Below are 72,089 nucleotides of genomic sequence, written 5' to 3'. Positions count from 1 at the left end.
TTCCAGTAACAATGTTGGACGGTTGCTGAATGTGACTCAGGCTTTTCAGAAATACACAGTGGATGGGCTGGTGATCTCCTTCGATGCAGAGAAAGCTTTCGCTCAAGTCGAATTATCTGGTGCATACCGTTCGAGGCTTCGGAATCGGTGAGGATTATGTCGAGTGGATTAAATTGTTAGATTATAGGTAAAGTCGCCAAGGTCCCAGATGACCATAGGCTGCTTTCCCCATTGAGAGGTAGAGCTGACTGGTGGTGATTCAACCTGAGGATCAACATACCTCAGGCAAGACACAAGGTTGAGACAAGGTTGAATAACCTCAGCCAGGAATTGAACCCTCGCTCTGCATCACAAACCAGCTGTCCGAACAACTGAGGTTAACCGGCCCCTGTTATATTACAGGCTGGTCAGGGGCAGGGCTCATGGATGGTTTATAATTGTCGTATTTGAGCTTCAGAGAGAGTCTCGACAAATAAATGTGTCAAGCTGAGGGAGCAAAGGATGTCAATGTCTTTAAGAGAGAGAGAGAGACCTGGGCCAAGCTTTGCAGAGTCTGCACCCTCCCTGGATTCACTTCCTTTCCCTTCAGTTGCTGCAAGTGACCAATTGAAGGTGGGAATGAGAAAAGAAAGTGTTTTACTCACAGATGTTGGAGACATGAAGAAGTTTTCAGTCTGTGTGATGTTCAAGCTCCATTCACACAAAGCCCGCGCTGATTGCCTGGAGGACCAGAGTCCTTCCGGTCATCCAACCCTTCCCATTGGTCAACGCCTCAGCAGAAAGGTCAGTGGTGAGCTTTCCCTCGCACATGCGCAATCTCTCATCTCCCTCAGACATGCGCAATCTCTCATCTCCCTCAGACATGCGCAATCTCTCATCTCCCTCAGACATGCGCAATCTCTCATCTCCCTCAGGCATGCGCAATCTCTCATCTCCCTCAGACATGCGCAATCTCGCCTCTCCCTCAGACATGCGCAGTCCCGGGCCGGGGGGGAGAGAAAATCACCGAGAGGCTTCTCGCTCTGGCCGGAGCCGTCAGTCGGTTGCCTGGAAACCTTGTCTCGAGGAGGGGGGACAATGAATGGGGCGGTGGAAGGTTGTTGACCAATGGGAAGAGTTGGTGAACCGGAAGGACTCTCTTCCACCATCCAATCAGCTCCCCCGTTCGAACGTGGAAGCTGGACAATGAGGAAACCTGGGGCCTCGCACGGACTGAAAACTTCTTCATGTCTCCAACATCTGTGAGTAAAACACTTTTCCTCTCCTTTCCATTTATTTTCTCATTCCCACCTTCAATTGGTCACTTGCAGCAACTGAAGGGAAAGGAAGTGAATCCAGGGAGGGTGCAGACTCTGCAAAGCTTGGCCCAGGTCTCTCTCTCTCTCTCTCTCTCAAAGACATTGACATCCTTTGCTCCCTCAGCTTGACACATTTATTTGTCTGGCTAAAAGGATGGTTTCTTTCCGAATGTTCACAATTAAATGGCTGGTTTCTCCAGGCGATGGCTGACATTTAAGGGGACAGTAAATTAATACCAGAGACATGTCTCGTGCTGTTATATGGTACAGATTAGATATATTATTTATGGTTCTGTAATAAAGTACAATCCAGTAATCTCTTCCCTTGGAGGGTTATTAGTCTCTGGATTTCTCTTCCCAGGGACCAGTGGTGTGTGGGGGTCATTGAATATATTCACGGATGAGTTGGACTGATTTTTAATAAATTGTTTTGTTTTAAATCATTTTTAATCAATGAATGCAACAGAGTAACAGAAGAAAATCGTGGCAAATGGGCACAGAGCGGAACAAGAGATATTGCCAACATCAATCCAAGCAACACATTGCAGAATTAATTTGGAACAGGATATTTGAGGGACCAGAGCCTCGAGATGAAATGCCAGATCAATTGAAGAACCAGTTAACAGGTTAAAGTAGTGAGTGGGGAAAGAGGGTAAGGGTATATAACAGTTCAGTTTGTAAACCCAAAAATATCACAAACGGGACGGGCTAACAGCATAATGAAATTAAAATGAATTACACAACATAGATGACATAGAACTCCTGTAGTGCTGAAGGGTATTCGCCCCTTCACATCTGCACTGAGCCTCAGAAAGAGCATTTCACACAGGCCCACTCCCCATCCAATCCTCGTAAGCCTGTCCATTGATCATGGTCAACCCACCTAACCTACACATCTTGGACACTAAGGGGCAAAATAGTGTGACTAATCCACTTTCGCTGCACTTCTTTGGATAGTGGGAGGAAACCGGAGCACCCGGAGAAAACACTCAAAGCCACAAGGTGAATACACAAACTCCACACAGACAGCCACCCAAGGCTGGAATTGAACCTGGGTCCCTGACGCTGAGGGAGCAGTACTAACCACTGTGCCCTAAGTTAAATTGAATTCACTCATGGAAAGTCCAGGAGGAGCAAGTCAGTGAATTTGGAGCCTATCTATTTGAGATAGGAGTCCCATACTTTACCCAATGCATCAGACTCCGAATGAATTACAGACATAAAAATTGCATGGAGATGCTTTCCATAATCAGCCTATGCTGGTTTTGGATCGAGGGAGAACTGACTGGCCTGCTTCTGTATTGAGCCAGATGAATGTTGGCTCCATCCTAACCCAATCCCTTATGAACCTAAGACGAGAGGCCAATTGATGAAGCCTGATTTTTCAGGAGACCATACCCTCCCTTAGCTCCTGGTGATTGGAGCTTAACAAACTTGAGGCAAGGTTTATTTGTGTTCCAGGTAGAGTCATAGATATTTACAGCTTGGAAACAGGCCCTTCGGCCCAGCTTGTCCATGCCGCCCAGCTTCTATCACTAAGCTAGTCCCACTTGCCAGCATTTGGCCCATTTCCCTCTATACCCACCCTGCCCATGTAACTTCTAACTGCTTGTTAAAGGACAAAATTGTACCCGCCTCTACCACTGCCTCCGGCAGCCATTCCAGATGCTCACCACCCTCTACCAGCCTCCCCGAACAGGCGCCGTAATGTGGCGACTAGGGGCTTTTCACAGTAACTTCATTTGAAGCCTACTTGTGACAATAAGCAATTTTCTTTTCATTTCATTTCTATGTAAAGAAACTTCTCCTCTGGTCTTTTTGTATCTCTCTTCTCTCACCTTAAACCTATGCCCTCTAGTTCTAGACTCCTCTACCTGAGGGAAAATATGTTGACTATATACCTTTTCTATGTTCCTCATTATTTTGTAGACTTCTATAAGGTCACACCTAAGCCTCCTACGCTCCAGGGAAAAAAAGTCCCAGCCTATCCATCTGCGGTCTTACCAATGTCTTGTCCAACTTCAATAAGACATCCCAACTCCTGTGTTCAATATTCTAACCAATAAAACTGAGCATACTGAATGCCTTCTTCACCACCCTGTCCACCTGCGACTCCACCTACAAGGAGCTGTGAACCTGTACTCCTAGATCTCTTTGTTCTGTAACTGTCCCCAACTCCCTACCATTAACTGAGTAGGTCCTGCCCTGATTTGATTAATTCCCCTAACAACTCTGGTTGACAGCAGTATAGGCAGCATCTGCAGAGGGTACAACAGTCTGGGCAACACATTCACTTTAATGAAGGCAATCCTCGCCATGAAATCGGAAGAGCCGACCACCGGGCAAGGTCCCACCTAATAGTCACCATCAGCTGTGAAAAGTTGGCCCCATACAGCTGCCTGAAAGAGGGGCCATTGACATTCACCGGTTTTTAAATGGCATGGTGGGGGTGGGGGGGCATCTGAAGGGGAAGTTAGCAAGAGGAGGAGGCTTACACCTCAACCCCTCCCCACCGGCATGGCCTTGGACTCAGTAAAATTGATCTCGTAACCGGAGAAGGCACTGAATCTACCCACTACTCCAATAATGACCAGGACTGAAACACTGGGGATCGACATCATCAGCAGCCCGTCATCTGCACACAGAGTGATCGTGTGCTGCCTCATGCCACTCCCCAGTCCCGATATCAGAGGATCTGATCTGATATCCTCCAGCAAGGGCTCAATGGCCAATGCAAACAGCAAGGGGGACAGAGGGCAGTCCAGTCTTGTCCCTCTCTGAAGCTCAAGGTTTGATGCCCTTAAACCATTGGTGAGCACCGCCGCTGCCGGTTTGTGATGTATCAATTGAATCCACTCAATATAAACCTCACCCAACCCGAAGCCTCGCAGCGGATACACCAGATAATTCCACTCAACTCGAGCAAAAGATTTCTCTGCATCGAAGGAGATCAGCAGCCCATCCAGTGCATATTTCTGAAAAGCCTGAATCACATTCAGCAACCTTCCAACATTGTTACTGGAAAACCTTCTCCGTATAAACCCAGTCTGGTCCTCCCGCACGATTGTCAGAAGGATGTCCGCCAGCCTTATCGCCAAAACATAAGATCGCAGTTTCAAGTCAACATTCAAAAGAGAGATTGGGCGATAAGAGGCCCACTCCTTGGGTCCTTGCCCACCTTCAGGATCAAAGAGATATTAACCTCACCAAGAGTCGGTGGCAGCATCCCTGAGTCAAAAGAGTGACAATACATATCTATCAACGGGTCCAACAACAAATCTTCAATCCCCCGATAAAACTCACCCACAGCCATCCGGTCCCGGGCTTTACCCGGCTGCAGTTCCTTCATGGCCTTTAATACTCTTCCCTCGAAAGGGGAGCGTTAAGAGCCTCACAATGGCTTTCTGAGGCCTCCAGAAGCTTCAGGGAAGAGAAAACATGTTCCACACTCACCAACACATCAGAATATTGCTCAGACTTGTATAATCCTGCATTGAATTCCTGAAATACTAGTTTGTCTTCATGACCCTTTTCCCTCTCCGAAGCCGAACAGAGGGAATTGCTCTAAAGTCGACCTTTTCTTTGTCAAACAGGCTACGTATTTGCTCAGCTTATTCCCCAAACTCGTACAACTTCTGCCTCGCAAACGTCCAACTTTTCTGTTGGGACAATAGGGAGCCCAAAGCTGCTCCGCCGTGTTAACCCAAAGCACTCTTGCCGTGTTAACCCAAAGCCGCTCTTGCCGTGTTAACCCAAAGCACTCTTGCCGTGTTATCCTCCTTCAACAGTAGCCGACTCGGGCCCTCCATATGATTCTCCTCCACCTTCACCAAACAAACCTCCAGATGCCACTGGTTCTCCAACATCCTGCACCTTTTATTAGCAGTGTAAGATATGATCAGCCCCGAGCATAAACTTTACACGTCTCCCACAAAATGGAGGGGGAAATACCAGGAGTCGAGTTAACCGAAAGGAAGAACTCAAACTATTCCGTAAAGTGTGCCGTAAATGAAGTGTCTCTTATCAGGGAGGCATCAAACTTCCACGTTCTCGACCTGGGGGTGAGCCCTCGAGCAGAAACTCCAGACAAACGGGGGAAGGTCTGTGATTACGATGCTCCCTGTGGTGCAAGTGGACACCAGGTGTAGGATCGTCCTCGGCACAAACAAATTGCTGATTCGAGTATGACAATGATGTGGGGCTGGAAAGAAGGTAAAATCTCTGCTCCTCGGGTACAAAGTTCTCTCAACATCCACATAACCCACCTCCTCACAAGCCGAGGCCAACACCCTAGCTTGCAGCGTGAGTGGGGGGGTGGGGGGGTTCCTGGTAACCGGGAGCTTATCTACCAGAGAATTTAAGTGGCAATTGAAGTCACCAACCACAAAGAGTTAGTCGAAGCTAACTGTACAAAATTCACAAAAACCTTCGTAATGAACTCCGGGAGTAATCGGGATCCATAAAGATTCATTATTGAAACAACATCTCCATTCACCAAACCTCTAATGATCACATATCTCCCTCCTTTGTCCTTGGTGCAGGTTTCAACCTTAAAAGGGATATTTTTATTCATAAGGATTGCCACACCCCTCCTATTTGAGGAAAAGGAGGTGAAAAAACCTGCCCCACCCAATCCTGCCTCAATTTAAAGTGTTCCTCATCATCCAGATGGGCTTCCAGTAATAAAGCTATGTCGACTTTCTCCTTACGAAAGGAGAGGATCTTTTTCCTTCTGATAGGGTGATGGATGCCCCGTACATTCCCTGAGAAAATTTGCAGATTAACTGCTGCCATTAGTTAGGCGACAGAGAGACAGGAACAGATTTTCACACCACAATCGGGCGTGCGCCATTACCCCCTCCTCCAACTCTCTTTACACCAGAGGCACCAACGTTTCCACAAACTGCTCCTTTCACGGATAAAAGCCCCGTCTGTACCAGAGTAGGATAAAGTCAACAACACATAAACCCTCCCAGAATAACAAAAATACAAAAGAATCACCAACACAATAGATCCAAGGGGACATTCCTCAATAAGACTGAGGACCCGGAGGATTAACCCCACGGCCAGACTGTCGTTACCCTCAGGATACCTTCTCCAAAATGAGAAGAAAAGAAGGGCCAACAAGGGAATGGGGAATGAATGCCCCTCCCGCATTTTAGACTCACCCGTGAAGACCTACATCCACCACCACCCACCCTTCGGCAATGGCACCACTCGGTTCTGCCATGATTAACGCTCGGATAATAGAAGACAACGGATAATAAGCACACGGCACATCTGCCATAACTGAGATAAGATAATCCGAGTCCCTGGAACACTCGAGGAGAAGAAGAAGACATTCAATTGGCGCTCACAGAATAACAACTCCCTTCAACAGGATAAAAGATAACAATTTCAGACAACAACACCAAGATAGGGAAAGAGTTTAGATTAGAGCCTGAGTTAGTCTGAGCTGCAAATCATCGCTCCAATCGTAGCCCTTCGAGGATTTAGCGAAGACCAAGGCAGTAGTCAGATTATTGAAAGACTTGACGGAGTTGTCAATATAATTTTCAGGGTCACAGGATGACGCAACATAATTTACTGTAAGGTGAGGTGGGAGCCAGGTCTCACCTCACCTTGCCCGTCTCCAGGACCCTCTGGTGATCTTTCAAGTTGTGGAAGGGAATGATTACAGGCCTGGGATGAAAACTATCCCTTGGCCTCAAAGACAGGATCCGATGCCCTTTCTAATTTCTAATTCTAATACCCAGGCTTCAGATCCAGCTTGAGAAAACGTGGCAGCCGGTCCTCGAAGAACCTAACGCGAGCCTTCCCCTCCACACCTTCTGGCAGGCCGACGACTCAGATGTTCTTTCTCTGACCTTTGGTTCTCCAAGTTCTCCAGGAGTCCACCACACCACTCAGCCAGTTTTCCAAGGATTAAATTTGTGCCTCCGCCGAGGACGCATCTTGCTCAACGTTCAGGATTCTCTCCTCCGGATCATCGAGCCTCTTAATGGTGTTTTACAGCTCGACCTCATGAGCTCACAGATATTGAGTCAGCACACTCTGGTCAATAACACTGAGAATGTCGCTGACATAGATCGGCCAATGATCCCACAGAATAGACGAGCAGGCTCAATGGGCCAAATGGCCATCTGCAGCTCGTATTTGTTATGATCTCTGTGCCTAGGACAGGAAGCCGTGAGCATGGATCTGTCAATCAACCTGAATCAGCACCTTCAGGAGAATTGGGAGGGTGAATATTAGATACAGCAGTGAGAATGGAGGGAGAGTGTGTGGGATGGAGATTTGCAGCTTTTGGGGAATGAGCGAGGAAAGAATGTTCTCTAGGAACGAGAATTGTCTGTTCTGAATTTCTGTCCTGTACTGACAGTGATGTCTTTTGTAAATTGTTTTTACAGGATATTAGAAGAGGAGGAATTACAGACTGAAATCTCAAACTTCACGTCTCAATCTGACTGAGTCTCTCAATTCCTTGGAACTGAATATCACCCGACTTCGTATCTAGAAGGAGAAATGTTTGTCTTTTCTGTCAGCCTCAAAAGATTTTAACCATCAGTGTGACTGGAAAAGCACCGAGACACACACACCCGAGTGAGAGTGTTCCAGAGCACTGACTGCGGAAAGAGCTTTAACCTGTTACACAGCCTGAAAAAACATCACACCATTCACAGTGGGGAGAGACTGTACACGTGTTCTGTGTGTGGATGAGGCTTAAACTGATTGTCCAACATGGAGAGACACGAGGACACCCAAAACATAGGGAAACCGTGGAAATGTGGCGACTGTGGGAAGGGATTCAGGGTCCCATCTCAGCTGGAGGTTCATCGACGCAGCCACACTGGGGAGAGGCCGTTCACCTGCTCTGTGTGTAGGAAGGGATTCACTGAGTTATCCAACCTGCAGAGACACCAGCGAGTTCACACTGGGGAGAGGCCATTCACCTGCTCTCAGTGTGAGAAGGGATTCACTCACTTATCCAGCCTGCAGACACACCAGCGAGTTCACACTGGGGAGAGGCCATTCATCTGCTCTGTGTGTGAGAAGGGATTCACTCACTTATCCAGCCTGCAGACACACCAGCGAGTTCACACTGGGGAGAGGCCGTTCACCTGCTCTCAATGTGGGAAGGGATTCATTCGGTTATCCAACCTGCAGAGACACCAGCGAGTTCACACTGGGGAGAGGCCATTCACCTGCTCTCAGTGTGAGAAGGGATTCACTCACTTATCCAGCCTGCAGACACACCAGCGAGTTCACACTGGGGAGAGGCCATTCATCTGCTCTGTGTGTGAGAAGGAATTCACTCACTTATCCAGCCTGCAGACACACCAGCGAGTTCACACTGGGGAGAGGCCGTTCACCTGCTCTCAGTGTGAGAAGGGATTCACTACTTCAACGAGCCTGCGGAAACACCAGCGAGTTCACACTGGGGAGAGGCCGTTCACCTGCTCTCAGTGTGAGAAGGGATTCACTACTTCATCGAGCCTGCTGACACACCAGCGAGTTCACACTGGGGAGAGGCCGTTCACCTGTTCTCAGTGTGAGAAGGGATTCACTCAATCATCCGTCCTGCGGAAACACCAGCGAGTTCACACCGGGGAGAGGCCGTTCACCTGCTCTCAGTGTGATAAGGGATTCACTACTTCATCGAGCCTGCAGAGACACCAGCGAGTTCACACCGGGGAGAAGCCGTTCACCTGCTCTCAGTGTGATAAGGGATTCACTCAGTCATTCCACCTGCAGAGACACCAGCGAGTTCACACCGGGGAGAAGCCATTAACCTGCTTTTAGTGCGAGAAGTGTGAGCAAGCGGGTGACTTTTGAGGCGGAGTATTGTGGCGGATAAAGGGGGCCGATCTGTGATGGTGAGTGGTAGGCTGCAGGGGGCCCGGGTGGTGCTGGTGAATGTATATGCCCCGAATTGGGACGATAGAGGGTCCATGAAGTGCATGCTGAGCCGGCTCCCGGATCTGGAGGTGGGGGGGGACTTTAATCCGGTACTGGACCCGGCACTGGATCGATCCAGGTCGAGGTCGGGCAAGAGGCCAGCTGCAGCCAAGGTTCTGAGGGGGTTTATGGATCAGATGGGGGCAGTGGACCCGTGGAGGTTTGCCAGGCCAGCGGCTAGAGAGTTCTCCTTTTCCCATGTGCACAAGGCCTATTCACGGATAGACTTCTTCGTGGTGAGTAGGGAGTTGATCCCAAGAGTGGAGGGGACGGAGTACTCGGCAATAGCGATTTTGGACACTGCCCCGCACTGGGTGGAGCTGGAGTTGGGGGAGGAGAGGGGCCAGCGCCCGCTGTGGCGCATGAATGTGTCACTGCTGGCAGATGAGGTCTGTGGGCGGGGCCGAGGGTGCATTCAAAGGTACATGGAGGCCAATAATAATGGGGAGGTATTGGTGAGTGTGGTCTTGGAGGCGGTGGTCAGGGGAGAGCTAATCTCAATCAGGGCTCACAGGGATAAGAGGGAGAGATTGGTGGGGGAGTTACTGAGGGTGGATAGGAGATACGCGGAATCCCCTGAAGAGGGGCTGCTGAAGGAGCGCCGGAGCCTCCAAACGGAGTTTGATTTGCTGACTATGGGGAAAGCTGAAGCCCAGTGGAGGAGGGTACAGGGTGCAGCGTACGAGTATGGGGAGAAGGCCAGTCGGATGCTGGCGCATCAGCTACGTAGGAAGGAGGCGGCAAGGGAGATTGGAGGAATCAGGGACAGAGGAGGGAACACGGTGAGGAGTCCGGCCAAAATAAATGAGGTCTTTAGAGATTTCTACGGGAACCTGTACAAGTCAGATCCCCCAGCGGGGGGGGGGGGGGGGGGGGAAGGAGGATGTGGCGGTTCCTGGACCAATTGAAGTTTCCAATGGTGGAGGAGGGGCAGGTAGAAGGTTTGGGGGCACCGATCGGGATGGAGGAGCTGGTTAAGGGGTTGGGGAGTATGCAGGCGGGCAAGGCCCCGGGGCAGATGGGTTCCCGGTTGAGTTCTACAGGAAGTTTGTGGAACTGCTGGGCCCGTTGCTGGTGAGAACCTTCATCGAGGCGAAGGAAGAAGGGATTCTTCCCCCAACGATGTCGCGGGCTCTGATCTTGCTTATCCTCAAGCAGGACAAGGACCCGCTGCAGTGTGGCTCGTATAGGCTGATTTCGCTCCTCAATGTGGATGCCAAGTTGTTGGCGAAGGTCCTGGCGACTAGGATTGAGGATTGTGTCCCGAGAGTGATACACGAGGACCAGACGGGGTTTGTGAAGGGCAGGCAATTGAATGCAAATGTGCGGAGGCTCCTGAATGTGATCATGATGCCCTCGGAGGATGGGGGAGGCGGAAGTGGTGGCGGCAATGGAAGTGGAGAAGGCCTTTGATCGGGTGGAGTGGGAGTACCCGTGAGAAGTGCTGGGCAGGTTTGGGTTCGGTGAGGGGTTGATAGGGTGGGTCAAATTGTTGTACCAGGCCCCGGTGACGAGCGTATCGACAAATCGGCTGAGGTCAGAGTACTTTAGACTGTACTGCGGGACAAGACCGGGGTGCCCCCCTGTCCCCCCTGATGTTTGTCCTGGCAAATGAGCCGCTGGCCATGGTGCTGAGGGAGTCTATAAACTGGAGGGGGTTGGTCCGGGGAGGGGAGGAGCATCGGATCTCATTATATGCAGATGACCTGCTTTTGTATATCGCAGTTCCAGTGGAGGGGATTGCAGAGGTCATGTAGACCCTTAGGGAGTTTGGAGACTTCTCAGGATACAAGCTCAACGTTGGGAAGAACAAGCTCTTTGTGGTGCATGCGAGGGGCCAGGAGAAGAGGTTGGAGGAGCTGCCGCTCAAGAGGGTGGAGAGGAGTTTCCAGTATTTGGGTATCCAGGTGGCCAAGAGTTGGGGGTCCTGCATAAGCTCAACTTGGTGTGGTTGGTGGTCCAGATGGAGGAGGACTTTAAGAGATGGGACGTGTTGCCACTCTCCCTGGCGGGCAGGGTGCAGTTCATTAAGATGACGGCCCTCCCTAGGTTCTTGTTCGTGTTCCAGTGCCTATTCTCATCCCTAAGGCCTTTTTCAAGCGAGTGAGCAAGAGCATTATGAGGTATGTGTGGGCAAGTAAGACACCGAGGGTTAAGAGACTGTTCCTGGAGCCCAGTCGGGAGGGGGGTGGGCTGGCACTGCCGAATCTGTGTAGTTACTACTGGGCAGCTAATGTGGCAATGATTCGGTAATGGAGGGGGAGGGGCGGAGTGGAAAAGACTAGAGGCGGCGTCATGTGTAGGTACTAGCCTGGAGGCACTGGCGATGGCACCGTTGCCGCTACCGCCGACGCGGTACACCACGAGCCCGGTGGTGGCGGCGACATTGAGGATCTGGGGGCAGTGGAGATGGTACAGGGGGGAGGTGGGGGCCTCAATCTGGTTCCCGATACGGAACAACCATAGGTTTGCACCGGGCAGGATGGATGGCAGATTCCTAAGTTGGCATCGGGCGGGAATCAAAAGGATGGGGGACCTATTCATTGATGGGACTTTTGCCAGTCTGAGGACGCTGGAAGAGAAATTTGGGTTACCCCTGGGAAATGCCTTCAGGTATGTGCAGGTTGGGGTCTGTGAGGAGGCAGGTAGGGGAATTCCCGCTGCTGCCTGCCCGGAGGATACACGACAGGGTGATTTCGGGCGTGTGGGTCAGAGAGGGTAAGGTCTGGGCAATATACCAGGAGCTGCAGGAGGCGGAGGGAGCCTCGGTGGAGGGGCTGAAGGGCAAGTGGGAGGAGGAGCATGGCGAGGAGCTCGATGAGGGCCTGTGGGCTGACGCCCTGGGCAGGGTTAATTCCTCCTTGTGTTGCGCCAGACTCAGCCTGATCTCGTTTAAAGTGTTACGCAGGGCGCATATGATAGGGGCCGAGGATGTGTAAGTTTTTTTGGGTAGAGGACAGGTGTGTGAGGTGCTCGGGGAGCCCAGCAAACCACGCCCATATGTTCTGGGCGTGCCCGGCGCTGGCGGGGTTTTGGAGGGGCTTCACAAAGGCTATGTCCAAGGTCTTGGACACTCGGGTAAAACTGAGCTGGGGATAGCAATATTTGGGGTGTCAGACGAGCCGGGAGTACAGGAGCCGAAAGAGGCCGGAGTTCTGGCCTTTGCCTCTTTGGTAGCCCGGAGAAGGATCTTACTAATGTGGAGGGACGCGAAGCCCCCAAGCTTGGAGGCTTGAATCAATGACATGGCGGGATTTCTCAGGTTGGAAAGATAAAGTTTGCCTTGCGAGGGTCTGTGCAAGATTCTCCAGACGGTGGCAACCGTTCCTAGACTTTCTCACGGAACGTTAGGTGGAGGTCAATAGCAGCAGCAACACTGGGTGGGGGGGGGGGGTGTTCTTGTTTTGGTTTATGTAAGGGGCATTTGTCCCATTTTTATTCTTAATTTGTTAAATCGTTTAAGGGTTAGAGGATTAAGATGCTTTGTTTGTTGGCGTATTGCCCTGTTTATTTCTCTATTGTATATTTTCTTTCCTTTTTGTAGTGTTTTGTAAAAATTATTGAAAAACATTGAATAATCATAATTTTAAAAAATAAATAAATAACAGATTAATTTGCATTTATACAGCACATTTAATGTAATTAAATTTCCCAAGGTGTTCCACAAGGACATTGTAAATCCAGGTTTCACAAATGATTTGATAAAATTGTCCAAGCTCATGATCATGACAGAAAATACTGCTTCTCCCTGTCTCTGCCTCCACACACTCCTCCCTATTGATTGTAACACTAATTCATCCCATTTATCCTCCTCCTGCTTTTCCCCCAATTCGCCTCCCCTGAAGATGCTGACTCTCGGGTTCAGTTTCACACTCCCCAATATGTCTAAATCGTTACAGCTGAAGTTAACAAAAAATTGTGCTAAGGGGAGTCACAAAATCCAGTGACTACCCACATGTACTCTGTGTCTGGAATGGGGGCACTGCTCGCCACTCCCTCTTTTCATCCCAGTCCCAGACGTTTGTAGACTGGGCTCCGGATGGGTAATGGCGGCTTAATCTCCCATAGTCCCCAGCGCCGGGGAAACCGCTCCATCCACCGCGGGGGGCGGGGCCATAACGAGAGGAGAAGAGGCGCATGCGTGGTGGTGATTATTCCCTCGGGTCAAAGGAGCATCGATGACCACGTGACACCCGTTGCCCATTGTCTTCAGGCAGGCGGCCAGCAACCAATGGAAAGATTGGAGGACCGGAAGGACTCTAGTCCTCCAGCTATTGAGAGCGGGGGATTTGTCTGGATGACATTTGAGCTTCACAAAGACTGAAGCTCCGTCCTGTGCCCAACATCTGTGCGTATAACACTTTATTTTCTCCACTTTTCCATTTCTTTAATCATTCTGGCCTTCAATTGGTCCCTTGCAGCAACGTTATATTCCAGAAGAGAAAATGCTGGAAAATCTCAGCAGGTGTGGCAGCAACTGAAAGGAGAGAAAAGAGTTGACATTTAGAGTCCAGATGACTCTTTGTCAAAGCTAAAAGGCGTTGATATTTATACTGTAGTGTGACGGAATGAAAGATGAGTCATAGCCGCAGAAACAAAGCAAAAAGAGTGCTAATAGCTACAGAAACCAAGGGGAAAGAGTGCTAATGATAGTCCCCAGAGAGAATAAAAGATGTGAAAGGTCAAACAGCCGAGAAACTAAAATCAGAGGGAAAGGTGTGACAGATACAGATGTGGGGAGAAGGGGGACATGGGTGGGAGAGAGGTAAAATGAGAGAAAGGGGGAAGCAAAGGGGAGAAAAGGTAAGGAAAGAGAATAAGATTGGGGGGAAAATATATATGAAGAAAGAAATAAAAGGTAAAAGACAGTTAAAATGAGATGGAATTAAAACGAAAAGGGTCGAGGTGGGTAGAGCTAATCATCTGAAGTTGTTGAATTTGATGTTCAGACTGGAAGGCATGTCTAACCGGAAGGTGAGATGCTGCTCCTCCAATATGCGTTGAGCTTCTCTGGAACATTGTAGCAGGCCAAGGACAGGGCATGGGAGCAGGGTCTTGTGTTAAAATGGCGAGCAATGGGAAGGTCAGGGTCCTGAATGCACACAGACTGAAGGTGCTCAGCAAAGCGATCACCCAGTCTACGTTTGGTCTCTCCGACATAGAGGAGACGACATTGGGAGCAGTGAATGCAATCAACCAAATTGAAAGGGGTGCAAGTGAAACACTGCTTAACTTGGAATGAGTGTTTTGGGCCTGGGATGTTAAGCATGGAAGAGGTAAAGGGGCAGATGTTACACCTGTGATTGCATGAGAAGGTGCCATGGGTGATGGGAGAGGTGTTAGATATGATGGAGGAGTGGACTAGACTATCCTGAAGGGAACGGTCTCTGCGGAATGCTGACAGCGGGCGGAAGGAAAGATGTGTTTGGTGGTGGCATCACGCTGGAGTTGGCGAAAATGGTGGAGGATTATGCTTTGCATATGGAGGCTGGTGGGATGAAATGTGAGAACGAGGGGGACTCTATCCTTGTTCTGGGAGGGAGGGGGCGAGGGTAGTGGCGCGGGAGATGGACCGCATGTTGCTGAGGGTCCTGTCCACAATTGTCGGTGGGAAATCATGGTTGAGGAAGAAGGAACACATTTTCGAAGCACCTTTGGAAAGTGCCATCATCGGAACAAATGCGATGGCGAAGGACCTGCGAGAAAGGGATGGAGCCTTTACAGAATTTAGGGTGCGAAGAGCTGTAGTCCAGATAGCTGTGGGAGTCCGTGGGCTTGTAATTGACATTAGTGGATAGACTATTGCCGGAAATGGAGACAGAAAGGTCAAGGAAGGGAAGAGAAGTGTCTGAGATGTCTGAGGGGTGGAAACTGGAAGCGAAGTTGATGAATTTTTCAGATCTGGACGAGAGCTTGAAATGGCACCAAAATAGTCATCAATGTATTGGTAAAGGAGTTGTGGGAGGGGACCTGGGTCAGCCTGGAACAAGGAATGTTCCACATACCCCATAAAAAGGCAAGCGTAGCTAGGATCCATGCAGCTACTCATTGCTTCACCTTTGATTTGGAGAAAGTGGGATGAGTTGAAGGAGAAGTTGTTGAGAGATAGAACGAGTTCAGCCAGGCGGAGGAGAGTAGATGGGAATTGTTAAGGCCTCTTTTCAAGAAAGAAGCGCAGAGCTCTCTACACCATCACCCCACACCAGGATGGCCTTTGGGAATGACTCTAAAGTCGGCCTTTTTCTTTGTCCAACAGGCCAAGTATTTGCTCGGCTTATTCCCAAACTCGTACAACTTCTGCCTCACAAACTCTCAACTTTTCTCGACCTGCTGAGTCGATAGGAGTCCAAAGCCACTCTTGCTGCGTTAACCTCCTTCAGTAATAGCTTACTAGGGCCCTCCATATGATTCTCCTCCACCTTCGCCAAACAAACCTCCAGACGCCGCTGGTTCTCCAGCATCCTGCACCCTTCATTAGCAGTGTGAGAAATGATCAGCCTCGAGCATAAACGTCACACGTCCTCCACAAAATGGAGGGGGAAATCCCAGGGTTTGAGTTAACCAAAAGGGAGACCTCGTATCTCGTTTTTGTGGCTGCCAAAAAATCCTGGAAGAACTAAATCCTCAGTCCCTCATGGAGCCGGGTCCCAAATGACCTTACCCGTCTCCAGGACCCTCTGGTGATCTTTCAAGTTGTGGAAGGGAATGATTACAGGCCTGGGATGAAAACTATCCCTCGGCCTCAAAGACAGGATCCGATGCCCTTTCTAATTTGAAACACCCAGGCTTCACATCTATCTTGAGAAAATGTGGCAGCCAGTCCTCGGAGAACCTAACAGGAACCTTATCCTCCACACCTTCTGGCAGGCCGACGACTTGGATGTTCTTTCTCTCACCCTCGGTTCTCCAAGTCCTCCAGGAGTCCACCACACCACTCAGCCGGTTTTCCAAGGATTGAATTCTTGCCTCTGCCGAGGAGGCATCTTGCTCAACGTTCAGGATTCTCGCCTCCGGATCATCGAGCCTCTTCATGGTGTTTTGCAGCTCGGCCTCATGAGCTCACAGATATTGAGCCAGCTCACTCAGCCTCTGATCAATAACACGGAGAATGTCGGCAGTCATCATTTTCACCGCCTCCGAGAGAGTCCCGGAGAGCGCGGGGTCGAGGGACCTCCTGAGGGTCAGGGTGCCATGTTCAAAATGCGGCTCCACCCCCACTGAATCCGCCTGCACTCTTTTATCGATAGATTTCTTTTTTTAAATAAAATTTAGAGTACCCAATTATCTCTTTATTCCAATTAAGGGGCAATTTCGCATGGCCAATCCACCTACCCTACACATCTTTGGGTTGTGGGGGTGAAACCCACACAGACATGGGGAGAATGTGCAAACTACACACGGACAGTGACCCAGGGTCGGGATTCGGACCCGGGTTCTCAGCGCTGCAGTCCCAGTGCTAACCACTGTGCCACGTGCAGCCCAATCAATAGATTTCTTGACATATTTCGGCATAATCTCACCAAAACCAATCCTGAAGTCTTCCAGGGACATGAGAACAAATATTAATTCTGGCATTAATTAGATGAATGCCGGGAAATCAGGATAAATGACGGATTATAGGCGAGTGGCACCAGAACCTGCGGAAAAGCCGCTTCACGTGGTCCCCCCCCAGACAGATTTCTGATTGGCGAGGGAGTCAAGCGTCATGGGAAACCGGCAGGAAAATGGAGAGAAAGCTGAGATGAGGAGGGATTTCCTCACTCGAGGATGTAACACAAGTGCAAGGCAATGGCCATCTCCTGCAAGATGAGAATAATAATCTTTATTGTCACAAGTAGGATCACATTAACACTGCCATGAAGTTACTGTGAAAAGCCCCGAGTCGCCACATTCCGGCGCCTGTTCGGGTACACAGAGGGAGAATTCAGAATGTCCAAATTACCTGACAACACGTCTTTCAGGATTTGTGGGAGGAAACCGGAGCACCCGGAGGAAACCCACGCAGACACGGAGAACATGCAGACTCCACGCAGACGGTGGCCCAAGCCTTGAATCAAAGCTAGGACCCTGGAGCTGAGAAGCAACAGTGCTAACCACTGTGCTACCCTTACATCTAACCACCGCTCCTTGACATGCAATGGCATTACCATCGCTGAATCCCCCACAAACAACATCCTGGGGCTTACTATTGATCAGAATCTGAAGTGGACTAGCCATATTAGTACTGTGGTTACCAGGGCAGGTTAAAGGCTGGGAATTATTTTTCTTACTAAATATTTTTATTCTCCTTTTTCACATTTTCATCCAAATTTACACCCACCGACAAACAATCAACAGTAACAAATATAATGTCAATCCCCTGGCCAACAATTCCTCCCTCCCACCAACCCCCAAACAACCCTCAACATTTTAAATACAAACATCAAAGAAAAGGATTCAGGAATTCACCATACAACCCCATACATAGTCACCAACAACATACACAGTCCAACCCCACCCCAACACCCCCACTCCACTCTTTTGTTCAATGTCATCCAATTTTTGAAAGTGCATAATAAACACATGAATTGTACAATCCTTCCACCCTTCCCTTCAACTCAAACTTCACTTTTTCGAGTGTTAAAAACTCCAACAGATCCCCCCGCCACGCCAGGGCACAGGGTGGAGAAACTGACCTCCACCCCACCAGGATCCGCCTTTGGGCGATGAGCGAGGCGAAGGGTAAAACATCTGCCTCCGCACCCGCTTCCAACCCTGGCCGATCCGATACCCGAATATGGCCTCCAGAGGACCCGGCTCATGCCTCACATGTACCACCTTCAAAATTACCTTGAACACCTCCCGCCAATACCCCTCCAGCTTTGGACAGGATCAAAACATATGAACGTGGTTTGCGGGTCCCCCCCCCCCCCCCCCCCCCCCCCCCCCCCCCCCCCCCCCCCCCCCCCAACGTTCACAAACATCCTCTACCTCCTCAAAGAGTCGGCTCATCATCACCTTTGTGAGGTGCGCCCGATACACCACGTACAGCTCTATCAGCCTCAACCTCGCGCACAAAGTTGAGGCATTTACCCTCCAGAGCACCTCACACCACAACCCCTCCTCCATGCTCTCTCCCAGCTCTTCCTCCCACTTTGCCTTAATCCCCTCCAGTGGGCCTTCTGTTCTCCTCAAATCGCCCCATAAATTGCCAACACCACCCCCTTCTCCATTCCCGGAAAGCTCTGTATCTCCTTCTTAGCGAAATAAAGGCTGGAAATCCTACAGCGAGTAACTCACAACCTGACCTCCCAGATCTTGTCCAAACATCTACAAGGCACAAGTCAGGAGTATAATGGAATACTCTCCACTTGCCTGGATGAGTGCAGCTCCAACAACACTCGAGCAGCTCGACACCATCCAGGACAAAGCAGCCAGGTTGATTGCTCCTCTGTCCACAAACATTCAAACCCTCCACCACTGACGAACAGTGGCAGCCGTGTGTACCATTTACAAGATACACTGCAGTAAGTCGCCAAGGTTCCTCAGACAGCACCTTCCAAAGCCACGACCACTACTATCTAGAAGGACAAGAGCAGCAGATACCTGGGAACCTCACCCCCTGGAGGTTCCCCTCCAAGTCACTCACCAGACCGACTTGGAAATATATCGCCGTACCTTCACTGTCGCTGGGGCAAAATCCTGGAACTCCTCCCTACCAGCACAGTGGGTGTACCTACACCTGAGGGACTGCAGATGTTCAAGAAGGCAGCTCACCACCACCTTCTGAAGGGCAACTAGGGATGACAAAGAATACTGGCCTAACCAGCGGCCCCCAAATCCCCGTCAATGAATTGATTAATTTTTTTAAATACCCAATTTTCTTTTCCAATTCAGGAGAAATTTAGCATGGCCAATCCACCCACCCTGCACATGGGTTGTGGGGGTGAGACCATGCAGACACTGGGAGAATGTGCAGACTCCACATGGACAGTGACCTGGGGCCGGGATCGAACCCGGGTCCTCGGCACCGAGAGGCAGCAGGGCTAACCGTTGTGCCACTGTGCTGCCCCCATCAATACATTTAAAGGAAATGTGGTGAAGCTTTGGAATTCTCTACCCCAGAGGACTGTGGAACCTCAGTCATCAAATATTTTCAGGGCAGTTTGATAGGTTTCTAGGTAGTGAAGTTATTGAGGGATATGGGGGATGGCGTGGAAAAATGGTGCTGGGCGGCAGGGTACCAGAGTGGTTAGCACTGTTGCTTTGACTGTACCTCCTGTTTGTTATGGTCTCTGTGCTTAGGACAGGAAGCAGTGAGCATGGATCTGTCAATCAGCCTGAATCAGCACCTTCAGGAGAATTGGGAGGGTGAATATTAGATACAGCAGAGTGAGAATGGAGGGAGAGTGAGTGGGATGGAGATTTACAGCTTTTGGGGAATGAGAGGAAAGAATGTTTCATAGAAATTAAAATAATCTGTTCTGAATTTCTATCCTGTACTGACTGTGATGTATTTTGTAAACTCATTTTACAGGATGTTAAAAGGAGAGGATTTACAGACGGAAATCTCAAACATCATGTTTAGATCTGACAGAGTCACTCGGTTCATTGGCCATTAAATCGGGAAGGAGGAATGTTCGCCCGACCTGTTGGCTTCAAAAGATTTTAAATATCAGTGTGACTGGAAAATCACCGAGACACACACACACCCGAGTGAGAGTGTTCCAGAGCACTGACTGTGGAAAGAGCTTTAACCAGTTACACAGCCTGAAAACACATCACACCATTCACAGCGGGGAGAGACCGTACACGTGTTCTGTGTGTGGACGAGGCTTCAACTGATTGTCCGACTGGAGAGACAAGAGGAGACCCAAAACATGGAGAAACGGTGGAAATGTGGGGACTGTGGGAAGGGATTCAGGGTTCCATCTGCGCTGGAGGCTCATCGACACATTCACACTGGGGAGAGGCTCTTCACCTGCTCTGTGTGTGGGAAGGGAGTCACTCAGTTATCCCATCTGAAGTCACACCAGCGGGTTCACACCAGGGAGAGGCCGTTCACCTGCTCAGACTGTGAGAAGACATTCAGTCACTCATCCACCCTGCAGACGCACTAGCGAGCACACACTGGGGAGAGACCGTACACCTGCTCTCAGTGTGAGAAGGGATTCCCTCAGTTATCCAGCCTGAACTCACATCAGCGAGTTCACACTGGGGAGAGGCCATTCACCTGCCCTCAGTGTGGGAAGGGATTCACTCAGTCATCCAACCTCAAGTTACATCAGCGAATTCACACTGGGGAGAGACCGTTCACCTGCTCTCAGTGTGGGAAGGGATTCTGTGTTTCCTCGAACTTGCTAAGATACCAACAAGTTCACAATTGATTACAGGGGTAGGATTCTGTTGTTATTGTTTCTGCTTCAATTACACCCAGAACAGCATTTTGTTCATTCTGACAGTTGGTCGATGGGGAGGGTTGGAGGGTTTCTTTCTGCTGGACTTGCCGGTCTCACGACTTTGCCTCCAATGGGCTGATGCTCTCTGAACCTTCTTGCGAATACCTGGTTTGAAGTTTCACAAGAATCAGAAGAGTGAAAGGGAGTTTTGAAGTTTAAGACTATTTGTTTCCATTTCTGTTTGGAAGCCCCAGAACCATGCCACGTTGCCATGAAGAGGGACTATGGTGGTTACATGGTTCTTTTGTTTAGTTTATTTGGGTGTTTCTCACTGTGAAAAACTGAGTATGCGGGGCTCAGGGTATGAGGGAATAAGGTGTCTGAGGTGGGCTGGGAAAATACATTAAAAGGTATGATGGGAGATAGCTATTATTTAAGGAATTATTACATATTTACAAGGGGATTGGTTAGTTCAGTTGGCTGGATGGCTGGTTTGTGATACTGAGCGACACCAACAGCTTGGGTTAAACTGCCGTACCGGCTGAGGTTATCCATGAAGGCCCCGTCTTCTCAACATTGCCCCTCGCCTGAGGTGTGGTGATCCTCGGATCAAATCACCACCAAGCAGCTCTTTCGCTCTCTCTTTCTCAGGAGAGAGAAGCCTGTGGTCCTCTGGGACTTTGGCGACTTTCACATAATGTATGACAAATATAAATTAATTTAAGGAATAAATATCCAACAGTAATAGTGATGCAATGGTGCCGAGGGGATTTTCACAGTAGTTTCTTTTGACAATAATAAAGATTATTATTATAACAGGAAACATTAAAGATTCCATTACATGAAAAGAAGGGGCTCATAAAATGGCCAAAATAGGTAATAAGCCTGAGGATTGGGAACTTGTTTTAGAATTCAGCAAAGGAGGATCAAGAAACTGATAAAAAGAAAATAGAATATGAGAACAAACTGGCGAGAAACATTAACAAAAGGACTGGAACAGCTCCTATAGGAATGTGAAAAGGAAAAGATTAGCAAAGACCAATGTGGTCCATTCCAGACAGAGACAGGAGAGTTTATGATGGGGAATAAGGAAATGGCAGGGAAACTAAACAATGTGTGTCTGTCTTCACGGAGCAAGATACAGAAATTGTTCTAAAAACACCAGAGAACCAAGGGACCAGTGAGCACGAGGAACTGAAAGAGATTAGTATTAGTGAAAAAGTAGTACTGGAGAAATTAATGTGGTTGAAAGTTAATAAATCCCCAAAAGCTGATGCTCCACATCCCAGAGAGTTGAAAGAGGCGGCTGTAGAGATAGAGGATACATTGGTGATCATCTTTCACAATTCTGTAGATTCTGGAATGGTTCCTGCAGATTGGAAGGTGGTAAATGTAACCCCACAATTTAAGGAGAGAGAGAGAAAACAGGGAACTACAGACCCATTAACCTGACATCATTGGAGGAAAAATGCTACAATCTATTATAAAGGATGTGATAACATATGAATTAGGAGCAGGAGTAGGCCACTCGGCCCCTCGAGCCTGCTCCACCATTCATTACATCCTGGCTGATCTGATTATAACCTCAACTCCACACAGGCCCCTTAGAAATTAAATCTGCGGAGATAGTTATGGGGAATAAGGAAATGGCAGAGGAGTTAAACAGATATTTTGCATTAGTCTTTATGGTTGAAGAGACTTCAAATATTCCATTAATACTAAAGAATATGGAGGAGGAATTAAATACCAATACCAGAGATGCAGTATTCAACAAACTAATGCGGCTAAAGACAGATAAGTACCCTATCCCTGATCACTTACACCTTAGGATCCTAAAGAAATGCCTACAGAGATAGTGTCAGCAGTTTTGGCCCCCTTATTTAAGGAGAGATATTATTTTATTGGTGGAGGGTTAGAGAAGATTCACTATGATGATCCCCGGTATGAAGGGATTGTTTTAGGAGCAAAGGTTAAACAGGTTTGGACTCTACTCATTGGAATTTAGAAGATTGAGAGGTGATCTCATTGAAACATACAGGATTATTCAGGGGCTTGACAGGGTAAATGCTGAGAGGATGTTTCCCCTCGTGGGAGAGTCTAGGCCCAGAATAAAGAGATGTAAATTTGAGACTGAGATGAAGAGGAACTTTTTCTCTGAGGGTTGTGAATCTTTGGAACTGAAAGCTATGGGGACAGAGTCCCTGTGTATATTTAAAGCTGAGATAGATTCTTGATCAGTGAGGGAATCAAGGATTCCAGGGAAAGGGCAGGAAAGTGGATGAGAGAAATGTTGAATCAGCCATGATCCTATTTAAAGGCTGAACAGCATCCTCTTCTTCCTATTTCATATCGTCATATGATGGTCTTCGCCCCACCTATTGTCCCGATAACCTTTCACCCCCTTGCTTAACACGAATCTATCCAGCTCTGCCTTCTAAATATTCAAAGACTCTGCTTCCACTGCCCTTAGGAAGAGAGTTCCAAAGACTCAGCACCCATTGCGAGAAAAAAAGTTATTCTCTGCCTTAAAGGGGCAAGTTGCTACTTTTTTAAAATTCCAATTAAGGGGCAATTTAGTCTGGCCAATCCACCTACCCTGCAAATCTTTGGGTTGGGGGAATGAGACCCACGCAGACACGGGGAGAATGTGCAAACTTTACACAGACAGTGACTTGGGGCTGGGATCAAATTCGGGTCCTCAATGCCGTGAGGCAACAGTGCTAACCACTGTTGTTACTTTAAGAAGACTTCAATTTCTAGATTCTCTCACAAGAGGAAACATCCTTTCCACATCCAACATCAAGGTTCAATCAAGTCACCTAAACTCCATCGGACACACGCCCAGCCTGTCCATTCATTCCTCATAAGATAACCTCCCTACTTTTGTATTCCATTCCCCTCACAATAAACAATGACATTCTATTAGCTTTCCTAATTACTTGCTGTACCTTTATACTCACCTTTTGTGATTCATACTCTTGGACACCCAGATCCCTCCGAATCTCCGAGCTCTGCAATGAATACAAATCTTCAAGTAATAACTTTTCCTACATTGCACTCCATTTGGGAAATTTTATACCGCTCATTTAACATATATTTTTGTAACCTCCTTATGTCTTCTTCACAATTTAATTTCCTACCTATCTTTGTATCATTGTAACATAGGAGCAGGAGTTGGCCATTCAGCCCATTGAGCCTGCTCCACCATTCAATACGATCATGGCTGATCATCCACTTCAATGTCTTTCCCCCCACACTATTCCCATATCCCTTTGTGTTATTGACATTCAGAAATCTGTCAGTTGGGCGGCACGGCGGCGCAGTGGTTAGCACTGCTGCCTCACAGCACCAAGGACACGGATTTGATCCTGGCCCTGGGTCACTGTCCATGCGGAGTTTGCACATTCTCCCCATGTCTATGTGCGTCTCACCCCCAGAACCCAAAGATGTGCAGGGTAGGTGGATTGATACTGGTTCTTGCAAATCAGTCCATCATTTTCCATGTTTTAAAATTCTATTTGGAATAATTGATTCTATAAGCTTGCCCACCAATGATGTTAAACTAACTGATCTGCAATTGCTGGGGCTATCCTTATTGAACAAATGCATAAGATTTGTAATTCTCCAGTCATCTGGCACCTCCAGCAAAGACTGGGAAATTATTGCCAGCTCCACTGTAATTTACATTCTCACTTTAACACTTCCTCCTTATCAATTAAAAATAATAATTTTTATTATTGTCACAAGTAGGCTTATATTAACATTGCATTGAAGTTACTGTGAATATCCCCTCGTCGCCACACTTCGGCGCCTGTTCAGGTACACGGCGGGAGAATTCAGAATGTCCAATTAACCTAGCAAGCATGTCCTCCGGGACTTGTGGAAGGAAACCGGAGCACCTGGAGGAAACCCACGGAGACACAGGGAGAACATGCAGACTCTGCACAGGCAGGGACCCAAGCCGGGAATCAAACCCGGGACCCTGGCGCTATGGAGTAACAGTGCTAATCACTGTGCTACCGTGCCGCTCTGGCGACAAAGTTTCTTAATCTGCCTCCATGGCCTGGGTAGCCTCTATATCCTTGGTAAAACCAGACAGTGACTTTAGTTTCATTTTGAACAGGGTGTCAGTTACTGTGTCTCATTCTTGAAAAGCTCTTTCTTCACATTTAAACAGGTAATGGTAAGTGGGGGGAAAATGATACGCAGTGACCCCAAAACAAGGTACTGTCGACATTCAGATAAAAGCAAATTACGACAGATGCTGGAATCTGAAACAAAAGCAGTAAAAACTCAAGTATTTCAGCAGGCCTGACAGCATCTGGGGAGAGAAAGGGAGCTAATGTTTCGAGTATGGATGGCTTTGACAAAGAGTCATCCAGACACAAAACATTTGCTCCCTTTACTCTCCACAGATGCTGTCAGACCTGCTGAGATTGTCCAGCATATTCTGTTACTGTAGACATTCCCTGTCTGCCCAGTTCTATTTTGAAGGCAGCCCCTGAATTGTGTGGACATAGTTTCAGATTTCCACATTTGAAGAACAAACGTTGAAATATTTGCTCCACACCCTCAGGGTCTCATCTGTTTAAAGCCACAAACAGAAAGGTGCAGTTTTCTCCTGGAGTTTGAGACAAATTAGCTTTCAAAATGCTGCAGAGTTTCAACCAATGAGGAAGATCCGAGCTCAGGCCCGCCCCTCATTCACTCTGATTGGTTGGTGGATCAGCCGCTCCCGTTCAGGCAGCCAGGTTTGTTCCCTCTTCGTATTGGTCTAGAGCTGCTGTCAATCAACCTGGCATTGTGATGCAGAGCATGCGCAATGCGGCTGCTATAGTTGGACACCAGTGCGCAGGCGCGGGAACGGAGTTTGGAGCATGCGCAATTCCAATGTAGGCCTCGGGAAGGGACTCCTTTGTCCCGGAGAAGCGGAGTCAGCGTCAGGCGGTGAGTGGGAGGATCCGCAAACCCTTCAGAATCATTGTCAGCTCCCTGGTTTGCAGCTGCCGGGAACAGGCCCAGGTTAACCATCCTACTTCAGCGACTGGAGGATGGTTCACACCAGAGGAGGGGGGACAGTGAATAAGAGCTGACACTTTGGACTCAAATCAATGAGGATTCTGATCTCTGGAAAGGAAGGAAACGCTGGGAGGTGGGCGGGGAGGATTCACAAACACCCGCTGGAGGCCCCAAACCCCCAATAGGAACCTGCAGGTCCCGAGTTTGCAGCTCCCGGGGCTTGTTTACTATTTGTGTGCCCAAGTGAGCCGGCATCAGGGTCCCAGTGACCAGGACAGAAAATGAGTGATTAATTGATTTTATTCTCACTTTGCAAAGAGGCTTGAGAACTGAACCCAGCCAGAGTGGAGGCAGGAGGTAAACTGTAAGGAAAATAATTGTGAAGGTGCTGTGCTGGGTTTGACGGGCTGACCAACTCTCATGGTGAAAATTAAGGGTGGTGTTTGCCAGAGCTGTTGGAACATAGAAGCGGTAAGGAACATGGTTCTGTGCAGTGACAAAGATCCAATTTGTAGGACAGCCAGCATCCAGGCAGCATGCAGACTGGGACAGTGGACTCCGATACATTTCTGTAAAATATGGGACTATTAGTCACCCTGGGATTTGCATTCAGCCCAGGGAGCAAGAGAGTGTATGGGAGTAGGATTTACTGTTTTGCAGGTACAAATGAGGAAAATATGTTGTATGTTCAGGATTTCTCTCTGTATAACGTTTTGTAAACTTCTTTTCCAGGGCACTAGAATGGGTGGATTTACAGACAGGAAGCTCAAACTGAACATCACAGCATGACCTGACAGAGTCACCGAGTCGCCACGGCCAGAATATCATTAGTCATTGAATTTGGAAGGAGAAATGTTTGTGTGTTCTGCCTGTGTGACACCATTTCAAACATCATTGTGACTGGAAAAGTATCAGGACACACAATGGAATGAGAGTGTTCCGGTTCATTGACTGTACAAAGAGCTTCAACCAGTGAAACATCCTGTAAAAAAAATCACACGATTCGCAGCAGGGAGAAACCATACAGGTGTTCTGTGTGTGTGGACAAAGCTTCAACGGACTGTCCAAACTGGAGAGATATGAGGAAACTGGCACCATGGAGAAACCGTGGAAATGTGAGGACTGTGGTGAAGGATTCAATTCTTCACCCCGGCTGGAAATCCATCGACGCGTTCACACTGGGGAAAGGCCGTTCAACTGTTCTGTGTGTGAGAGGAGGTTCACTCAGTCATCTGCCCTTCGCTTACACCAGCGAGTTCACGCTGAGAAGAAACCATTCAGCTGCACAACCTGTGAAGAGAAATTCAAGTCTTTATCCATCCTCACTGAACACCAGCGAATTCACACGGGTCAGAAACCATTCATTTGCTTTGTGTGTGGGAAGGGATTCACTCAGGTATTCACCCTCCAGACACACCACCAAATGCACACAAACGAGGAACCATTCAGGTGCATCACCTGTGGAGAGAGTTTCAGCCAGTCAACTGACCTCAGTGAGCACCAACGCACTCACACTGGGGAGAAGCCGTTCACCTGCTCCGTGTGTGGGATGGGATTTCCTTGGGCATCCCAACTGCTGACACATCAGTGGGATCACACCGGGGGGAGACAGTTCTCCTGCTCCTTGTGTGGAGCGGGATTCACTCAGTCACAACACCTGCTGAGACACCAGCGAGTTCACAAATGACCAGGGATTGGAATCTGCTGTTTTGCTGCTGCTAATCACATCCAGGATTGATAGTCTGACAATATCTGGTTTGATTCTGCTGATGTTAACAATCCCTATAACTGGCTGCAGTTTAATATCCTGAAGATGTCAATGATTTTTGGGACTACAATGTCCCTTTTTAAAAGCCCCATTTGTGATTTTTCTCCTTAATTCAAGAACTCTCAACATGAACACATGTACAGTAAAATTCTGAACTTGCACTTCAATCCTAACTTGATCTTTGATGCAAATCAGTGTCTAAAAGGTTCCACTGATTGACATCTCCAATTAGAAACTGCAGATTAATCCTTGCTGACAATTCTTACTGACTTCTTCAGTGTTCTGTCCATTATGATATTAAATTGTGAAGGAAGCGAAACAAACTGTGAAATATTATACATGTACTTTAAAAAACGTTTAAAAACCTGAACATCAACATTGATACTGATGAAGTTTGTAAGTCGCTGAGTTGAATCATTTCTGACACAGCAACAGCAACATTTGGTAAAGGTGAAACCCACAACAAAGACCGGTTCAGACTCACTCAGCCGAGATGACGTCTTGTCATTGAAGCAAAAAGCAAAGTCGACCTGATGTGCAACATAAACCCAACAGCTTGGACACTGCATTACTTGAAAGTAGCCAAGACAGTTGTGTAAATATCACGGAGATCCTGTGCAAATAAACATTGGACCAGAATCTGTCAATAATTCCAAGCTGCCTGTGACAATGGAAATCTATGTCTGATGGGATCAAGAGGGATCTTTATCCGACCATCACCAAAGTTGCCCGGCTGAAATTGGCAGCTGGTGAAGTTCTTACCAACAGAAGTAAACAGATGTTCTGCTGGGTTGATCACGACTGTGAGCTGGACCTCTCCCAGACTCTGATTGTCTCTATTGCAGTTCCTGTCATGGTTGAGTTGGACAAGGAACCCTCACCACTTGAACTTCAAAAGGTCATTCAGAAAGGCACCCGGCAAGGATGGAATTCCAGCTGATCTGCTTACACACGGAAAGTCCCATCGGCTGTCACACCTTCATGACCTCCGACGTCTCTGATGGGTGACAGGAACCATTCCATACGTGTGATGCAAAATCATCACAATATATAAAATCAGCAGTGACAGAGGAGAGTCCAACAACTACAGGGACATCTCACTCCTTAGCATCACTGGGAGGACCTTCACTAGGGTCATGTCTAAAAGATCCATCTACTTGCAGATTGAATGTATCCAGAAGCACAGTGCGGTTTCTCTGCTGACAGGTCTGCAGTGAACATGATCTCCACACACCAGCTACAAGAGAAGTGAACAATTGGTATTTAATCTAAAATGTCTATGCTGAGAAAAGTGAAACATTATCATTACTGAGTGAAAGTGAACCTTTCAGTGTGAATCACAATTTCATTGTACAATTGGAAACGGCGCCAAAATGTTTGATTCCCTCAAGACAAACTTTACCCTCACATAGAAACATAGAAAATAGAAGCAGGAGGAGGCCATTCGGCCCTTTGAGCTTGCGCCATCATTCATTACGATCATGGCTGATCACCCAACTCAGTAACCTGTTCCCCGCTTTCCTTCCACATCCTTTGATCCCTTTTGTCCGAAGAGCTGTATCTAACTGCTTCTTGAAAGCAGACAATGTTTTGTCCTCAACTCGTTCTGTGGTAGTGAATTCCCCAGGCTGACCACTCTCTGGGTGAAGAAATTTCTCCTAATTTCTGTCCTAAGTGGTCTACCCCATATCCTTCGACTATGACGCATGGTGCTGGACTCCCTCACCATCGGGAATCCTTCCCGCATTTACCGTCTAGTCCTGTTAGAATTTTATAGGTTTCCATAAGATCCCTCTCATTCTTCTGAACTCCAGCGAACATAATCCTAACTGGCTGAATCTCTCCTCATACGTCAGTCCCACCATCCGAGGAATCAGTCTGGTAAACCTTCACTGCACTCTCTCTATAGCAAGAACACCCTTCCTCAGATAAGGAGACCAAATCTGCAGACAATATCCCAGGTGTGGCCTCACCAAGGCCCTGTATAATTGCAACAAGACGTCCCTGCTCCTGTACTCAAATCCTCCTGTTAATAAGGCCAGCATACCATTTTTCTTCTTCAGCACCTGCTGTACCTGAATGCTTACCTTCAGTGACTGGTGTGCGAAGACACCCAGGTCTCATTGCACATTCCCCTCTCTTAATTTATAATTATTCAGATAATAATCTGCCGTCCTGTTTTTGCTACCAAACTGGATAACCTCATATTTATCCACATTGTACTACATCTGCCATGCATTTTTCCACTCAGCTTGTCCAAATAGCACTGAAGCATCTCGGCATCCTCTTCACAGCTCATCCTACCACATAGTTTTGTGCCATCTGCAAATTTTGGGATATTACATTTATTCCCTCATCTAAATCATGGATATAGTGAATAGCTGAGGTGCTGGTACCGATCCTAGCGGTACCCCACTGGTCACTGCTATTTGGAAAAATACTTGTTTATTCCTACTCTTTATTTCCTGCCTGCCAACCAGTTTTCTATCCATCTCAATATACAATCCCTAAACCCATGCGGTTTAACTTTCTGATGTGGAACTTTGTTGAAAGCCTTCTGAAAGTCCAAATAAACCACATCCACTGGCTTCCCCTCATCAACTACTCATCAGTTACATCCTTGAAGAATTGCAATAGATTTGTCAAGCATGATTTCCCTTTCCCGGGATGGTGTATTGCCTCCCTGGTGCCAGGGTCAAAGATGTGTCTGAACGAACACAGGACATCCTGAAGGGGGAGGGTGAACAGCCAGACGTCGTAGTATACATAGGTACGAATGACATAGGCAGGAAAAGGGATGAGGTCCTTCAGAAGGAGTTCAGGGAGTTAGGCAGTAAGCTAAGAAGCAGGACCTCTCGGGTTGTAATCTCGGGATTACTCCCTGTGCCATGTGCCAGTGAGGCTAGAAATAGGAGGATAGTGCAGCTAAACACGTGGCTAAACCAGTGGTGTAGGAGGGAGGGTTTCAGATTTCTGGGCCAGAGGGATCTCTTCGGAGGCAGGTGCAACCTGTACAAGAAGGACGGGTTGCACCTAAACTCGAGGGGCACCAATATCCTGGCTGGGAGGTTTGCTTGTATCACTCGGGAGGATTTAAACTAATATGGCAGGGGGTGGGGACCAGAACGTTAGCTTAGAAGTTGTCATAACTGAAGAGGAAATAGAGAACAAAAATAATAGGACATCACCCTCAGGCAGAATAAAAAAGGTGACAAGTGTGAGAAGGGAGGTGGTCAATGCAGGACTGAGGGTATTGTACCTTAATGATCGCAAGATACGGAATAAGATCAATGAGCTTGTTGCGCACATTGAAATTGGCCGGTACAATGTTGTGGACATCACAGAGACGTGGCTGCAAGGGGATCAGGGTGGGATCTAAATCTACAAAGTGCTGGTGGACAAGGATAAGAGCGGACCTCGGTTGAATGTGCTAAATTGGGGGAAGGCTAATTCTAACAATATTAGGCGGGAACTGAAGAACCTAGATTGGGGGCGGATGTTGAGGGTAAATCAACATCTGACATGTGGGAGGCTTTCAAATGTCAGTTGAAAGGAATTCAGGACCGGCATGATCCTGTGCGGAAGAAGGATAAATATGGAAAATTTCGGGAACCTTGGATAACGAAAGATATCGTCGGTCTCGTCAAAAAGAAAAAGGAGGCATTTGTCAGGACTAGAAGGCTGGGAACAGATGAAGCCTGTGTAGACTATAAAGAAAGTACGAAGGTACTTAAGCAAGGCATCAGAAGGGCTAAAAGGGGTCACGAAAAGTCATTGGCAAATAGGGTTAAGGAAAATCCCAAGGCTTTTTACACGTACATAAAAAGCAAGAGGGTAGCCAGGGAAAGGGTTGGCCCACTGAAAGACAGGCAAGGGAATCTATGCGTGGAGCCAGAGGAAATGGGCAAGGTACTAAATGAATACTTTGCATCAGTATTCACCAAAGAGAAGGAATTGGTGGATGTTGAGTCTGAAGAAGGGTGTATAGATAACCTGGGTCACATTGAGTTCAAAAAGACGAGTTGTTGGGCGTCTTGAAAAATATTAAGCTGGATAAGTCCCCAGGACCTGACGGGATCTATCCCAGAATACTGAAGGAGGCAAGGGAGGAAATTGCAGAGGCCTTAACAGAAATCTTTGGATCCTCACTGTCTTCAGGTGATGTCCCGGAGGACTGGAGAATAGCCAATGTTGTTCCTTTGTTTAAGAAGGGTAGCAAGGATAATCCAGGAGACTACAGGCTGGTGGGCCTTACGTCAGTGGTAGGGAAATTACTGGAGAGAATTCTTCGAGGCAGGATCGACTCCCATTTGGAAGCAAGTGGACATATTAGCGAGAGGCAGCACGGTTTTGTGAAGGGGAGGTCGTGTCTCACTAACTTGATAGAGTTTTTCGAGGTCACAAAGATGGTTGATGCAGGTAGGGCAGTGGATGTTGTCGATATGGACTTCAGTAAGGCCTTTGACAAGGTCCCTCATGGTAGACTGGTACAAAAGATGAAGTCACATGGGATCAGGGGTGAGCTGGCAAGATGGATACAGAACTGGCTAGGTCATAGAAGGCAGAGAGTAGCAATGGAAGGGTACCTTTCTGATTGGAGGGCTGTGGACTCGTGGTGTTCCGCAGGGACCAGTGCTGGGACCTTTGCTGTTTGTAGTCTATATAAATGATTTGAAGAAAAATGTAACTGGTCTGATTAGTAAGTTTGCGGACGACACAAAGATTGGTGGAATTGCGGATAGCGATGAGGGCTGTCAGAGGATACAGCATGATTTAGATCGTTTGGAGACTTGGGCGGAGAGATGGCAGATAGCGTTTAATCGGGACAAATGTGAGGTAATGCATTTTGGAAGATCTAATACAGGTAGGGAATATACAGTGAATGGTAGAACGCTCAAGAGTATTGACAGTCAGCAAGATCTAGGTGTACAGGTCCACAGGTCACTGCAAGGGGCAACACAGGTGGAGAAGCTAGTCAAGAAGGCAGATGGCATGCTTGCCTTCATTGGCCGGGGCATTGAGTGTAAAAATTGGCAAGTCATGTTGCAGCTGTATAGAACCTTAGTTAGGCCACACTTGGAGTATAGTGTTCAATTCTGGTCGCCACACTACCAGACGGATGTGGAGGCTTTAGAGAGGGTGCAGATGGGATTTACCAGGATGTTGCCTGGTATGGAGGGCATAAGCTATGAGGAGAGGTTGAATAAACTTGGTTTGTTCTCATTGGAACGACGGAGGTTGAGGGGCAACCTGATAGAGATCTTCAAAATTATGAGGGGCATAGAGAGTGGATGGTCAGAATGAAGGGGTCAATTACTAGGGGGCATAGGTTTAAGGCGCGAGGGGCAAGGTTTAGAGGAGATGTACGAGGCAAGCTTTTTACATAGAGAGTAGTGGCTGCCTGGAACTCGCTACCGGAGGAGGTGATGGAAGCAGGGACGATAGTGACATTTAAGGGGCATCTTGACAAATACATGGATAGGATGGGAATAGAGGGATACGGACCCTGGAAGTGTAGAAGATTTTAGTTTAGTCGAGCAGCATGGTCGACGCAGGCTTGGAGGGCCGAAGGGCCTGTTCCTGTGCTGTCCTTCTCTTTGTTCTTTCATAAATCCATGTTGACTCTGACTAATTCTGCCACTGTTTTCTAAGTACTCCACAATAAAATCTTTGATTATGGACTTTAGACTTTTCCCCACTGCCGTAATCACGTCGATTAATCTATACTTGCATTTTCTTTCTACCTCCCTTTTTAAATAGTGAGGTTACATTAGCCTCCCTCTGATCTGTAGGAACTGTTCCAGAGTCTATACAATCTTGGAAGATGACCACCAATACATCCACTATTCCTTGAGTCACTTCCTTAAGTAGTCTGGTATGTAGATTAGCAGGCCCCGGAGATTTATCGACCTTCAATCTCATCAATTTCCCCAACACCATTTCTGTACTCTGATTTCCTTCAGTTCCTCCCCTCTCTGAACCCTGCATTCCCCAACATTTCTGGTATGTTATTTGTGTCGTCCTTTGAGAAAACAGAACCAAAGTATGTATTGAGTTGCTCAGCCATTTGTCTTCACCAATCTCTTTCTCTTCATGTATCGATAGAAACTTTTGCAGTCAGTTTTTTATGTTCCACGCAAGCTTCCCCTCGTATGCTATTTTCCCCTTCTTAATCAATCTCTTGGTCCTCCTTTGCTGAATTCTAACCTGCTCCCAATCCTCAGGTTTGTTGTTTCTCCTGGCCAATTTGTATGCTTAGTCCTTGGATCTTGGAGTAATGTTTCAGAACTCACAAACTGTGGGAGGCTTCACCCTCTTTAAGAAGGTTGAAGCTTACCTGTGAAAGCTAATGTTCTTGCTTTATTTTTCTTCAGGTTTATTCCTGTGATTTGGAAAGGTGCCTCAAGGAGAATGGGGGGAAAAAGTTACAATTGGGCAAAGCTGAAACCCCCTTCCCAAAAGAATTGGAAAACAAAGATTAAAATGGTGTTTGGTTCATCTTTGATCTGAAAAGGAAAGTCACCTAAAGTCAGCACAATTGGCAGAGTTTGGAATGTTTGCAAACAAACCGAGAAGTTAACCCTTTCCACTGACAGCAGGGTGATAATTTGCCTTTTAAAGATTTGGCTTTATCCCATTTCTTATCTTTCAAAACAGGGTGTTTGAGAACGGGAGATATGGGAGTTATCTCCAAACTGATTTCAAATATTTGTGTCTCTGATATACAAAGACAATATTGTGTGAATGCAATACTATTGGACAGTAAAGTTTCTCCAGGACTCCTGAATGAAACTGAATAATGATTAATAGGATGGCCCACTCAGAATAAGATCGAGAAAATCACATTACCCAATGGAAATTGGAATAACTCACCCCGGGGAGAGCTCAATAGAATAGATCAATGTTATATCGATGTACATTCTAGTGAAAATCAGTGTAGATCAGACAAATAGATTGATAACTTTCTCTTGGAGATAAATGTGTCCCTGCCTCTGAACTTTAAAAGATAAACTGAATTGATTGGCCATTGACTGAGGCATTGGAGCCATGCAGGGAGAGAGAAGTACAGATCCTCCGACAGAGATCCCCCCCCCCCCCCCCCCACCCCCGGCCCACGCGCCAGATGTTTTGGTAAGATCACCTGAAAGTCCAAGAGTGACGTGTGTGGCACATGGAGCCTGATACTGGGATACCAGTGTGGGTGTGCTGATGTGGAAATGCATGGTGAAGCTGGAAGCTGCACTGAAGAGTGGGTCCCAGACATACTCAGCTATTCGATAACAGAACAACATCGAGTGATTAATGTGGTCAGTAAAATGAGACAACATTTTAAATCATTATGATATTGACACATATTCCACTGGAAAATAGACTTTAAAACAATCAGAATCTAATTATACACACTTGTATCTGTCAGAGGGTGTGAAATTAAAGTGAAAAAGGATCTAGAATCTGGATTTAGAAAATATCCACAAGCTGGAGGTAGGTGAACAGAGAGCTGGAGAATCTTTAAAGTCCGTGCATGAACTTCTGTTTGAAGCTGATGTATTTTCAACATGCCAATAATTTGGAATGGTGTGAGATGCTCTGCAGCTGGGAAAGATGAATCTAAGTGAACAGTTATCACATTTTACTGGAAAGGTTTTTACTTTTATTCTTGGCGGCAGCTCAAGCATTTGTGTTGCTGATTCTGATAATTTTAGCAGTTTTAGTATGTTGTCGAAATGTGTTATCGACGTAATCAAGAAATTATGAAAACAAGCTTGTAGTGTAGAAATAGGTGGGTTGATCAGAAATCAGTTGAGAGAAGTCAATAAGGATATTCACTTCTCAAGACGGGAAGATTTGTAAGAAATAAATGATAAAATATGAAAGCATTTATTGAATATTATAGGAATAGCTCACTTCCTTTCTCGCCTGTGAAGAAATCTTCCACAGCAGCTTGCTGGGTGACAAACACAGGACAGACCTGTTCTTTCTGCCCAGGACTGGTCTCTAACACAGGCTCTTAAATTGACATTTCTAATCCTGATATGATTGGATGTCAGGATCCATCCGCAAACCATTTGTCTGTGTAAAGGTTAAAACAGGAAGAGATTTCTAAAAAGGTCCAGACTGGCTTCACACAACACCCACACTGGCTCACAGCAGTGAACCATCCAGAGTAGACTGCAGCCACTAGTCATGGAGACCAGTACTCATTCTGCATCATCCGTCTGTCCTCTGGGACTGGGAAATCATTCTCAGGCTGTATGATGTTTAGTGTGTCCATTATGCATCATTTTTAAACTGTTGTTTCTTAATAAACCAGCGTAAAATCGCATATTAGCTTGGTCCCATTTTTTGGGTTATCTGTGACTCTTGGATCAAGTATCTCACCGATCACTGCATGTTGTTCCGGTCACGATATTATAAAATGATACCGAGGCACTGAAGAGGGTGCAAAGAAGATTTATAATGGTGAAACCAGAAATGTGTCGGTACATATAAAATATCAGGAAAGGATTGACAGGCTGGGTCTCATCTCTCCTTAGAAATGAAGGCGGTGGGGATAACCTAATAGAAATCTTTAAAATAATGGAAGGTCTTGTGAGAGAGGATATGGAGAGACTGTGGGGAAGAGCATAACTAGAGAACATCAATACTTTATACACATGATATGGAGACACCAATCCATATCTACACGTGTTCCAGATTTTAATGTAATTGTCCAATACAGAAAACACAGTATTTTGTGTCTGTGTGGGTCTCACCCTCAAACCCAAAGAAGTAATAAGGTATGAGAATTGAAATAATCTAGAGTTAGAAAGGAGAAAAGTCCAAAAAATGGAGCAATCTGTGACAGGACACAAATTAGTTGCCTCTTATCCTGGAGAAATTAAGGACCCAACAAAATGTGTGTCTGAAACATTAATTTATTTGACAAATATCAAAATATTAAACTCCACTGGTTACAGGGATTATTATCAGCAGAAACAAACTCCAGCTGTCAGAATGAACATGGTTCAGTCCTGGATGTGATTAACAGCAGCAATAACAGCAGAATCCAACCCCTGCAGTCACTCGTGAAGTCTCTGGTGTCTCAGCATGTGGGATGACCAAGTGAATCTCTTCCACACACACAGCAGATGAACGGCCTCTCCCCAGTGTGAGTGTGTTGGTGTTTCAGCAGATCAGATGTAGTTTTATAGCTCTTCTCACAGTCAGAACATTTAAAAGGTTTCTGATCACTGTGAACAAGTTGATGTGTAGCAAGGTTCCATAAGTGAAGGAATCTCTTCCCACACTCAGAGCAGGTGAACAACCTCTCTCCAGTGTGAACTGTCTGGTGTCTCTGCAGGTTAGATAAATGATTAAATCTTTCCCCACACACGGAGCAAGGGAACAGCCTCTCTCCAGTGTGAACCTGCTGGTGTGTGAGCAGGTTGGCTGACTGAGTGAATCCCTTACCACACTCGGAACAGGTGAATGGCCTCTTTCCGGTGTGAACTCGCTGGTGTCTCAGCAGATCCATTTCACTTTTGAAGCTCTTCTCACAGTCAGAACATTTAAAAGATCTCGTACTACTGTGCACAAGTTGATGTTTCATAAGGTGTGCTGACTGAGTAAATCCCTTTCCACACAGGCAGCAGGTGAATGGTCTCTCCCCAGTGTGACTGCGTTGATGAGCTTCCAGCAGGGATGGAGATTTGAACCCCTTCCCACAGTCTCCACATTTCCACGGTTTCTCCATGGTGCCGATGACCTTGTGTCTCTCCAGATTGGAGCCTCATTCACACACAGAACATCGTGTACAGTTTCTCTCTGCTGTGAATGATGTGATGTTTTTTCAGGCTGTGTAACTGGTTAAGGCTCTTTTCACAGTCAGCTCACTGGAATACATTCACTTGCATATGTATGTGTCTCGTTGCTTTTTCCAGTCACACTGACCTTCCCACAGATAGAACATAGAAAATACAGCACAGAACAGGCCCTTCAGCCCACGATGTTGTGCCGAACCGTTGTCCTAGATTAATCATAGATTATCATTGAATTTACAGTGCAGAAGGAGGCTATTCGGCCCCCTGAGTCTGCACTGGCTCTTGGAAAGAGCACCCTACCCAAACTCAACACCTCCACCCAACACCAAGGGCAATTTTGGACACTAAGGGCAATTTACCATGGCCAATCCACCTACCCTGCACATCTTTGGACTGTGGGGGGAAACCGGAGCACCCGGAGGAAACCCACGCAGACACGGGGAGGACGTGCAGACTCCGCACAGACAGTGACCCAAGCCGGAATCGAACCTGGGACCCTGGAGCTGTGAAGCAATTGTGCTATCCACAATGCTACCGTGCTGCCCTTAAGAACAAATAAATCTACACTATATCATTTTACCGTAATCCATGTACCTATCCAATAGCTGCTTGAAGGTCCCTAATGTTTCCGACTCAACTACCACAGGCAGTGCATTCCATGCCCCCACTACTCTCTGGGTAAAGAACCTTCCTCTGATATCCCTCCTATATCTTCCACCTTTCACCTTAAATTTATGTCCCCTTGTAATGGTTTGTTCCACCCGGGGAAAAAGTCTCTGACTGTCTACTCTATCTATTCCCCTGATCATCTTATAAACCTCTATCAAGTCGCCTCTCATCCTTCTCCGTTCTAATGAGAAAAGGCCTAGCACCCTCAACCTTTCCTCGTAAGACCTACTCTCCATTCCAGGTAACATCCTGGTAAATCTTCTTTGCACCTTTTCCAAAGCTTCCACATCCTTCCTAAAATGAGGTGACCAGAACTGTACACAGTACTCCAAATGTGGCCTTACCAAAGTTTTGTACAGCTGCATCATCATCTCACGGCTCTTAAATTCAATCCCTCTGTTAATGAACGCGAGCACACCATAGGCCTTCTTCACAGCTCTATCCACTTGAGTGGCAACTTTCAAAGATGTATGAACATAGACCCCAAGATCTCTCTGCTCCTCCACGTTGCCAAGAACTCTACCGTTAACCCTGTATTCCGCATTCATATTTGTCCTTCCAAAATGGACAACCTCACACTTTTCAGGGTTAAACTTCATCTGCCACTTCTCAGCCCAGCTCTGCATCCTATCTATGTCTCGTTGCAGCCGACAACAGCCCTCCTTACTATCCACAACTCCACCAATCTTCGTATCGTCTGCAAATTTACTGACCCACCCTTCAACTCCCTCATCCAAGTCATTAATGAAAATCACAAACAGCAGAGGACCCAGAACGTATCCCTGAGGTACGCCACTGGTAACTGGGATCCAGGCTGGATATTTGCCATCCACCACCACTCTCTGATGTCTATCGGTTAGCCAGTTCGTTATCCAACTGGCCAAATTTCCCACTATCCCATGCCTCCTTACTTTCTGTAGAAGCCTACCATGGGGAACCTTATCAAATGCCTTACTAAAATCCATGCACACTACATCCACTGCTTTACCTTCATCTACATGCTTGGTCACCTCCTCAAAGAATTCAATAAGATTTGTAAGGCAAGACCTACCCCTCACAAATCCGTGCTGACTATCCCTAATCAAGCAGTGTCTTTCCAGATGCTCAGAAATCCTATCCTTCAGTACCCTTTCCATTACTTTGCCTACCGCCGAAGTACGACTAACTGGCCTGTAATTCCCAGGGTTATCCCTAGTCCCTTTTTTGAACAGGGGCACGACATTCGCCACTCTCTAATCCCCTGGTACCACCCCTGTTGACAGTGAGGACGAAAAGATCATTGCCAACGGCTCTGCAATTTCATCTCTTGCTTCCCATAGAATCCTTGGATATATCCCGTCAGGCCCAGGGGACTTGTCTATCCTCAAGTTTTTCAAAATGCCCAACACATCTCCCTTCCTAACAAGTATTTCCTCGAGCTTACCAGTCTGTTTCACACTGTCCTCTCCAACAATATGGCCCCTCTCATTTGTAAATACAGAAGAAAAGTACTCGTTCAAGACCTCTCCTATCTCTTCAGACTCAATACACAATCTCCCGCTACTGTCCTTGATCGGACCTACCCTCGCTCTAGTCATTCTCATATTTCTCACATATGTGTAAAAGGCCTTGGGGTTTTCCTTGATCCTACCCGCCAAAGATTGTTCATGCCTTCTCTTAGCTCTCCTAATCCCTTTCTTCAGTTCCCTCCTGGCGATCTTGTATCCCTCCAATGCCCTGTCTGAAACTTGTTTCCTCAGCCGTACAGAAGTCTCCTTTTTCCTCTTAACAAGACATTCAACCTCTCTTGTCAACCATGGTTCCCTCACTCAACCATCTCTTCCCTGCCTGACAGGGACATACATATCAAGGACACGTAGTACCTGTTCCTTGAACAAGTTCCACATTTCAATTGTCTGCTTCCCTGACAGCCCATGTTCCCAACTTATGCACTTCAGTTCTTGTTTGACAGCATCGTATTTACCCTTCCCCCAATTGTAAACCTTGCCCTGTTGCACGCACCTATCCCTCTCCATTACTAAAGTGAAAGTCACAGAATTGTGGTCACTATCTCCAAAATGCTCCCCCACTAACAAATCTATCACTTGCCCTGGTTCATTACCAAGTACTAAATCCAATATTGCCCCTCCTCTGGTCGGACAATCTACATACTGTGTTAGAAAAGCTTCCTGGACACACTGCACAAACACCACCCCATCCAAATTATTTGATCTAAAGAGTTTCCACTCAATATTTGGGAAGTTAAAGTCACCCATGACTACTACCCTGTGACTTCTGCACCTTTCCAAAATCTGTTTCCCAATCTGTTCCTCCACATCTCTGCTACTATTGGGGGGCCTATAGAAAACTCCTAACAAGGTGACTGCTCCTTTCCTATTTCTGACTTCAACCCATACTACCTCATTAGGGTGATACTCCTCGAACTGCCTTTCTGCAGCTGTTATCATAGAATTTACAGTGCAGAAGGAGGCCATTCGGCCCATCGAGTCTGCACCGGCTCTTGGAAAGAGCACCCTACCCAAGGTCCACACCTCCACCTTATCCCCATAACCCAGCAACCCCACCCAACACTAAGGGCAATTTTGGACACTAACAGCAATTTATCATGGCCAATTCACCTAACCTGCACATCTTTGGACTGTGGGAGGAAACCGGAGCACCCGGAGGAAACCCACGCACACACGGGGAGGATGTGCAGACTCCGCACAGACAGTGACCCAAGCCGGAATCGAACCTGGGACCCTGGAGCTGTGAAGCAATTGTGCTAACCACCATGCTACGTTGCTGCCCCGGTGGTTATACTATCTCTAATTAACAATGCCACCCCCCCCCCCCCACCTCTTTTACCACCCTCCCTAATCTTATTGAAACATCTATAACCAGGGACCTCCAACAACCATTTCTGCCCCTCTTCTATCCAAGTTTCCGTGATGGCCACCACATCGTAGTCCCAAGTACCGATCCATGCCTTAAGTTCCCCCACCTTATTCCTGATGCTTCTTGTGTTGAAGTATACACACTTCAACCCATCTCCGTGCCTGCAAGTACTCTCCTTTGTCAGTGTTCCCTTCCCCACTGTCTCATTACACACTTTGGCGTCCTGAATATCGGCTACCTTAGTTGCTGGACTACAAATCCAGTTCCCATTACCCTGCCAAATTAGTTTAAACCCTCCTGAAGAGTACTAGAAAACCTCCCTCCCAGGATATTGGTGCCCCTCTGGTTCAGATGCAACCCGTCCTGCTTGTACAGGTCCCACCTTCCCCAGAATGCGCTCCAATTATCCAAATACCTGAAGCCCTCCCTCCTACACCATTCCTGCAGCCACGTGTTCAACTGCATTCTCTCCCTATTCCTAGCCTCGCTATCACGTGGCACCGGCAACAAACCAGAGATGACAACTCTGTCTGTCCTGGCTTTTAACTTCCAGCCTAACTCTCTAAACTTGTTTATTACCTCCACACCCCTTTTCCTACCTATGTCTTTGGTACCAATGTGCACCACGACTTCTGGCTGCTCCCCCTCCCCCTTTAGGATCCTGAAGACACGATCCGAGACATCCCTGACCCTGGCACACGGGAGGCAACATACCTTCCGGGAGTCTCGCTCGCGACCACAGAATCTCCTATTTATTCCCCTAACCATTGAATCTCCGACAACTATTGCTTTTCTATTCTCCCCCCTTCCCTTCTGAGCTCCAGAGCCAGACTCAGTGCCAGAGACCTGGCCGCTAGGGCCTTCCCCCGGTAGGTCATCCCCCCCAACAGTATCCAAAACGATATACTTGTTTTGAAGGGGAACGGCCACGAGGGATCCCTGCACTGTCTGCCTGTTTGTTTTTTTCCCCCTGACTGTAACCCAACTATTCTTGTCCTGTACATTGGGTGTGGTTACTTCCCTGTAACTCTTCTCTATCACCCCCTCTGCCTCCCGGATGATCCGAAGTTCATCCAGCTTCAGCTCCAGTTCCCTAACACGGTCTTTGAGGAGCTGAAGTTGGGTGCACTTCCCACAGGTATAGTCAGCGGGGACACCGGTGGTATCCCTCACCACCCACATCCTACAGGAGGAGCATGCAACTGGCCTAGCCTCCATCCCCTCTTACCTGACAGAATATAGCCGCCCTGTGGACTAACTAGATCTTCGCCCTCCGACTCTGCTCCCAGTCAGCTACACTTTCTGTAAACTCCTGGCTCTCTTCTCACTCTTTGCGGAAATGTCGGAAACAAAATGAAAGGAGCACCTTACTCCCTCCTCACCTAACTCCCTCAGTCACCAAACTCTTACTATAGCACTCAAATGCACCAAATTCAGCACTCCCTCGGTCACCAAACTCTTACTATAGCACTCAAATGCACCAAATTCAGCACTCCCTCGGTCACCAAACTCTTACTATAGCACTCAAATGCACCAAATTCAGCACTCCCTCGGTCACCAAACTCTTACTATAGCACTCAAATGCACCAAATTCAGCACTCAGTGCAAACAAAGTCTGCACTGTAGGGGATCACTTTTATACTGTGAATCTAGCCTCTGAAAACTGGCCTAATCCAATTAACTAATTAACAAGCTCCAGCTGCAAGTGCCTAGAAGTAGAAGCTTGTTTAAAGCTGATTGAAAATTCACCTTCTTCAAAACCAAACAGCAACTTTTAAGTTAATTAACTAAATAAAAGAAAGACTAAACTTTAGATAAAAATGAAGCCTTATACTCCCTCGGTCACCAAACTCTTACTATAGCACTCAAAATGCACCAAATTCAGCACTCTGTGCAAACATTTCTCCTTTCACATAGAAGACAAACATTTCTCCTTCCACATTCAGGGGTCGATGATATTCATATCCTGAGAAATTAAAAGGCTCTCAAACCTTGAGTTTGCTGCCTGTAAGTCTTTCCATTCCATACCCTGTAAAAATAATCAAAGTAGAATGAAACTCAATAGACAGCACAAAAACAGGTCATTGTACCCAGTGTCAGTGTATATATTCCCCATGAGCCTATCACTTCTCTCTGTCAGCAGGTATTTCTATTCCTTTCTCTCTTGTGTCTGCAACTTGCTAAGTGCATTCATGCTGTTTTCCTCAACCAGTCCCTGTGGCAGCAAGTTCCACACCCTCTGGATAAAGACATTGAATCTAACCAGTACTATCCTGTGTGGCTGCAGAGCAATGCTGCCTCTTTTCTCAATTTCCTGCAGAGGCTGAATCATTGTTGATGAAAAAGCGTTGAGCCCAGCAGCATTACTCTTGTCTGATCATCTCTGGAAAGCAGGCCTACCAGAAAAGTCAGCTCAGCCTTCACAACACTCACAATACAGCCAATACCTTGTCAAGGAACTGCAATGAACCACAAACAACTATTTGTAGGAACCACTGTCTCCCTATCCTCCGGTAAAACATCTTGAGATGTCAATGGCGATATGTGAATAAGATGAGGCGTCTCTTCATTCAAGTTTGTCAATTGGAATTCGACACCTTGAAGGCTGTGGATGCTCAGTCGCTGAGTATATTCAAGACTGAATTCAACAGATTATTGGATACGGGGGAAAGAAGGAAAATGGCGACAAGGAGAAAAAGTGGAGCAGGCTCTATGTCCTCCAACTGCTCCTGTTTATTCTGCTCTTAAGTAGCTCTTGATGGACAGTGTACTCTTTACATTTAGTAAAATGACCAATAACGATTTCGGATTTTATTTTGCTTCCATTCAGGTTCCGAGAATCGTAGAGATGCATTGCACAAGAGGGGGCGATGGGGGTTGTTCAGCCCATCTTTCCTGTGCTGACTTTTAGAAAGAACGGACTTGTTCAGTCCCTCAGTCCAGTTTCATGTCCCTCGCCTTGCACCTTCTCATCCTCAGGTAACTATCCACCTCTCTTTTAAAATTAATTAGTGAATCGTATCGCTGCCTTTTCAGGCAGATCCTGGAACTCACTGAGTTTTGCTCAACTGCCATTGTGATACAGGTAGTTCAATGAAGGTTTTGCAGTGGGCAGTACGAGAGTATTTCAAAAATATCAACTGAAAACTATGTTTGAATATTAAAATTATTGGATGGGAGGGTAGAGCTGGTCCAGGGTTCAGAATGATTTTTCTTCTGGTCACTGGGACCCTGAAGCCTCCACTTCCTGTTCCTTCACCAAAATGGCCACATGTGCGCCACTTCTACCAAGTTTCTACTTTGTTTCTACCAAGGTGGCGGCCGGTCACCCTGGGTCAGTGGGCTGACACTAGACTCTGGACACTTTGGGAGCAGAAGGGGACAAATAGAAGTGGAGAGACAAGAGGTGAAAGAGACAGATTTTATACAACTACAACTTCAGACATGGTTGAATGGTGGAGTGGACTCGATGGGCTGAATGGCCTTACTTCTGCTCCTATGTCTTATGGTCTTATGGTCTAACTTGAACAATAACTTTGACAGAATCTCAAACCCCCAACTTCCCCAAAGTAAGAGGTGTATATGAAAACCACCACCTCCAATTCACACATCGTCCTGACTTGTCTGACATCCAGAATTGGGTGAACAGACATTTCCTCCAATTAAACATCGGAAATAGTGAAGTCATTGAGTTTGCACATTCTCCCAGTGTCTGCGTGGGTGTCATCCCCACAACCCAAAGATGTGCAGCGTGGGTGGATTGGCCACGCTAAATTGGAAAATAATAATTGGGAACTCGAAATTTATTTTAAAAAATAAATAGTGAAGCCATTGTCTTATGGCCCTGCTACAAACTCCATTCTCTAGTCACCATCCACCTCCCTGGAAACTGTGTTTATTTTATCCTTTCACAGGGCGTGGATATTGCTGGGAGAAATCATTGCCCACTCCAAATTGCCCTTGAGAAGATGGTAGTGAGTTGTCTTCTCAAACCGCTGTAATACATGATGTGTAGGTTGAGTCACAGCATAGCCAGGGTGGGAGTTCCAGGATTTTCACCCAACAACAGTGAAGGAACAGTGACATAGTTCCAAGTCAGGATGTTGTGTGGCTTGGAGGGGAACCTGCAGGTGATGGTGTTCTCCTGTGTCTGCTGTGCTTGTCGTATGAGGTGGTCAAGGGTTGAAAAGTACTGTCTAAAGAGCCTTGATGAGTTGCTGCAGTGCATCTTGTAGGTGGTACGCGCACTGTGTGCGACTAATGCAGATTTCAATGTCATATTTGACCAGATGAGCTTTTGACTACATATTTGCACCATCACTAAGACTGTTTATATCCAGCTCAATAATATTGCCCTCACCTCAGTGTGTCTGCTCTGAAACCAACATCTATGCAACTGTTATCTTTAAACTTGATGATTGCAACATACTCCTGACCAACTTCCCAACTTTTATCATCTGTAAACCTGAAGATAATTTGCTGCTCATTTTCTCACTCTTACCAATTCCCTTTTCACTTGGCGCAGTCTTATCAACTGGTTGAACTGTTGATTACCAGAGGCAGCAGCAACACATCCAGCTCTACCTGGCCCTGCTCTCCTCTGCCTAAATTGATCACTATTTCTGGATTGTTCCTGGAAGCAAAGACAACCCAGATTCTGTTCTTCATGAATATCTTCTTAAATCTCTTTCCTGACTTCAAACAAGTGCAAGGAGCTCATTGATTTCTTTGTCACTGACACTGATATCATCCGTTCAGCTGAATCTACTTCCAGAGGTTATTTGTGAACTCGCCTGTGTCTCATTAGGTTTTGTGACTGCGTGAATCTCTTCCCACACATGGGGCAGTTGAAAGGCCTCTCCCCGGTGTGAACTCGCTGGTGTGTTAGAAGGTCAGGTGAATTAGTAAATCTCTTCCCACACTTGAAGCACATGAACGGTCTTTCCCCAGTGTGACCACGTTTGTGTTTCAGTAGGTGTGATGAACTGCTGAATCCCTTCATACACACAGAGCAGATGAATGACCGCTCTCCAGTGTGAATTCGCTGGTGTGTGCGAAGGTTGAACAATCGATTAAATTGTTTCCCACACATGGAGCAGGTGAAAGGTCTCTCCCCTGAGTGACTATGCAGATGAGTTTCCAGTTGGGATGGAGATATGAATGCCTTCCCACAGGCCCCACATTTCCATGGTTTGTCTGTGGTGTGGATGTCCTTGTGTCTCTCCAGGTTGGACGATTTCACACCTGTAGATTTCAAATTTCCCATAAAAAGAGTTTCTAAACATCATCATTGTCAACACCGAATAAAAATGAAGGAGAGACAATTTTCGTTTGTATGGAACAGGCTTTCTGCACTTCTTTCTGCGAAACAGTAAATCCTCATCACATCCATTCTCCCTCCTCCCTATGCTGGAATCCAAACCCCAGGGTGACAAACCAGCCCACATTTTATGGGCCATATTTGAATCCACTGAGATTTGCTGCTTGGGTGTCTGACTCGTCAACTGGACCTATGTAGAACTCTGTTCCAACCCTTCTGGCAGCCAACCACCCCCTCCCTGGCCTCACATTTCTGTCAGCAGCCCACCCAACACCGCCCACCTCTTCACGCAGACCCGTGCAGGCTTACCTTTAATTTTCACCATGAGAGTTTGTCAGTCTGCCAAACCTTTCAAATCACCTTCAAAATTCCTTTCCTTACAGTTTACCCACTCCCTCCACTCTGGCTGGGTTCAGTTCTCAAGTCCCTCTGTGTAGAGTGAGAATAAATGGGTAATTTTCTCTCCTGGTCACTGGTACCCTGATGCTCCGCTCACTCTGTTGTTTCAACAAGACAGCCGCAGCTGAAGCAAACAAGCCCCGGGAGCTGCAAAATCAGGATCTGTGTGTTCTTCTTGGGGGTTTGGGGCCTCCAGCAGGTGTTTGTGAATCCTCCCCGCCCACCTCCCAGGGCTTCCTTCCTTTCCAGAGATCAGAGTCGTCATTGATTTGAGTGCAAAGTGTAAGCTCTTATTTATTGTCTCCCCCCTCCCCCATCCTCTGATGTGAACCATCCTCCAATCGCTGAAGCAGGATGGTGACCTGTAACCTGGGCCTGTTCCTAGGAGGGTGAAGCCCCGCAGCTGCAAATTAGGGAGCTGACAATGATTGTGAAGGGTTTGTGGATCCTCCCTCCCACCGCCTGACACTAACTTTGCTTCCGCGGGACAAAGGACTCTCCTCCAGACGAACAATAGCATTGCGCCTGCGCAAAAACATCATGTTTTATGATTTTTACTGCAACAAACTAGAAGCAACAATGCCTTAACACTATTTTTATAGGGAACGTATCCCTTAAACTATAAATAGAATGTTGCTCTTTTACTTTTAAGACAATCAAAAATCACACTCCATGGTTACGTCACAGAAGTTGTCACTCAATTCTCCTGGAACCAGCCCAATGTGATTCTTCGTTCCTGTGTTTACTTCCATTCTGTTCCTTTGCCTGACTGGCAATCCTTAACCCCAGAAGTATCTTTTGCAGTGATGGTTCTCCTGATGATATTCAGGTCCTGAAAAACCAAGTGACTCTTCCAAATCCTGAAGTGACGTTCGTTTTTTTTCTGCAAATCTTCATCTAATATCCTGTAAAAGGATTTTATAAATGGAAATTGAGAACAGGCAATTCTAGTTTCCATCCAACACACTCTCCCTCCATTCTCACTCTGTAATGTTCATCCTCCTAATTCTCTAAAGGTGCTGATTCAGGCTGACTGACAGATCCCTGCTCACTGCTTCCCATCTTGGAGAGGCCTGAAAATCTCCATGCAGACTGCCAGACATAAATATGTCTATATTACTGAACTCAAAATGTGTGGAACATATCGACTAGATTCACTTCCTTTCTCTTCAGTTGCTGCAAGTTACCAATGACCCCTCAGGATGAGAAAAGAAATGGAAAGATAAAGTAGACTTGGAGCGGCTGCTGCCTCTTGTGGGGCATTCCAGAACGAGAGGTAATAGTCTTACGGTAAGCGGTAGCAAATTCAAAACAGTTTTAATTTAAAAAACATTTTTTTTTAGAGTAACCAATTATTTTTTTTTCCAATTAAGGGGCAATTTAGTGTGACCAATTCACCAACTCTGCACATCTATGGGTTGTGGGGGTGAAACCTACGCTGACACGGGGAGAAAGTGCAAATTCCACAGGCAGTGACCCGGGGCCGGGATCGAACCCAGGTCCTCAGCACCGTAGACAGCAGTGCTAACCACTGGTCCACAGTGCTGCCCTATTCAAAACAGAGTTGAGGAAAAACTGTTTCTCCCAAGGGCTGTGAATATGTGGAATTCACTACCCCAGAGTGCAGTGGAGCTGGGACAATGAGTACATTTAGAGTTGGACAGATTTTTAATCGGGTTCAATGGTTCTGAAGAACTCTCAGGACAGTGGAGATAAGGCCAGGATGAGATCAGCCATGACCGAATAGCAGAGCAGACTCGATGGGCCAAATGGCCTAATTCTGCTCCTATATCTTATGAACTTCTGGTTAAAGTCCAACAGGTTTATTTCGATGTCACTAGCTTTCGGAGCTCTGCTCCTTCCTCAGGTGAAGGAGCAGCGCTCCAAAGCTAGTGACATCGAAACAAAACTGTTGGACTTTAATCTGGTGTTGTAAGACTTCTTACTGTGCCCACCCCAGTCCAACGCCGGCATCTCCACATTATGAACTTATGAAAGGGGGAGACATTGATTTGCTCCCAGATGTTGCCCAGAGGAGGAAGTTTTAGTCTGAAACTCATTGTCTAATCTCCACATTGTGACATCACAAAGGAGATCATCCTCTAAATCAGCCAATAGGAATCGATCCGCTCCGCGGTGACGTCAATGCATTAGTGCGCACACGCAGGCGCGCGGACGCGCGAGCCCCGTCCCCACCCTTTGTTCTCTCTTCCCCAACACATCCTCGAAACGGTTTCCAGGCAACCGGCTGACAGTTCCGGCCGTCGGTGATATCCCCCTCCCCTGACCCGGGACTGCGCATGTCTCAGGGAGAGGGGAAGCTCCGCATGTGCAGGAGAGCTCACTTCCGCTGACCTTTCCGCTCAGATGTTCACCAATGGAAAGACTGGGAGGACCGGAAAGAATCTGCCCCTCCGCTAATCAGATGCGGAAGTTGGAAAAGGAGGTTTCTGCGGAGCAAAGCTGTTGTTCCTTGAACCCTGAATGAGCTTGAGCTGCACACAGACTCCTGTCTCCAACATCTGTGAGTAAAACACTTTCTTTTCTTCCCCTATTCTCATTCTCACCTTTAATTGGTCACTTGCAGCAACTGAAGGGAAAGGAAGTGAGGGTGCGGACTCTGCAAAGCTTGGCCCAGGTCGCTCTCTCTCGCTTAAAGACATTGACATCCTTTGCTCTCTCAGCTCGACACATTTATTTGTCTGGCTAAAAGGATGTTCACAATTAAAGGGCTGGTTTCTCCAGGAGATGGCTGGCATTGATGGGGTCAGTAAACAGGCCAAATCCAACCCAGCCAGTTACTTCCCTGTCAGAATACTCTCCATCATCAGCAAAGTGATGGAAGGAGTCATCAAAGGTCCTATTAAGTGGCACTTATTCTGCAATAACCTGCTCCAGGAAGCTCAGTTTGGGTTCCGCCAGGGTCACTCAGCTCCTGACCTCATTACATCCTTGGTTCAAACTTGGACGAAAGAGCTGAATGCCAGAAGTGAGGTGAGAGTGACTCCCCTTGACATCAAGGCAGCATTTGACCGAGTATGGCATCAAGGAGCCCCAGCTAAACTGGAGTCAATGGGAATCGGGGGATAACTTTCCACTGGTTGGAGTCATACCTGGCACAAAGGAAGATGGTTGTGGTGATTGGAGGTCAATCATCTCAGCTCCAGGACATCACTGCAGGAGTTCCTCAGGGCAGTATCCTAGGCCCAACCATCTTCAGCTGCTTCATCAATGATCTCCCTTCCATCATAAGGTGAGAAGTGGTGATGTTTGTGGATGACTGCACAATGTTCAGCACCATTCTCAACTCCTCAGATAATGAAGCAGTCCATGTCCAAATTCAGTAAGACCTGGACAATATCCAGACTTGGGCTGATAAGTGGCAAGTTACATTCGCGCTACACAAGTGCCAGGCAATGACCATCTTCGAAAAGAGAGGATCTAACTACCACCCCTTGACATTCAGTGGCATTCCCATCGCTGACACCCACACAACCAACATCCTGGGGGTTACCATTGATCAAAAACTGAACTGGACTAGCCATATTAATACTGTAGCTACCAGGGCAGATCAAGGGTTGGGAATCCTACGACGAGTAACACGCTTCCTGATACCCCAAAGCCTGTCCACCAGACATCTACAAGCACAAGTCAGGAGTGTAATCGAATGCGCTCCACTTTGCTGGATGAGTGCAGCTCCAACAACAAAGAAGCTCTATCCAGGACAAAGCAGCCTAATTGATTGCACCCCCTTCCATAAACATTCAAACCTTCCACCACCTTCCAAACAGTAGCAGCTGTGTATACAATCTACAAGATACACTGCAGTAACTCATAAAGGTTCCTCAGACAGCAACTTCCAAACCCACAACCACTACCATCTAGAAGGACAAGAGCAGCAGAAACCTGGGAAGCCCACCACCTGGAAGTTCTCCTCCAAGTTACTCACCACCTTGACTTGGAAATATATTGCCATTCCTTCACTGTCCCTGGGGCAACATCCTGGAATTCCCTCCCTAACAGCACAGGGGATGTACCTACACCTCCAGGACTGCAGCAGGTCAAGAAGGCAGCTCACCACTACTTCGGAAGGGCAACTGGGGAAGGGCAATAAATGCTGGCCTGACCAGCATTGTCCATATCCCGTAAATTAATTTTTAAAAATTTAATATTGGACAGAGATATGTCTAGTGTTGTTATATGGTATGTATTGTAGATATTATTGATGGTTCTGTAATAAAATACATGGATTATTATTTCTACATTTGTAACGTAGTACTGTACCTACATTATATATTTCCAGTTATAGTCATTGCAGCACTGACAGAATCCATTTGGGAACTCAAGTCAATGCTGACTCTCTGTACAGCAATCCAGTCAGTGCCATTCCCCCTCGATATCCCTGTTCACCTGCAAGTTTATTTTCTTCAAGTAACCATCCTATTTTACTTTAAATTATTGATCATCTCGACTTCCACAACCCTTGTGGGCAGTGAGTTCCCTGTCATGACTAAATAAAATTCTTCCTCAGAATTTCCCTACCTCTAATCAGTAAATATACTTATATGGAGATTCTCTACTCTTGTACAGGTTTTAGTGAGTTTAGATTTGTTGATCAGCGCCTTCACGAAAACTGGGAGGGAAAATAAGTGAATACAATCTGTATATTACACACATTTTTCATCCAGTAATATCGACATATATCTGTCTGGCAGCCTGCATGAAGATTTTCAGGTCTCTGTGTCCAGGACAGGAAGCAGTGAACTTGGATCTGTCAATGAGCCTGAATCAGCACCTTCAGGAGAATTGGGAGGGTGAATATTAGATACAATGAAAATGAAATGAAAATCGCTTATTGTCACAAGTAGGCTTCAAATGAAGGTACTGTGAAAAGCCCCTAGTCGTCACATTCCGGCGCCTGTTCGGGGAGGCTGTTACGGGAATTGAACCGTGCTGCTGGCCTGCCTTGGAGTGTGTGGGATTGAGATTTACAGCATTTCAGGGGAAGAGAGAGGAAAGAATGTTCGATATAAACTAGAATTGTCTGTTCTGAGTTTCTATCCTGTACTGACAATGATTACTATTGTAAAATCTGTTTGCAGGAAGTTTGAACGAGAGGAGTTTGAGGCCGATATCTCAAACTAAATATCACATCAAGAACTGACTGAGTAACTCAATTCTTGGGATCATCGGCCTTTGAATCTAGAAGGAGAAATGTTTGTCTATTCTGTCTGCTTCACGAGATTTTAAACATCAGTGTGTCTGGAAAAGCACTGAGACACACACACACACCCATGTGAGACTGTTACAGAGCACTGACTGTGGAAAGAGCTTTAACCAGTGACACAGCCTGAAAAAATACTACACCATTCACAGCAGGGAGAGACTGTATAGGTGTTCCGTGTGTGGACGAGGCTTCACTGATTGGTCAACGCGGTGAGACGCAAGATCACCTGGACCATGGAGAAACCATGGAAATGTGAGGATTGTGGGAAGGGATTCACAGCCCCACACGAGCTGGCAAGGCATCAACACAGTCACACTGGAGAGAGGTCGTTCACCTCTCAGTGTTTAAAGGGATTCACTGCCATTGGCAGCCTGCGGAGACACGAACGAGTTCACACTGGGGAGAGGCCATTCATCTGCACTGTGTGTGAAAAGGGGTTCACTGACATTGGCAGCCTGCGGAGACACGAACGAGTTCACACCGGGGAGAGGCCATTCATCTGCACTGTGTGTGATAAGGGATTCACTGACATTAGCAGCCTGCGGAGACACGAAAGAGTCCACACTGGAGAGAGGCCTTTCACCTGCTCTCAGTGTGATAAGGGATTCACTGACATTGGCAGCCTGCGGAGACACGAACGAGTTCACACCGGAGAGAGGCCATTCATCTGCACTGTGTGTGATAAGGGATTCACTCATTTACACAACCTGCAGACCCACCAGCGAGTTCACACCGGGGAGAGACCATTCATCTGCACTGTGTGTGATAAGGCATTTACTCGGTTACCCCACCTGCAGAGACACCAGAGAGTTCACACCGGGGAGAAGCCGTTCATCTGCACTGTGTGTGATAAGGGATTCACTCAGTTATCCCACCTGCAGAGACACCAGCGAGTTCACACTGGGGAGAAGCCGTACATCTGCACTGTGTGTGATATGGGATTCACTCAATTATCCAACCTGCGTAGCCACAATGTCACTCACACCAAGAGCAGGCCCTTTAAATGCTCTGACTGCAGGAAGGGTTTCAAAAGCGCTCAGCTACTGATGTCCCACCAGCGCATTCACACTGAGGAGAGACCGTTCAGCTGCTCTCACTGCACAAAGAGGTTTCAAACATCATCCAGAGTGCGGAGACACCAGCGAGTTCACACTGGAAAGAAGCCATTCACCTGCTCTCACTGTGGGGAGGGATTCACTCAGTCGTCCAACATGCTGAAACACCAAAGGGTTCACAAGTGATGTTGGGTTAGATTCTGCTGTTAATCACATCCAGGACTGAACCTGGAGTGGGTGAAAGTGTTTGTCTCCTCGCCAACTCCTGGTGCTCGGACGTGGTGACCCTGGCGAACTACTGCTCCCCGGATCTGGAATACCCGACTGTGAAGTGCCGTCCAAACTACCTTCCATGGGAATTCTCTTCTGCCATCATCACGGCGGTCTACATCCCACCCCAGGCGGAAGTGAAGAAGGCGCTTGATGAATTGTACACCGCACTGCTATAAATAACAATGAAGCAGAATACCCGGAGGCCTTGTTCATCGTGGCCGGGGACTTCAACCAGGCCAACCTCGAGTGTACTGCCAAAATTTCACCAACACATCTCCTGTCCCGACAGGGACCCCAACATCCTTGACTGGAAGTATCGGCAGTATCAAGGTGCTAAAGTACGTCCTGTACTTTCCCACTAACCTGCAGACAAAACAGCTGCAACTGTACTGTGTATAAACATGTGTTATTGTAACTACTCCCAGAGATGCTTCGGTTCGCTGAAGCATTCCCTGCATGTTTATAATAAAGATTCCCAAACTTTACCCAACTCTAGACTCCGAGTGACATTTGTCCCAAAACAACCTGGTGTCAGGAACAGGATCCACTGACGGCTCTGATTAAAGGAAAGTCCCCGTGGACAGCAGATACCGGGGTGAGTATTGTTTGTTTTATACCACCCGTGTTTAGTTCAGTTTGACTGACCACTGGGGACTCCTCAGAACCTCAGGGAGCTGTTTCTGGTCTGTTTCTTTGACATCCATTCAATGCAATTTCAATAACTGGAACATTTCAGGCAGGGAATTGTCGGTTTTACACCAAGGATATGTTTGGGGGCGATACTGAAGTCCCCGTGACCGAGAGGGTTTTGTAGCTGCCAAAATATGAGGGGATAAAGGCGTACGGGAGGTGAAACAGAAAGAGTTAGGCAGTTGGACAGAGTTTGGCGTGTGTTCAGAGGTCCCAGATAGGGGTCAGCCAGCATCATCACATCGATGGATCTGCACAGAAAAGGTCCAACCAGATGGAACTTATAAGGCCCAAGGTGAGGTCAGTGACGCGGGAATTTGAAGAAGTCTTTGGAGAGAAAGAGGTCAGAGTGGACTCCCCCACAGCGGGAAAGGTAAATTTGAAATTTCTTTGGCCCTTTTCGTGACATTTTCTCGGAACCTTCAGTCAAGAAACATAAAAGCTGCATTTGCGCTGGGGGATCACCTCCAGAGGGCAGTGTTTCTGCAACCACCTACGGTGCCAGATGGAGATCGAAGACTTTGGAACATAGAACAATACAGCGCAGTACAGGCCCTTCGGCCCACGATGTTGCACCGAAACAAAAGCCATCTAACCTACACTATGCCATTATCATCCATATGTTTATCCAATAAACTTTTAAATGCCCTCAATGTTGGCGAGTTCACTACTGTAGCAGGTAGGGCATTCCACGGCCTCACTACTCTTTGCGTAAAGAACCTACCTCTGACCTCTGTCCTATATCTATTACCCCGCAGTTTAAAGTTATGTCCCCTCGTGCCAGCCATATCCATCCGCGGGAGAAGGCTCTCACTGTCCACCCTATCCAACCCCTTGATCATTTTGTATGCCTCTATTAAGTCTCCTCTTAACCTTCTTCTCTCCAACGAAAACAACCTCAAGTCCGTCAGCCTTTCCTCATAAGATTTTCCCTCCATACCAGGCAACATCCTGGTAAATCTCCTCTGCACCCGCTCCAAAGCCTCCACGTCCTTCCTATAATGCGGTGACCAGAACTGTACGCAATACTCCAAATGCGGCCGGACCAGAGTTCTGTACAGCTGCAACATGACCTCCCGACTCCGGAACTCAATCCCTCTACCAATAAAGGCCAACACTCCATAGGCCTTCTTCACAACCCTATCAACCTGGGTGGCAACTTTCAGGGATCTATGTACATGGACACCTAGATCCCTCTGCTCAGCCACACTTTCAAGAACTTTACCATTAGCCAAATATTCCGCATTCCTGTTATTCCTTCCAAAGTGAATCACCTCACACTTCTCTACATTAAACTCCATTTGCCACCTCTCAGCCCAGCTCTGCAGCTTATCTATATCCCTCTGTAACCTGCTACATCCTTCCACACTATCGACAACACCACCGACTTTAGTATCATCTGCAAATTTACTCACCCACCCTTCTGTGCCTTCCTCTAGGTCATTGATAAAAATGACAAACAGCAACGGCCCCAGAACAGATCCTTGTGGTACTCCACTTGTGACTGTACTCCATTCTGAACATTTCCCATCAACCACCACCCTCTGTCTTCTTTCAGCTAGCCAATTTCTGATCCACATCTCTAAATCACCCTTAATCCCCAGCCTCCGTATTTTTTGCAATAGCCTACCGTAGGGAACCTTATCAAACGATTTGCTGAAATCCATATACACCACATCAACTGCTCTACCCTCGTCTACCTGTTCAGTCACCTTCTCAAAGAACTCAATAAGGTTTGTGAGGCATGACCTACCCTTCACAAAGCCATGCTGACTATCCCTGATCATATCATTCCTATCTAGATGATTATAAATCTTGTCCCTTATAATCCCCTCCAAGACTTTACCCACTACAGACGTGAGGCTCACCGGTCTATAGTTGCCGGGGTTGTCTCTGCTCCCCTTTTTGAACAAAGGGACCACATTTGCTGTCCTCCAGTCCTCTGGCACTATTCCTGTAGCCAATGATGACATAAAAATCAAAGCCAAAGGTCCAGCAATCTCTTCCCTGGCCTCCCATAGAATCCTAGGATAAATCCCATCAGGTCCCGGGGACTTATCTATTTTCAGCCTGTCCAGAATTGCCAACACCTCTTCCCTACGTACCTCAATGCCATCTATTCTATTAGCCTGGGGCTCAGCATTCTCCTCCACAACATTATCTTTTTCCTGAGTGAATACTGACGAAAAATATTCATTTAGTATCTCGCCTATCTCTTCAGACTCCACACACAATTTCCCATCCCTGTCCTTGACTGGTCCTACTCTTTCCCTAGTCATTCGCTTATTCCTGACATACCTATAGAAAGCTTTTGGGTTTTCCTTGATCCTTCCTGCCAAATACTTCTCATGTCCCCTCCTTGCTCGTCTTAGCTCTCTCTTTAGATCCTTCCTCGCTACCTTGTAACTATCCATCGCCCCAACCGAAACTTCACACTTCATCTTCACATAGGCCTCCTTCTTCCTCTTAACAAGAGATTCCACTTCCCTGGTAAACCACGGTTCCCTCGCTCGACGCCTTCCTCCCTGTCTGACCGGTACATACTTATCAAGAACACGCAGTAGCTGATCCTTGAACAAGCCCCACTTATCCAGTGTGCCCAACACTTGCAGCCTACTTCTCCACCTTATCCCCCCCAAGTCACGTCTAATGGCATCATAATTGCCCTTCCCCCAGCTATAACTCTTGCCCTGCGGTGTATACTTATCCCTTTCCATCATTAACGTAAACGTCACCGAATTGTGGTCACTGTCCCCAAAGTGCTCTCCTACCTCCAAATCCAACACCTGGCCTGGTTCATTACCCAAAACCAAATCCAACGTGGCCTCGCCTCTTGTTGGCCTGTCAACATATTGTTTCAGGAAACCCTCCTGCACACACTGTACAAAAAACGACCCATCTATTGTACTCGAACTATATCTTTTCCAGTCAATATTTGGAAAGTTAAAGTCTCCCATAATAACTACCCTGTTACTTTCGCTCATATCCAGAATCATCTTCGCCATCCTTTCCTCTACATCCCTAGAACTATTAGGAGGCCTATAAAAAACTCCCAACAGGGTGACCTCTCCTTTCCTGTTTCTAACTTCAGCCAATACTACCTCGGAAGAAGAGTCCCCATCTAGCATCCTCTCCGCCACCGTAATACTGCTCTTGACTAGCAGCGCCACACCTCCCCCTCTTTTGCCTCCTTCTCTGAGCTTACTAAAACACCTAAACCCCGGAACCTGCAACATCCATTCCTGTCCCTGCTCTATCCATGTCTCCGAAATGGCCACAACATCGAAGTCCCAGGTACCAACCCACGCTGCCAGTTCCCCTACCTTGTTTCGTATACTCCTGGCATTGAAGTAGACACACTTCAAACCACCTACCTGAACGCTGGCCCCCTCCTGCGACGTCAAATCTGTGCTCCTGACCTCTATACTCTCATTCTCCCTTACCCTAAAACTACAATCCAGGTTCCCATGCCCCTGCTGCATTAGTTTAAACCCCCCCAAAGAGCACTAACAAATCTCCCCCCGAGGATATTTGTGCCCCTCAGGTTCAGATGTAGACCATCCTGTCTGTAGAGGTCCCACCTTCCCCAGAAAGAGCCCCAGTTATCCAAAAATCTGAAACCCTCCCGCCTGCACCATCCCTGTAGCCACGTGTTTAAATGCTCTCTCTCCCTATTCCTCATCTCACTATCACGTGGCACGGGCAACAACCCAGAGATAACAACTCTGTTTGTTCTAGTTCTGAGCTTCCATCCTAGCTCCCTGAAAGCCTGCCTGACATCCTTGTCCCCTTTCCTACCTATGTCGTTGGTGCCAATGTGGACCACGACTTGGGGCTGCTCCCCCTCCCCCCTAAGGACCCGGAAAACACGATCCGAGACATCACGTACCCTTGCACCTGGGAGGCAACATACCAAACGTGAGTCTCTCACGCTCCCACAAAATCTCCTATCTGTGCCCCTGACTATAGAGTCCCCAATTACTAATGCTTTGCTCCTCTCCCCCCTTCCCTTCTGAGCAACAGGGACAGACTCCGTGCCAGAGGCCCGTACCCCATGGCTTACCCCTGGTAAGTCGTCCCCCCCACAAGTATCCAAAGCGGTATACTTGTTTCTCAGGGGAACGACCGCAGGGGATCCCTGCACTGACTGTTTTTTCCCAGTCCCTCTTACAGTTACCCACCTATCTCCAATCTTTGGTGTAACTAATTCCCTGAAGCTGCTATCTATGACCCCTTCTGCCTCCCGAATGATCCGAAGTTCTTCCAACTCCAGCTCCAGTTCCCTAACTCGGTCTTGGAGGAGCTGGAGATGGCAGCACTTCCTGCAGGTAAAATCAGCAGGGACACTAACTGCATCCCTCACCTCAAACATCCTGCAGGAGGAACATTGTACTCCCTTCCCTGCCATTCCTCTAACTTTCTACCAAGATCTGGCTAACAACGAAATTAAATTTTTATAAAAAATAATAATAATATAATAAAAATATGGTACTTACCTCAGACCAATGGGTTTTATTATTAGGTTAGAGGAGGAGGGCGGGTGGGAGACACTACACGTGTAGTGTCTCGGGTTTCCTCTCCACCAGAATTTATTGGTGAGGGTCTTCCCAGACGTCCGCGGGTCGACTTCCTGATCCCGCCTAATTTAAAGAAAAGAGAAAAAGTCTCAGCTCCTGCTGAAACTGACTCACCACTCACCAGCTGCTCTCACGCCGCCGAAATCGACTGGCCTGCCCCTGCAAAGAGAAGTGCTTTTAAAGGTTGACTTACCTCCCAGCACCCTCCTTCCGCAATGCTCCCGCTGAAACTGACTAACCAGCTGCTCTCACGCCGCCGAAATCGACTGGCCTGCCCCTGCAAAGAGAAGTGCTTTTAAAGGTTGACTTACCTCCCAGCACCCTCCTTCCGCAATGCTCCCGCTGAAACTGACTAACCAGCTGCTCTCACGCCGCCGAAATCGACTGACCTGCCCCTGCAAAGAGAAGTGCTTTTAAAGGTTGACTTACCTCCCAGCACCCTCCTTCCGCAATGCTCCCGCTGAAACTGACTAACCAGCTGCTCTCACGCCGCCGAAATCGACTGGCCTGCCCCTGCAAAGAGAAGTGCTTTTAAAGGTTGACTTACCTCCCAGCACCCTCCTTCCGCAATGCTCCCGCTGAAACTGACTAACCAGCTGCTCTCACGCCGCCGAAATCGACTGGCCTGCCCCTGCAAAGAGAAGTGCTTTTAAAGGTTGACTTACCTCCCAGCACCCTCCTTCCGCAATGCTCCCGCTGAAACTGACTAACCAGCTGCTCTCACGCCGCCGAAATCGACTGACCTGCCCCTGCAAAGAGAAGTGCTTTTAAAGGTTGACTTACCTCCCAGCACCCTCCTTCCGCAATGCTCCCGCTGAAACTGACTAACCAGCTGCTCTCACGCCGCCGAAATCGACTGGCCTGCCCCTGCAAAGAGAAGTGCTTTTAAAGGTTGACTTACCTCCCAGCACCCTCCTTCCGCAATGCTCCCGCTGAAACTGACTAACCAGCTGCTCTCACGCCGCCGAAATCGACTGGCCTGCCCCTGCAAAGAGAAGTGCTTTTAAAGGTTGACTTACCTCCCAGCACCCTCCTTCCGCAATGCTCCCGCTGAAACTGACTAACCAGCTGCTCTCACGCCGCCGAAATATGAAGTTCAATAAGTTTGTCTATGTTTTGAACAATGTTTCAAGTGTATGGCACTTCTCAGTTAGATCAGTTTTGTCCAAGTCAGGTTGTCCCTACCTGAAGGCAGAAGCTGCCGTGCTTTATTGGTACGAAGGCAGGAAACTCTCGGGCATCTTTATGATGCATGTTGATGGCTGCCTATGTGGTGGTACTAGTGAGTTCCAAAATAATGTTACTGACAGGATCAGAACAACATTTAAGGTTGGAGCCAGGCTTCTGGGACCTTTAAATAAATTGGATTGGAAATCGGGCAGTGTGGGTCTGATGTGACTTTACATCAACAATCTCAGGGAGACAGTATGAACCCTATCACAGTCAATGGGGCCGGGGCCTCACAGAAAGATGAAGATGTTTCCAAAGCTGGGACTGAGCTGCTGCAAAGTTGAATTGATGAATGGGGCCCACAGGCAAGGCTGGATACAAGTTTTGATGTCTTCGAGCTGAGTTCTGTAATGAAACATCCAGAGGGCAAGGATATTTAACGGGCAAACAAAACATTAAAAAATACAAGATGGAGAAACGTGTGCTGAAATTTCCATCTTTGAGTGAGCTGCAAAATATAAAATGGATTTTTTTAGTGATGCCTCACTCGGATGAGCCTGGCTCAGTGTCTGTACACTGAGTGATGTTTAAAAATCTCTTTCAGCAGAACAGACAAACATTTCTCATTCTAAATTCAAAGGTCGATGATATTCAGCTCCCATGAATCGAGTGACTCTGTCACATCTTGATGTGATGTTTGGTGTGAAATTTCTGTCTGTAACTCCTCCCCTTCTAATGTCCTGTAAAAGGACTTTACAAAAGCCATCACTCTTAGTGCAGGATACCCAAACAGAATGTGAAATTCGATCCTATTGTAAGGTCTGGGTTTGGCACCAATTTGAATTGTAACACTCAGACTATGTTGTGAAAGTTACCTGCAGCTCCTGACTAGTTACAGACCATTCCAGGTACAAGAACATTGTCACAGAATTTATTAAGTTAATTGTAATAAGTACAAAATCACAATAATTAACAAAGGCAGTGGATCAGTCCGTTCACTCTGGATCACCAACTCTCAGCTTCCAGGTGACTGTGGAGCTGTCTCTTGTTCTGTTGACTGAAGTCTATCCTCTTTCTTCATGTTGTGTTGTGCACCGAGCTCCAGAGAATTGTAGCTCATTAACCCTTTCTAGTACCTACCTCTACGCATGGCTGGTCGTTTCCTGTGGTTCTGATTGGCCCAAGCAGCCCATGATCAGTCCCTGATTGGTTAAATGGGGCACGATCACTGTCTGATTGCTCTCTGAAGGATATCGGTCACCTTGCTGATGTGTGATGTCAGTTTCTCATTGTGGTGTCACTTCCTCATGATTAATATTCGTCAGGCTCATCGTCCTAACTGATGCCTAAAGTCACCCATGATTATTGTGGTACATTAATTACAAGCCTTATTTAATACTTCCTGTACACTCTACCTACAATGTAACTACTGTTAGGAGGCCCATTAACTACTCACACAAGAGACCTTGTAACTTATTAGTTCTTATCTCGAGCAAAGCTGATTCCACACCCTTAACGTTCAGGCTAAGTTGATCTCTCTGTCCTGAACTAATGTAATCCTTAATGAACAGGAGCAATCCCATCATCTTTTCCGAGCTTCATGCATTCCAATATGTCAAATACCCTTCAACATTTAGATTCCAGCCTTGGTCCCCTTTCAAACAAGTCTCTGTAACGTCTATCAGGACACACATTTATCTCTATCCGTGCTGACAATTCTTTTTTTTAAATTTAGAGTACCCAATTCATTTTTCCAATTAAGGGGCAATTTAGCATGGCCAATCCACCTAGCCTGCCCATCTTTCAATTGTGGGGGTGAAACCCACGCAAACACGAAGAGAATGTGCAAACTCCACATGTCAGTGACCCAGAGCCAGGATCGAACCTGGGACCTCGGCGCCGTGAGGCAGCACTGCTAACCACTGCACCACCGTGCTGCCCCATCTGCGCTGACAATTCATCCAATCTCTGTCAAATGCTGCGTGCATTTGCAATCCATTTTCAGGGGTTCAATAATCCAATAGGGATTTCAAGTGAAACCTCTTCATCCAGCGAGTTGTGAGAATGTGGAACTCGCTACCACAGTAAGTGGTTGAGGTGAACAACATGAATGCTGCATGAACAGCTGTATCTTGACAAGGGAGAAAGGAATAGAAGGATATGCTGATGGGGGGAGATGAAGAGGGCTGGGTGGAGGCTCATGTGGAGCATAAATACAGACAGAGACCAATTGAGCCGACTGGCCTGGCCCTGTGCTGTAGACTCAATGGAACCGAGACAAATGTATTTATTTTAGATCCACCTGATAAAACTCTTTTCTTGGGATGGAGACATCACGGGCTGGGTCAGCATTTGTTACCCATTCATAATTGCCCTTGAACTGAGTGGCTTGCTAGGTCATGACAGTGGGGGACAGTTAAGAGTCAACCACATCTGTGTGGCTCTGGAGTCACGTGTGGGCCAGACCAGGTAAGGATGGCAGATTTCTTTCACTGAAGGACATTAGTAAAACAGATGGGTTTTTACAACAATCGACAATGGTTTCATGGTCATCATTAGACTTTTAATTCCAAATTTTTATTGAATTAAAATTTCACCATCTGTCCTGGTGGGATTCGAACCCCAGAATAATACCTGGGTCTCTGGATTACTCGTCCAGTGGCAATACCACTAGGCCACCGCCTCCCCCATACTATCCAGGATAAAATAAATGCAAAGTCGTGAGACTGTCCAGAATGTACCTGTTGTGTAGAACCCTGGTCAGACCGCAGCTGGAGGACTGTGTGCAGTTTTACTGCCCTTGTCGCCAGAGGGAAAGGGCAACAAAGGTTCACCAGACTTGTTCCGGGGATGGCAGGACTGCCCTTAGAGGAGAGATTGGAGAAACCTGGCCTGTATTCTCTAGTGTCAAATAATGAGAAGTGATCACAATGAAACCTACAAAATACTGAAAGGAATAGACAGGGGAGGTGCAGGTGAGATGTTTCCCCTGGTTGGGGAGTCTGGAACCAGTGGACACAATTTCAAAATAAGGGGGAAGCCACTTAGGACCGGTCTCGGAGGAGACATTTTTTTACTCAGAGGGTTGTGAATCTTTGGAATTCTCTACCCCAGAGGGCTGTGGAAACTCAGTCATTGAGTGTGTTTAAAGCAGAGACTGACAGATTTCTAAATAGCAATAACACAAAGGGATATGGGGATAGTGTGGGGGACCCAGACTCACTCACTCACTCAGACTCACTCACTCCCACAGACTCACTCACTCACACAGACTCACTCACTCACCCAAACTCACTCACACAGAATCACTCACTCACTCCCACATACTCACTCAATCACTCACTCACACAGAATCACTCACTCACTCCCACATACTCACTCAATCACTCACTCACTCACTCACACAGACTCACTCAAGTGGATGATCAGCCATGATTGTATTGAATGTTGGCGCAGGCTCGATGGGCTGAATGGCCAAGTCCTGCTCCTATGTTCCAATGATACAAAGAAAGGTAGGAAAGTGAATTGTGAAGAGGACACAAGGAGGTTACAAGGTGATATAGATAGGTTAAGTGAGTGGAAAAAATATGCAAAATGGAGAATAATGTGGGAAAATGTGAAATTGTCCATTTTGGCAGGAAGAATAAAAAAGCTTCTTATCTAAACGGTGAGAGATTGCAGAGCTCTGAGATTCAGAGGGATCTGGGTGTCCAAGAGCATGAATCACAAAAGGCGAGTATACAGGTACAACAAGTAATTAGGAAAGCTAATAGAATGTTATTGTTTATTGTGAGGGCAATTGAATACAAAAGTAGGTTATGCTCCTGTGAGCGGGAATGAATCCAAAAGAATCCCTCGACATTCAGGTCCGCTTCAAACACCAAACAGTTTATTGTTGTAACGCCGGCGGGGAGTAAGCCTCTGGGCAAAGGCAGATACCTCTCCACTGAACAAAGGGAATCATCACCATTTATACAATTTCAAATAGTTAGTCAGCCCAACTCAGCCGGACACGATCCAATCACAATGATTGTAGATTACACACATTGACTGGTAGATCCAATGAAAGTGGTTACTGGGCAGCAGGGAATTGCGTGATCAGCTCATGGACAGCTAGGGGGTTACTCATGAACTCATGATGCCTTCCAGACCCCCTCATCGACCATCCTTGGGTCTCGTGTATACATAACTCACTTATCTTAACCTTGTTACTGGCTGGTACCATTGTCAGAATTCCATACGAGCATCCCCCTTTGTGAGAGAGAGAGTGAGCTGACTGGTGGTGATTTAATCTGAGGGTCACCACACCTCAGACGAGGGACAATGTTGAGGAGGCGGGGCCTTCATGGATGGCCTCAGCCGGTACGGCAGTTGAACCCACGCTGTTGGTGTCGCTCAGTATCACAAACCAGCCATCCAGCCAACTGAGCTAACCAATCCCCTGAAATATTAGTTATTGCCTGTCTCCCATCACACCATTTAATGTTGTTTCTCAGTCCATGTCAGACAACCTGCCCCATACCTTGATAATTTTCTTCTGCGAGAAACACGAGATAAATTAAACAAAAGAACCATGTACCCTCCATGGCCCATCTCCATGGCAAGGTGGCATGCTTTAGGGGGATCCAAACAGAAATGGGAAGGAAACATCTTCCAACTTCCAAACCAACTTTCAATCTGTGATCCTTGTGAAATTTGAAACCAGGTATTCGCAACAAGGCTCGAAGAGCAACAGCCCACTGGAGTCAAAGTCATGAGACCGGCCAGTCCAGTAGAGGAAACTATCCAACCATCCCCATTGACCAACTGTCAGAATGAACAAAATGTAGTCCTGGATGTAATTGAGAGTAGCAACACTAACAGCAGAATCCAACCCCTGTAATCACTTGTGAACTTGTTTGTGTCTCAGAAGCTGCGATGAATCACGGAATCCCTTCCCACATTCAGAGCAGGTGAACAAACTCTCCCCAGTGTGAACTCGCTGATGTGCCTGCAGATGGGATAACTGAGTGAATCCCTTCCCACACGGAGAGCAGGTGAATGGCTTCTCCCCAGTGTGAACTCGCTGGTGTCTCTGTAGGTTGGATAACCGAGTGAATCCCTTCCTACAATGAGAGCAGGCGAATGGCTTCTCCCCAGTGTGAACTCGACGGTGTGCCCGCAGGTTGGATAACAAAGTGAATGTCTTCCCACACTGAGAACAGGTGAATGGCCTCTCCCCAGTGTGAACTCGCTGGTGTATCTGCAGGTGGGATAACGGAGTGAATCCCTTCCCACACTGGGAGCAGGCGAATGTCCTCTCCCCAGTGTGAACTCGCTGGTGTGACTGCTGGCTGGACATATGAGTGAATGCCTTCCCACACTGGGAGCAGGTGAATGGCTTCTCCCCAGTGTGAACTCGCTGGTGTGTCTGCAGGTGGGATAAGCGAGTGAATCCCTTCCCACACTGGGAGCAGGTGAACGGCCTCTCCCCAGTGTGAACTCGCTGATGTGACTGCAAGTTATCGAATCGAGTGAATCCTTTCCCACACTGGGAGCAGGTGAACAACCTCTCCCCAGTGTGAGTTCGCTGGTGTATCTGCAGGCTGATCAACTGAGTGAATCCCTTCCCACACTGGGAGCAGGCAAACGGCCTCTCCCCTGTGTAAACTCGCTGGTGTCTCTGCAGGTTGGATGAGGAAATGAATCCTTTCCCACACTGAGAGCAGGTGAATGGCCTCTCCCCAGTGTGAATGCGTCGATGAATCTCCAGCGCAGATGGGAATCTGAATCCCTTCCCACAGTCCCCACATTTCCATCGTTTCTCCATATTTTGGGTCTATTTGTGTCTCTCCAGGGCAGACAATCAGTTGACGCCTTGTTCACACACACAACACGTGTACGGTCTCTTCCTGCTGTTTTTTCAGGCTGTGTAACTGATTAGAGCTCTTTCCACAGTCAGTGCTCTGGAACACTCTCACTCGGGTGTGTGTGTCTCGGTGCTTTTCCAGTCACACTGATGTTTTAAAATCTTCTCAAGCCAACAGACGAGGCAAACATTTCTCCTTCTAGATTCAAAGTCCGATGATGTTCATGCCCTGATGAATCGAGTGACTCAGTCTGATCGAGACGCTTAGTTTGAGATATCTGTCTGTAATTCCTCCTTTTCTAATGTCCTGTAAAAACAATTTACAAAACACATCAGTGTCAGTACAGGACAGAAACTCAGAACACACGGGGACTTCCGGTTGCGACATGTCGGGAGCGGCCGCATATGAGGCAGCTCTCGTCCGGGGACTTTGTTTTCCATCTTTTTCACCCGGTCTTTGAGGGGGTTTGGGGATATTTCAAATTTGTCAATGGGATAAAGCTCAATTACTGTGGAAATGTCCAAGAAACCAAGTTTGAAGAAGCCAGCGGGCAAAGAATCGTCATCCGATTCAGATTCTTTTCCAGGCTCATTGGAAACAAAATGGCGGAGGCGGCTGCTGCCGAAGCGAAAGTTATGGTGTTGTCAGTTGAGATGCTCATGGGCATCTTAACAACAGCCGACTATCTCCGAGGATTTCCCTATATCAACCGAGAAGCCCCCAGCTCCTATTCAATTGATAAACGGTAAAGGGTGCAGGGCATGGGGGTGGCTCTTTCGATGAAGAGCAAGCGGATTGTCTCTTTAGAGGCTAAGATGGTCTTTTGGCTGATAATAACAAATCTCTATGTGCCAAAGTAGACGACTTAGAGAATCGCTTCAGGAGACAAACTCTTCGCGTTATGGGGCTGCTGGAGGGATTGGAGGGCCCGCACCCGACTGAATACACGTCCAGGATGTTTGGGAAGATGGTGGGGAGGGTGAACAGTTGTTCCTTCCTGAGCTGGATGGGGCCCATCACTCGCTCTGTCAGACGCCTTGCCCAGGAGAGCCACCTCGGGCAATTACTGTCAGGTTCCACAGTTACCGGGATAAGGAACGAGTCCTGAGGTGGGCGAATGATCACCGTAACTACAAATGGGATAGCCATGCCATCAGGCCCCATCAGGATGTGGGGGCGGAGCTGCCAAAAAAGAGGGCGGCATTTATCAAGCCCAAGGCTGCACTTTTCATACGTGGTGTTCGGTTTGGGGTGGTTTACCCAGCACACCTCCCAGTGAGTTTTAATTCAAAAGACCACTACTTTTGAGGCGCTGGATGATGCCGATGCTTTTGTGAGGAAGCTCAGGCTCGGTATTTTTGTATTATATATGGGGTCTTGTTGTTTTTGGAGAGGGATTGTGGTTTTGGGGTCTTGTTGGGGTTTCTTGTACCAGTTTGTATTTGACTGTTTTTTTGTGGGGGTGGGGGTTTCCTTTATTTAAAGTTGGGTGCAGGTGGGAGGGGGGGGTTTGTTATGGTTACTCAGTTTTATATGCCCCGGGGGGGAGTTGCCCTGCGAGCTGAAGAAGGTAGTTAATGGGAACGAAGTGGTGGGGGTAACTGCAGCTCATTAACATAGTATAGGTTTTAGATTATGGGCTGAGTGTGTTGGTTCTGTTTGGCGTTAAGGATTGTTGAGCAAGGATTGTTGAGCTAAGGGTCTGGGGGGGTTCTTCGGGCTTTTGGTTGTGGTTTTAATGAGAGGCAGGGAGATGGGGAGCTGGGGGATGGGGAGCTGGGGGATGGAGAGCTGGGGGATGGAGAGCTGGGGGATGGAGAGCTGGGGGATGGGGAGCTGGGGCATGGGGAGCTGGGGCATGGGGAGCTGGGGCATGGGGAGCTGGGGGATGGGGAGCTGGGGGATGGGGAGCTGGGGCATGGGGAGCTGGGGCATGGGGAGCTGGGGCATGGGGAGCTGGGGCATGGGAAGCTGGGGGATGGGGAGCTGGGGGATGGGGAGCTGGGGGATGGGGAGCTGGGGGATGGGGAGCTGGAGGATGAGGAGCTGGGGGATGGGGAGGGTTTATCGACAGTGACTACAGCTTGCTCTTTGCTCTGTTTTGTTGGGGGCCTGGTGGCCGACTCAGGTGGGCTCGATGCCGATACTTTTTCAGTCATTTTAGAATGATCTCTTTTGGTGGATATGGCTGACTGGGGTACGGGGTGGGTGGGGGGTAAACCCTCAATCCGACTGGCCATTTGGAATGTGAGGATGTGAGGGCGTTGAACGGTCTAGTGAAGAGATCAGGGATATTCGCTTATGTGAAGAGTTTGAATGCGGATGTGGTGTTTTTGCAGGAGAGCCATTTGCGGGTCAGGATCAGACACGGTTACGGAAGGCTTGGGTGCGACAGATGTAGGTCCCAGGGGACCGCAGTGTTGATAAGTAAAAGCGTTTCTTTTTCAGCTTTTCGAATTCTGACAGATCCGAATGGGAGACACGTGATTGTCAGTGGGTCTTTCGTGGGCACCTTGATAGTCCCAGTACATGTGTCCACTCCGAATTGGGACGATCACAGTTTATATTAATAAATTACTGACCTCTATTCCTGACTTGGACACACATCAGCTAATCTTGGGGGGAGACTTTAATTGTGTTTTGGATCCTAGTCTGACCGATCTATGCCCAGGTCTGTGATTCCTTCGGGGTGGCCAAAGTGGTGGTGACTTTCATAAGACCATATGACATAGGAGCAGAATTAGGCCACTCGGCCCATCGAGTCTGCTCCGCCATTCAATCATGGCTGATATTTTCTCATCCCCATTCTCCTGCGTTCTCCCCATAACCCCTGATCCCCTTATTAATCAAGAACCCATCTAACTTCATGGAGCAGATTGGGGGGCAGAAATTCATACCTTGGATCCGTTGTTATAAAGGCCTCCCACCACTAGTGTTTATACAAATATGCTGAGCTCAGGTTATTTTCAGTTGGATAGGGGCACAAGGCAGTGTTGCCCACTGTCTCTGCTTCTGTTTGCCTTGGGGTGGCATGGTGGCACAGTGGTTAGCACTGCTGCCTCACAGCACCATGGACCCGGGTTCAATTCCAGCCTTGGGTGACTGTCTGTGTGGAGTTTGCCCTTTCTCCTCGTATCTGAGTGGGTTTCCTCCTGGAGCTCCGGTTTCCTCCCACAGACCAAAGATGTTCAGGTGAGGTGGACCGGCCGTGATAAACATCCCCCTAGTGTCCAAAAGGGGATGGTTGGGTTACAGGAATAGGGTAGAGGTGTGGGCCTAGGTAGGATGCTCTTTCAGAGGGGCGGTGCAGACTTGATGGGCCGAATTGCCTCCTTCTGTACTGTAGGAATTCGATAATACTATGAATAAAGCCATTGGCTACTATGTTGAGGTTTTCCGGGTGATGGACAGGGTTAGAGAGGCGAGGGAGAGAGCACAGGGTGTCCCTGTATGCAGATGATCTGCTTCTTTATATCACGGACCCAGTCTCCATGATGGATGAGATAATGAAGCTTTTGTGGAGTTTTGACTCCTTTTCTGGGTACAGAGTAAATCCGGACAAGAGCTCATATTATCTGGTGATCCCCCAGAGAGGGGGGCTGACCTGGGGATGTTGCCTTTTAACCTTGCCAGATCCAGCTTGGTTATCTGGGAATCCAGGTAGCCCACGAGTGGGCCTCTCTTCAGAAATGTCAGTTTGCTCGGCTGGTGAATGAGGTCAGGGCAGATTTGCAGAGGTGGCAACCTCCCACTGTCTTTGGCCGACAGGGTTCAGATGGTTAACATGAACATCCTTCCGAGGTTGCTGTTTCTTTTCCAATGTCTCCCTATCTTTTATCTTTCTTCACAAATCATCCAATGTTAAAATCAATACGCTGATTACTTCTTTCATTTGGGTGGGAAGGACCCCGAGGATTTGCAGGACATTCCTGCAGAGAGAGAGAGACAGGCTTAGCCATATTTCATCTGTTTAAGAAGGGTAGCAAGGATAATCCAGGGAACTACAGGCCGGTGAACGTTACGTCAGTGATAGGGAAATTACTGGAGAGAATTCTTCGAGACAGGATCTACTCCCGTTTGGAAGCAAATGGACGTATTAGTGAGAGGCAGCATGGTTTTGTGAAGGGGAGGTCATGTCTCACTAACTTGATAGAGTTTTTCGAGGAGGTCACTAAGATGATTGATGCAGGTAGGGCAGTGGATGTTGTCTATATGGACTTCAGTAAGGCCTTTGACAAGGTCCCTCATGGTAGACTAGTACAAAAGGTGAAGTCACACAGGATCAGGAGTGAGCTGGCAAGGTGGATACAGAACTGGCTAGGTCATAGAAGGCAGAGAGGAGCAATGGAAGGATGCTTTTCTAATTGGAGGGCTGTGACTAGTGGTGTTCCGCAGGGATCAGTGCTGGGACCTTTGCTGTTTGTAGTATATATAAATGATTTGGAGGAAAATGTAACTAGTCTGATTAGTAAGTTTGCAGACGACACAAAGGTTGGTGGAATTGCGGATAGCGATGAGGACTGTCAGAGGATACAGCAGGATTTAGATTGTTTTGGAGACTTGGGCGGAGAGATGGCAGATGGAGTTTAATCCGAACAAATGTGAGGTAATGCATTTTGGAAGGTCTAATGCAGGTAGGGAATATACAGTGAATGGTAGACCCCTCAAGAGTATTGAAAGTCAGAGAGATCTAGGTGTACAGGTCCACACAGGTCACTGAAAGGGGCAACACAGGTGGAGAAGGTAGTCAAGAAGGCATACAGTATGCTTGCCTTCATTGGCCGGGGCATTGAGTATAAGAATTGACAAGTCATGTTGCAGCTGTATAGAACCTTAGTTAGGCCACACTTGGAGTTTAGTGTTCAATTCTGGTCGCCACACTACCAGACGGATGTGGAGACTTTAGAGAGGGTGCAGAAGAGATGTACCAGAATGTTGCCTGGTATGGAGAGCATTAGCTATGAGGAACGGTTGAATAAACTTGGTTTGTTCTCACTGGAACGACGGAGGTTGAAGGGCGATCTGATAGAGATCTACAAAATTGTGAGGGGCATAGACAGAGTGGATAGTCAGAGGCTTTTCCCCAGGGTAGAGGGGTCAATTACTCGGGGGCATAGGTTTAAGGTGCGAGGGGCAAGGTTTAGAGTAGATGTACGAGGCAAGTTTTTTTACACAGAGGGTAGTGGGTGCCTGGAACTCACTACCGGAGGAGGTGGTGGAAGCAGGGACGATCGTGACATTTAAGGGGCGTCTTGACAAATACATGAATAGGATGGGAATAGAGGGATACGGACCCAGGAAGTGTAGAAGATTGTAGTTTAGTCGGGCAGCATGGTCGGCACAGGCTTGGAGGGCTGAAAGGCCTGTTCCTGTGCTGTACTTTTCTTTGTTCTATTATTGAGCAGCCAATATTGAAAGGGTGCTGGGGTTATTCAGAGATCTGAATTCTATATGGGGGCAGATGGAGACAGGCACTTGTCAGGGTCCAGTTTACGGGCCTTGGTTAATGCCTTGCTTCCGTTTTCTCCTATGAAATGTACCTTGAGCCCTGTGGTGGTGGCTACACTGAGGGTTTGGAGACAGTTCAGGCAACGCTATTGGCTCAGCTCAATATTGTTGTTGGCCCCTCTCTATGGGACTCACCACTTTTTGCCTACGGATTTAGATTTAGGTCCTGGAGGAGGGAAGCTCTGGAAAAGTTTGGTGACTTGTTTGTGAACGGCAGGTTTATTGGTTTTGATGAACTGGTGGAAAAATTACAACTCGCGAGCTCTAATTTTCTTAGATGCATGATTTCCTACGTAAGGAGATCTCGGCGTTTCCTTTAGCACCCCTGCCGTCTCTGATGATTTGGATTCTATCTCTTGCTGACGTGGGTGAGGGTAGGATTTCAGATATCTACAGTCTGCGAAGCAAGCTCCACTGAATGAGGTGAGGAGAAAGTAGAAGGGGGAATTGGATCTGGTTTCTGTGGAGGGGGTGTGGAGTGAGACTGTACAGGGTCAACACAACCTCCTCCTGTGTTAAGTGGAGCTTGACAGGGGGCATCTGACTAGGTTGTGTGGTTTTGTTCTCGGGGGTGGCAGACAGGTGATCTTGGTGTTCTCGGGTCTGGCGAATCATAAAAGGTACCATCATTTTAGCCAGACAAATAAATGTGTCAAGCTGAGGGAGCAAAGGATGTCAATGTCTTTCAGAGAGAGAGAGAGAGACCTGGGCCAACCTTTGCAGAGTTTGCACCCTCCCTGGATTCACTTCCTTTCCCTTCGGTTGCTGCAAGTCACCAATTAAAGATCAGAATGAGAAAATAAATGGAAAGGGGGAGAAAATAAAGTATTTTACTCACAGATGTTGGAGACAAGAGGAAGTATCAGTCTGGGTAAAGCTCAATATTCATTCACACAAAGCCCGCGCTCTGATTGGCTGGAGGGCCAAAGTCCTTCCGGTGGCCCACTCTTTCCTTTCGTCAACATTTCAGCGGGAAGTCAGGGCGGGGGGTGGGTCTCTGCACATGCGCAGCTGCCTCTCTGCTATGGACATGCGCATTACCGGTCGACGTTGGGACGCAAGCGGCATTGTCGGTGTTTGGAGCATGCGCATTCGGAATAATGGGCCTGTTCGTTTTGGAGAGCCCGAGCAAAACTCAGGAGGTGGGTGGAAGGATTTGGAAATACACTGTGGAGCCGCAAAACCTGATGAATAGTTGTCAGCTCCCTGATTCTGGTTCGGGAAATTCTTTCCCAGGACCAGGCTCAAGTTAA

General features: G+C 47.4%; 2 protein-coding genes, 2 long non-coding RNA genes and 1 pseudogene across 5 annotated transcripts in view; 2 read left to right on the top strand and 3 right to left on the bottom strand.

The window, feature by feature from the left end:
* The window catches only part of LOC140419974 (josephin-2 pseudogene), a 6,501-nt pseudogene extending 5,641 nt beyond the window's left edge, over positions 1 to 860 (bottom strand).
* A 124-nt stretch (positions 861 to 984) lies between these two features.
* Positions 985 to 10,118, top strand: LOC140419973 (uncharacterized). Its single transcript, XM_072504009.1, has 2 exons — positions 985 to 1,241; positions 7,709 to 10,118. Exon 2 carries the CDS (start codon positions 8,040 to 8,042, stop codon positions 9,099 to 9,101), a length of 1,062 nt encoding a protein of 353 aa, XP_072360110.1. The 5' UTR covers positions 985 to 1,241; positions 7,709 to 8,039; the 3' UTR covers positions 9,102 to 10,118.
* A 15,546-nt stretch (positions 10,119 to 25,664) lies between these two features.
* LOC140419972 (uncharacterized) lies at positions 25,665 to 35,745 on the top strand. Its single transcript, XR_011946118.1, has 2 exons — positions 25,665 to 26,125; positions 26,387 to 35,745. It is a non-coding gene; the product is annotated as an uncharacterized lncRNA (long non-coding RNA).
* Positions 35,746 to 47,025: 11,280 nt separating this feature from the next.
* LOC140422710 (uncharacterized) lies at positions 47,026 to 48,817 on the bottom strand. The gene is made up of 2 exons (XR_011947561.1): positions 48,684 to 48,817; positions 47,026 to 47,392 (listed from the first exon to the last, which is right to left on the bottom strand). It is a non-coding gene; the product is annotated as an uncharacterized lncRNA (long non-coding RNA).
* A 14,498-nt stretch (positions 48,818 to 63,315) lies between these two features.
* Positions 63,316 to 72,089, bottom strand: part of LOC140419970 (uncharacterized) — an 8,778-nt gene continuing 4 nt past the window's right edge. The window contains exons 1-3 of one of the 2 annotated variants that reach the window (XM_072504007.1): positions 71,675 to 72,089; positions 68,933 to 69,257; positions 63,316 to 65,634 (exon numbers count right to left, since the gene is read on the bottom strand). The exon at positions 71,675 to 72,089 is cut by the window's right edge and continues 4 nt beyond it. In XM_072504007.1, the coding sequence (XP_072360108.1) occupies positions 64,362 to 65,288 (927 nt within the window). In that variant the 5' untranslated portion in view covers positions 65,289 to 65,634; positions 68,933 to 69,257; positions 71,675 to 72,089 and the 3' untranslated portion in view covers positions 63,316 to 64,361. The remainder of the gene's footprint in view (positions 65,635 to 68,932; positions 69,258 to 71,674) is intronic. The other variant, XM_072504008.1, reaches the window with a different exon arrangement.

This window comes from Scyliorhinus torazame, chromosome 5 (assembly GCF_047496885.1).
Source record: "Scyliorhinus torazame isolate Kashiwa2021f chromosome 5, sScyTor2.1, whole genome shotgun sequence".
In the NCBI taxonomy this organism is placed as follows: Eukaryota; Metazoa; Chordata; class Chondrichthyes; order Carcharhiniformes; family Scyliorhinidae; genus Scyliorhinus; species Scyliorhinus torazame.
This window is presented reverse-complemented; position numbering and strand designations above follow the sequence as displayed.

What these genes read in the sequence shown, in the direction of transcription:
- LOC140419973 (XM_072504009.1), top strand. Translation starts at nt 8,040, where the DNA reads ATGGAGAGACACGAGGACACCCAAAACATAGGGAAACCGTGGAAATGT.